Here is a 72,089-nt window from a genome sequence, read left to right on the forward strand (position 1 = left end):
TTATTATCTGAGAAAAACATGTTATGCAAATTTACTGTGTGGAATATGCCTGTCTTCTTAAGTAATCAATCAGCCTTACATACCCACACTGACAAGTTCAAGAGTTTTTTTGTAGTTCTAAATATTTTACAGACACATATAGATAGAGAATCTCTATGATAGAAGGATTGAATGATTTGGGTTGGAAGGGATTTTAAAGATCATTTAGTAGTAACTCCATCCAACCTGGTCTTAAACACTTTTAGGGATGAGGCACCCAGCTTCTCTGGGCCATGTATTCCCCTGTCTCCTCACACTCACAGTAAAAAATTCCTTTCTTTTGTCCAATCTAAACCTATGGTCTGTCAGTATGAAATCCTTGCCCCTTGTCCTGTTAATGCAGACCCTGGTAAAAAGTCTCCCTTCACCTTTCTTAAAACCACCTTTATCTATTCATATGATATTAACTAAGTAATTAAAAAAAAAAAAAAAAAAGGAGTTGCAGAAGTACTATTTGTGTCCTTTGCAAATGCCAGATAATATCTAATACTACTAGCACAGACCCTGCAAAATTGCATGTGATTGTACCAAATCAGTTTCTGTCATATCAGAAACTTTACTGTGGAGGAATCTCTTTCTGAAGTCTAATTCAGCCCTTATTTGCTCAATTCTTTTTCCTTTAAGGTGTAAATTCATGGCTTCGGTGAGGGGCTGTGTTAGAGCTCTCTGAGCACCTACTCATATCTTTGGTGTGTGCAAGTGCACTCTAGTGCTTGCATCATAGCTGAATCCCTAAGGTTTGTTATTTATTGAAAACATTACATAAATACCTATTTACCTGTCTTTTTCCCCCTCTCTGAATTACAATGTCCTCCCATAGCAAAACAATAAGCCTTCTTACTTCAGCAGTCACATAGCTGTGTTTTTTCCAGAAGCAAACTCAGACCTCATCTTTCCTGCAATATTTTCACTGTTAAAGATGGACATGAATAATCCAAAGTATAGCCTTTCTTAATGGTGGTTGTAGCAGTAAGACATGCTGCATTCATTTATGATCTCCAGTGCTCTCTGAACTACGTAAGGTTCTGAAAATCAGAGCAAGGCAAAATGTCCATGTCTACAGCTTTAGCTGCATGGATTTCAGTGTGGGAGGATTTTCCAGGTCTGCAGGTCGTATGGCATAGAAATGCGGAAACTAGGGATATTTGAAAGTGGGCAAACAGTTTTGTCACATATTTATAAAGAGGCTTCCCCAAACACATTTAGCACTTTTAAAATCAGAACAAGATGGTTCACTTTAACTGTATTGAATTTTCAGGAGGCCTTTTGACCATACTGCTTTTTATCCTATACCATTGAAGTCAATGCAATAAACACCAAAGACAAGATTCCTGCGCAGTTACTAGAAGCAGATAAAATGAAGAATGTTGCAGTTAAAGGTTAATTATCTGAAATGTGTGATGCCAGTCAACTCTCATTGCCTTGCCACCCAAATGAACCTCTCCAATAAGCAGTGTTGACTTTTCCTAACCTAAGTCTCCTCTTTTTTATAGCATGATCTTGTAGAATTCTAGGTAGTGGAGTTACGTACATAAGTCTGTATAATACTTCTGAAACAGGGGTCTACCCTAGGCTTATTCAAATGAATAAAAATAACTTTTCCTTTTTTTTTTTTTTTTTTATTTTGTGGTTTGATATTTGTTGGTGCTGGGGTTTTTTCCTCCTTAATTTAAGTTTAGTATCAGTAACATTTCATTAATCACTTGCATTTCTAATATCTGATGAGAGCTAAAGTTAGAATTTAGGAAATACTTGCCGTTTTAGTTTTATAAATACACTGTGTCTATTTTGAAACTTAGATATTTTGGATATTTCACATGTCTTTATGCTGCACTATTTGCTTTAATTGGGAAAGAAAAAGTAATTATGTAAATGTTTGTTCAAAGACATTTAAAAAAGCAGTGCAGTCATTTCCCCTTCACTTTCAACTTCACACATTGCTTTTATTTTCATCATTCATTTTACTCCAAGAAAACATTTTTCATACTGATATAAGGTGGTATCCTGTTGCTTGCCCTTACTCTTTCTCTTTTAGTAGAATAGGTCTGTATTGCATAGCTTTTTATTCTGCATTTAAAAAAAAGTATTCAACCACATGTTTCCATGGTTTATGAACTTTATTTTTTCTTCATTTGCAATGGTAAACTGTTCCATTCTGGAGAAATCAGATATTGCACAATGCTATCTACAACAATCCCAAAGAAGATGACATTAGGTTCACAAAGCAGTTATACATAATTGCAGCAATACAGTCAAGCTTAACTGGGTAGCCTAAATTACGAAGTATGTATGTGGCAAGGCAACATGCCACATTTCCAGTAACTGAGGTCATCAGCATGTTTTCAAATAGTCCTTTAATTTGCAACTGCAATTAAAGAAGTTTCGTTATCAACTAATGGACCCAGAAAAACAGCCAGTCTGTACTGCTTGCTGAATCGTACTATACTTTGCATTTACATCAACTGTAATGTAAAATCATACAATTGTAGAATCATTTAGATTGGAAAAGACTCAAGGTGCTGAATCCAGCTGCAACCCAAACTGTGTCAAATCTGAAAAAAGCCTAACAGTCAAAAAAACAGGTCTGAAACTGTTACTTTGCCCAGATTCTTCACTAGATAGTGTTTAAGTGAAGAAGAACTAGGCATAGCAGGTTCTGTATTAGAGAATTTTTCTTGGTATCCCCTTTCCTTTCTGTATCAGTTCATATCTCAAGATCTGACTGTACAACCCCTTCCTTGCTCTGATCTTATGGAGAGAAGGTTCTGGTAGGTTGTCAGTATCCTTCCACCACTCCCAAAGATCCAACTTCTCTCTGCCATTAAGCATCTCCTCAATTTGAATTCATCAAGTGATCACTGTGCTCTGACCAAATTTCATAGTGGCTTTATTTAGTGGTGGTGACTATAATCAGAAAAGTCCTGCTCTTCCATGAGAGTTTTCTAAGGAGACTATCAATCTCTAGTTTCTCTGCCTCCAGCTTCTAATGAATAAAAATTTATATTAATATCTGTTTAATCAGTCTTTCTTAAAGGTATTGGATTTTAGCTGTAGCAAGTGATCTTTAATGTTGGTATTAGAAATGACTCATCTTCAAATACATGATTTTTTCCTTTATGGTGTTAGTCAGAATACTCCCTGTGAATTAAGGTTACTCAGAACTGCAAATCTGCTTTTTCATTCATCTATCATTACATTAGGATAGCAATTTGCTATTAAAAATATAAATAAATATTAACCTCTGGTGTTTCAAAAAGAGAAAATCAGTGCATGTTTGAGTGGGACAAATACATATACATTTTTTAATAAAATATTAAATATATATATGCACTTTGTGTTTATTTTCCTGATGAAACTGCTAGATACAAAATTAATAAACAAAGTAATTAGAAAAATAATTATTCTGGCTCTTTTTTTTTGTTGTTATTGTTGTCTTTTTGTTTTTTGGTTGTTTTGTTGGGTTTTGGTGACTCTTTTTGTCAGGCTTGTTTTTTGTTTGTTTGTTTGTTTCTTAAGAGTTTGCTGTGCAGGTTTTCCAGAAAAATTAAAAATAAGTTTTGGGTATGATTTTTTTTGGGTGAATAAATAAAGCTCAGAATAAAATATTCAGTCAGCAGGAAAACTTTAATGAAAGTATATTTTGAAAAGAAATATTGGAGGGTAATTTTATCGTGGTGTTCAGAATGAAAAACAACGTTTTCTCTTTTTTCATTTTTCTTATGCAGCTGATTCAGTTTGTTTGTTTGTTTGTTTGTTTTTTAATTGAATTGTTGAGCTTGGAGCAGAGCATAAAAGTATCTTCAGTATTCTTTTCCCCCTTTTTTTGTTCTGTGTGGTTTTTAAAAATGATGATTTGATTTGATTTTAAGGCTTGTGAAAAGCTTGCTTATGGTTGTGAAAGCAGTAATTTCAAATAATGTTTGACAGGCATGTATGCACACTCTTCATTATAAAATTTCAAGTTTTCTCTTACTGCCTTTAGCAATTTTAATTTTCAATAATGTGCAACCCCCATTAATACAGTTGTGCTCTCCTAATATTTAATTCTTTCCTAAGATGTACAGAAAATAGATCTAAGATACGGGAGATAGAATAAAGATGTGAAGTTACCTTCTTAGTAGTCACTGGAAGTTCCACCCTTAATGGAAGTGTTAAGATAGAATGAGCCCTGATATCATAAAATATGCTTTAATGTACTTGACCAAATGTGTTTTTACTGTTAGATGTAATCAGTTGAGTACAGGACAGAAAGCAGAGTTAGTAGTGATTTGGGGAGTGTAAGAAAAATTGGAGTGCAGGGGCAGTCTGCTGTTCCTGCTTTTGCCAGGAGAGAAAGAAGAGGTGAAGGAGAAAAAAGGGAAAGCCTCAGGCTATATTAATTTCCTGAGCAATTCCTCCCTTCTCTACTTCCTGAGTTCCTTCAGAACACCAAACAACCTTTCCCGTCGATATGATCAGTTTAATTTACTGGATGGCCCTGGCAGGTGTTTTGGGGGAGAGAAACAATGTTACTGCCCATATGCCCACTGCAGTTGTGTTGCCCAGAGGACAGAACCACTGAGGTCAGAATCGAGCTCATCCTCACAGATCATGCACAAGTGTGCTCTGGTTTACCAGTCTTCTTGAAATGGAGCCTACTTCCGACATGTTTCTAAACAAAATGGGTAAATTCAAAATTAAAAGCAAGAAATGTTAGAAGAAGGTTATAAATTTCAGTTCTGAACCTCTATTTTAATATGCCGTATTTCCTGAGAGAATAGCAATTTGTTTTTTCTCCTTCACCATTGTCAGGAAACAAAATTTTTCCCAGTGTTCAGTTTGAGGACCTGGTTCTATTTAATCTGTTTATCAGTGATTTAAATAATGCAATTGGATGCCATGTCAGTCAGTTTGCAGATGATTCCAAGCTGGGTGGGAGTGTTTATCTGCTGGAGGGTGGTAAGGTTTCAAAGAGGGATCCTGAGAGGCTGGATTGAGGGGCCAAAGCCAGTGGAATGAAATTCAACAACACTAAGGGCTGGGTCCTGCACTTGGGTTGTAACAACCTCAGACATTGCTACAGTCTGGGGAAAGAGTGGCTGGAAAGCTGCCTAACAGAAAAAGGGAATGCTGGTCAACAGTGGCTGAACATGAGCCAGCAGCAAGAAGGCCATTGGCATCCTGGCTTGTATCAGCAATAGTGTGGCCAGCAGCACCTGATCAGGGATTGTCCACTGTACTTGTCACTGGTGAGGCCACACCTCTAATCCTGTGTCCAGTTTTGGGTCCTTCACTACACAAAAATACCTGAAGGTGCTGGACTGAGTCCAGAGAAGGGCAGCAAAGCTGATGAAGGGTCTGGAACACACGTTTTGTGAGGAGCTGAGGTTGTTTAGCCTGGCGAAAAGAAGGTTTAGGGTGAACCTACTACAGCTACCTGAAAGGAGACTGTAGCAAGGTCTTCCTCAGTCTTTTCTTGCAATTAACAAGCAATAAGACAAGAGGACATAGCCTCAAGATGCAACAGGGGAGGTTTAGATTGCATATAATGAAAAATTTTTTCACTGAAAGGGTTTTCAAGCATTGGCACACAATGCCCATTGCAGTAGTTAAGTCAGGATCCCTGGAACTTAAAAAAATGTGTAGATGTCAGTCTAGGGATGCGGTTTAGTGCTTGACTTGGCAGAGTTAGATTTCTGGTTGGATATGTTGGTTTTAAGGGTCCTTTCCAATCTAAAGGGTTATATGAATCTATGACTGTAAAATATATTTTTGTTCTGAGAAAATTTGATTGTAGGTGTCTTACAGTAACTGCCACTGTAAAAGAGAAACTTAAACCATTGTTTGATTTGGTTTTAACTCTTTCTGTGGAATCCATTTCTAAATATGAAGGGAGAGTTTATGATCTCTCCTTATATTCAACACATTATGTAAATGCATAGAAAGGAAGTTGGAAGCATAAATCACAGATGTCAGTTTGATAGAAAGTTTGTAACCAGAAAAATCTACAGCTCCCAAATCCCAATGTGTTAATTGCAAGACGACATCTGGTATACAAATTTATGCCGAGCTAAGAAATGTTCAGACTAAAATAGAGTATGCCTAAGTAGGCTTAGTGTTTAAAACCTACATTCATCATAGGGAAACTTAAAATCATGTGATCATGAAATGTCTGTGATCTAAACTGTCTGCAGATAGAAAAGTGATATAAACTGGAAGGGAAGGCAGTTAAAGATAGTTGAAACAGATTAGAGGAGTTAGCCATGTATACCTGGCCAATGTTATATTTTCACTTTATTTAAGATATGAACATATAGGATGGATAAAAAAATTCAAAAATTCCTTAACTTATTAGCATATAACATCTGTGGCCTTTAATCCTAACAAAATAGATATGTTTTCACTGATTTTGTGTTAAAAAGCCTTCAGTGGCTATTGAATATCCAATTCTCTTTTAAATTACCTGTAGAGTAAATGAGGACCCCCATGATATAACATGCTCCCCTTTTTTACTTATCAGAGGAACTATATGAACTAGTAGCTAGGAAGAAAAAGACTGCAAGAGTTCCTTTGCCTGAGGACCAAAATTATAATGTTGCTACTTCAGACTAACTGGAGCATCCATATGACAGAAATCAATATTAAAAATGGTCTGACTTTAAAAGCCTGGGAGATTATTCATAATGTTCCTCTTCAGCCAGAAGAGGGTCGGTGGGAGGGCATTGTATAAACTAAGGACTTCATGGTGACTAACAATGATGAAAAAGTAATACTCCATAAATTTGACTTAGATGACTTCAAGCTGTATATGACATCAAATAAAATAATACTGGCCCTTACAAATTCTTATTTTAAGTACTCTAAATTAACCAGCCCTGATTTAAAATTGAATTTTTCACTGAAAATGTGCAATGTATTCACTTTTAAATATAGATAGTCAGAAAAACACTGTAGAATAGAATTAGAAGGTCAACATAGTTTGCATTTCCTTAACTAAAAAACTTCAGTGTAAAATTACAGATTTCTGGTCATCAAGGCTTTAACCTGAACACATTTGTGTGTATAAACCATGAAAAAGCTATGTAATCTGGATATATTTCGTGACATGGTGCTAGCACTATTTCAGAGAAATAGTTAGTGGTCTGTTTGGCTCGGTGTTGAGAAAATGCAGTATTTCGGTTATAGGGAAGGAGTTCAATTTCTGTCCTGAGCACTCCCTTAGATTTAAAACCTCTCTGCTGTCTGCATTCATGCACTTCTGTGTGTTTGGAAGCAGAGGGGGTTGCAAAGGATTGTGGAAAAACTGTCAGTTCAGTCTCAGACTGGAATTATTCAGCATTCCAGAGAGATTGAGAATAGATATGTAAAGCAGAAAGCAAAGAGCAGTTCATGCTATAGCAATAAAACCAAAGTCAAATATTGCAGATGACATCCTGCAGGCACTAGGGGAAGAAGATTATATTGTTGCAGGGGATCAACACTGCCTGCTGTGCTGATTCAAAGAATAAAGTCACTGAAACTAATAATATGAGAGGCCTTACCAGTGGCTGTGGCACAAAACACATAGTTAAATGACAGTTTGGAAAATTTCTTAATAGTGAAGATCATCTGGATATTTTCTGAAAACACTGTTTTCTTCTCCAGGAGGTTACATTACAAAAGTTTCAGAATGCTTTCATGACACAGTGAGGAAAGTTTCCTGAAAGAATATTAACCCATAACTGTGGTTTTCCATTAAATATTTGTCAAATGTTTAATTATTCAGTTAATACTGAGTTTGGAGTAGATCGTTTCTCTGTCCGTAATGGTAATGTCTCTAGTGAATATCAAAATAGCCATTATTCAGAAAAGTATAGAAATTGATTGTTATTATTAAGATTTTGCACTGATATTGATGATAACTTTGATTCACAGGTCTGAATATAAATTTTAGAAGTATTATTGTTCTTATGTTTTTGTTTTGGTTTCTTCTCTGTAGAGACGGTAGTTTATAGATTATTTACTGTCACTTAGGAATTTTAAGTTGGAGGTAGATTCAAATATAAAACTGGATGTATATGCTTCCAGTCCTTTTCTTAAATGGTTGGTTTTACTTACAGATGTTGTGCTGTTAGCTATTAATCCAAGTGAAGCAAGCAATCAGAAACAGAATTTCTAGTCACTTTATACTGGCTCTGTAAAAAATGAACTGTAGGCAAAATCCTTAGATGAAAATTAAATTTTCAAAATAAAAAATATTTGCAGTCTATTTCTGTTTGACAGCTGGTTTGCTTTTCCTTGCTTGTGATGATTTTATCAGGTTTTATGAGAATGTTGTTTTATTCAGTGAGCATTAAAAATTGTGCCTTTCCAGGACAGCGCTTGATACATATGGCACTTCTTACACAGAAGACATATAAAGTAGGGACTAATGTTTGTGAGTTTGCTGTAAATAAAGACAAGCACATCAACAGAATTAAATTGTAGGTGCTTACAGTCTGTGCTGACTAGCACTGTGCCTTCTTGATGTTATTTTAAACAGGAAGACAAATACATGGATTTAGCTTTGTACAGGCAATACTGGATTTTACTGTTTTAACGTAAGTACAGAGGTTGTTTATGGAGGACCTAAAATGTGCTGCAACATCAGAAAGACATGGTTCCCCTGTAGGTTTATGTCATCAGTTTCTCAGATAACCTACCATATGCAACATAGCTGTGTTCAATCCCCCCCATGTGTTCAGTCCCCCTCACAAGTTCAGGAGGTTGGTGCTTATAGCTCCAATAAATGCAAGAAATTCATGGTTGTTGAAGCTACTGTTAGAAAACATGTTTTTGTCTGTATTTTTCTCTAGTATAATTGAGCTAATTTGTAAATGTTGTTTAATAAAAGGTCATGCAAAGATTATAGTGTACTAAAAACAATAAGCGATCCTATCTTTAAGCAACTCTGGATTGAAAGACACAAAAAACCAAACCAAACAAAACAAGCGGCTCCCAGAAGTACTTTAATTTGGTCTTCTTGTTTGTGTGCACTATGTCATCATTTAATTGTCTAATTACGTGCTATGTTTTTTTTTTTTTTTCTTCTGTAAGGCCCTTCCTCATTTGATTCATGGAATTGGCACTATTTGCTTAATGAGCAGTTGTTTGATATGTTCTTCATTTATTATTCAAAGAATGTGCCCCATGCTATATTTTCTGCCTTTCTTTTAAACCCTATTCTGAAGACAGAATGACTAGTTTTTTCCTAGACTGAGCAGTAAATGATCATTGCAGTTGTGCTTGTGTTCTTTTCAAGAAGAATGTGCAAATCTTTTTTCTTGTATTTTTTTTCTGTCATCATAAAGATTATTATTGTTAAATCCAAAAGCATTTACCACAACCTAACAGAGCTGGTAGAAGCTGGTGGTGACACAGAGTGACAGCATTGTTACTCAGCAAGGGAGAAGGGGAAGAAGACAAGTGAGTAGCCATCTAAGAAGGGTCCTAAAGGGTATAAATCCACTCAGAAAATACTAATACATAGAATATTGCACAATGTTTTATTGTCCTGTATATTAAAAACACTGAACAATAATAAATGAACCAAGTAAAAAATGTCATGAAAGCAATTATAAAGATATCAATGATCAAATTAACTCATTGCTTTTCCTCAGTTGGGGAAGGCTATTGTAATGGGTAAGAGGAACATAGTTCCTGGAGTTTTCTGAAAAATAAGAACTGTTACATAATGAGGGTTTCTTCTTTTTCATTTGAAAACAAAATAACTTTTTTTTCTAACCTTACTGGGAGTTCTGATCTTTTAGCTTTAAAACCTTTAATGTTCTAGCTTTTCTATTGTTCTTTTGAACCAGTAATGTTTTTTTCTCAACTGAAGTAATTTGGTTCATCTTGGAAGACAGTGCATATTTCTTGATTGGGTAGTCCTGTCCCTGTAGTAGTCATTCACCTCTTACTTAAAACAAATACATGAGACAGACATGAATTCAAGGTCTAGGGAATGTTGCAGATAAAAAGGAATTGCTTCACTAAGAAAATCTAAACAAAGGTCATTTTGGTTTAATTTTATTTTAGTAATTGTGCTCTTGGAAATTAATTTTTTTTCTGGAAGATACTTGTTTCTTGGATCTAGAAAAGGAATGGCATGCATATCTCATATCAAGTCAATCAAATAAGAACCCACACTCTTTTCCTTCATTCTTATCCACATCTTCCTTTCATTTTATTAGTGGTTCTCTTAATAATTTAATTTATTTTGTTTCCATTTTCCTTAGCATCCTACCTCTTTTTCTACTAAAGGCGGTCAGGTTTTGGTATGACCAAAATATCACTTGACTTAAAAATCAGTGAAGACAATATCCAGTAACATTATCTGGGAAAGGGCAAAATGAAAAGCCAAGATTTTGCTAGCACTTCTTAAGAATATCCACTGACCTTTTTGCTGTCTGCAGGTCAGTTTCCTCATCTAACGGGTGACTTTATAAGAACACTGCTTTTTTTTTAATACAATCAGAATGTTGTTCAAAGTCCCATAACTTGACCCTGGACATTTCCAGGGATTGACCATCCACAACTTCTCTGAACAATACCTTCCAGTGCCTCACCACCCTCACAGTAAAGAATTTCTTCCTAATATTTGATTTAAACCAACTCTCTCAAGGTTTAAAGCCTTTCCCCCTTGTCCTGTCACTACACACCCTTGTAACAAGTTCCTCACCAGCTTTCTTGTAGGGACCCTTCGACACCAAAAAACCAAAACAAGCTCACCCTGAAGCCTTCTCTTCTCCAGGCTGAGCAGTCCCAATTCTCAGCCTTTTCACACAGGGGCAGACATGAACTAGAGGACTCCTTACTTCTGGCCCTTGCATTGTAGAGGTATTTGTTGTGCATCAGAGCTTGTAGCTGCATCGACACATCTTCATCTATTATAATGAAAAATGCACATATTGCTTGAAAATGTACATATTCTTAACCCAAGCTGGCAGGGCTTGGCTAAACAGCACTTTCCAAGATTCTTGGTAATTTAAGGTATCTTCCTTGTATTTTAAGTAGCTTTCTAGATTTTTCATCTGGTAGATCCTCCTATGAAATACATGCCATTAGCTTTTGGAATATGTGGAAGAATTCTTTTCTTACTAGGCAGAGTACATTTTTCACCTTAATTTTCAGGATTATATGTAACTTCTAACCTTCAGAGCCTCCCTCCCTGATAGGTGGTTTTACTTTAAAAGTCCTGTTCTGTGTATTTGTTTCTTGTCAAAAACCCATCCACCATATTGTGTATAATTGCCACTATTCTCTGTACCTTTCTGAGACCATTTTCACTCTTTTTGAAAAGGCTGAGATGAAAATTGAACATTAATTCATAAGCATAAATAGCATAACATCTTTAAGTTGTATATTTTGTTCAGTGTTTGTTCGGTTTGTGATTTATACATAGACTCCCAGCCAGCAATAGACGGGAACATCAAGTGCCCCCTCAGTAAGTTTAGATTACACCAGGTTTGTCAGGAGTATTGACCTGCTGGTGGGTAGAAGGGGACCCAGAGGGATGCTGAAAGGCTGGATTGATGTGCTGAGGCTGGTGTTATGAGGTTGAACAAGGCCAAGTGCCAAGTGCTGCAATTGTGTCACAACAACCCCAGGCAGTACTACAGATTAAAGGAAGAGTGCCTGGAAGCTGCAACGAAAACAATTTTGGGGTGCTGTTTGACAGTGCTAGTTGGCCCATGATGGCCAAAAAGGCCAATGGTGTCCTGGTCTGTAGCAGCAATAGCATGGCCAGCAGGACCAGGGCAGGGATTGTCCCCCTGTACTCAGCACTGGTGAGGCCATACCTCAAATCCTGTGTCCAGTTTTGGATGTCTTAATAGAAGAAAGACCTGAAAATGCTGGTGCGAGTCCAGAGAAGGGAAACAAAGCTGGGAAGCATCTGGAACACAAGTACCACGAGAAATGGCTGACGGAGCTGGCATTGTTTAGCCTGGAGAAGCGTCTCAGGGGAGAGCATGCTTTCCTGAGAGGAGAGTGTGGGGGCAAGCCAGGTGGGGGTCAGCTAGCAGCAGGAGAAGAGGAAATGGCCTCAAGAGGAGATTCAAGCAGGACATAATGAGGAATTTTTTCACTGGAAGCATTGATTAGCATTGGAATGGGCTGCCGAAGAAGGTGATGGAGTTACCATCCCTTGTATTTAAAACAACTGAACATAGTACTTAGCACTGTGGTTTAGTTGGCATGGTGTTGTTTGGTCAAAGGTTGGACATAATGATCTTTCAAACTTTAATGATTCCATGTTTATATGATTCTACGTCTCCTGTTCCTTAACTGGTAATTCATTTACGCAAGGGTCTTGTGTCTTTTTATGACAACTTACTTTCTCCAAGACTTGTTACTTAAAGACCATTTTGAATAATTCTTGGAAACCTAAACAGGTTTTATTGACTCTCTCTCTCTCTGATAGATGTGTTTATTGAGTCTTTCAGAGAAGTGTATTAAATTTATGAGACATATATTTCCTTTACTGAAGCTGTCTTTTCTTCATTTTATCACATATAACTTCAAAAGGGTGGTTAAAACTGCCACTTTCAATAAAACTGGACCTGTTCCTTTATTATTTTTCAGTCTTTTGAGAATACATTTATAGCTGTCATTTATGTTGTTTTCTGCAGGGATACCTGATCTGTTGTTTCATTATAACTACTCCAAAGGTGTTTGTTTTATACACAATGGTAAATTGGATATCAGATAACAATTAAAAATTCCTCTTTGTACACATCAGAAAATCTCTTCAATACACTGCATAATTTTACACTAACAGTCTTATAAACTGTGTAGAAGGGAGAACATACTGCCTTTCTTATTTTAAATATAACTGCTTGCAGACTGATGTATACAATATTTCTTTGTTTTTTTATGGAGGAATTGCACTGTCTAATAATGACTAATACTCTTATGCTAAATGTGACTTATCCAAAGATAAAATTGTTTGCTATGTGGCTTTTGCTTTGTTTTGGTTTGGTTTTGAGAAATCAAACCAGGAAACTCTTCCTTATTCTGTCTGAAACATGTTCTTCTGATCTCTGTTGTATTTTTCATGACAGAGTCTCAACCATGTTGCTAATGGCTTTCTGTGTTCCATTAATAGAGACTACGTATGAAAAATGAACAAGTGTAATAAAATCATATGTTTAGCTCATTCTAACTGAGCAAAGAGAGCAAATTACATTGTCATAGTCCCACAAAATGTAGTTACATTAGTTATATTAATGAGTCACTATTCAGAACTTTCTACTATAAATGACTGTGGTTTATTTTTTGCATTTATAGCATCTTCATTGATCTAGTGGCTAAGACCCGTTTATGTTTATGTTATTTAATATAAGACTATTTTTTATATTTCCTTTGACCTCTGACTATCATTAGAAGTGATCCATCCAGAAATATCTTTGTAACAGCAAATGCTTTGCTTTTGGGGAACTACAGAAGAATCTTTTTCTAGCAAGAAGTTTTATGGACAAGTTCTAGGCTATCCTTAATAGGGAAGTTGAAATGAGCTACTGAGGCTCTGTAGTGCATTGCTGTTAATTGTTGGTTGGTGAAACTTGGGCTTCTGGGATTATGGCCACCCCTACTGAAGTAGGACATATGAAAAAACTATCTGAGAGACTTGACAGAGTTAGTCCATTAGGAATGAATTAATTAAAAGATCAAAAGTCATACTCATTCCTTAGGGATTTAAAGTACTTAAAGATAATTAAAACATTTAAGGCCTTAAAAATTGTAAGTCCAGTGTTTAACAGAGGAGTTACAGGATATTGTTGAACATTAGTGATATGTACTCTTAGTCCTTTCCCAATAATAAGCCTCAGAACAAAAGTCATTCTTACAGGTTTACCTCAGACATACTGTTTCAGTGCCATGATTTAATTTTAAATGATTGCCATTTCTCTAGATTCCTTTGCCATCTTTGTATCTGAAAAGCAATAACTGATTATGACTGAAGTTTTTTTGTTTGTTTGTTTTGCTTTGTTTTGTTTTGTTTTGTTTCTGGCTAACAGACCCATACATGTGGGTTTTTTTCTTAGAAGTTCATTTATTTGAAAAAAGAGCTTATTTTCTAAAAATAATATTTTTTAGAGAACTTCCTTTTGTTTCATATTATAGTGTATTCCTGCAAGAAATTAAGTGCTGTTGGGCTTTGTTGTTTGGGTTTTTTTTAACTGTATATCTGACATCAGACAGTAAAAAGCAGCAAACAGAATTAAAAATAAATTATCCTCCTGCTTAGCAAAACTAGTACTTTCTGTACAACAAATGATAAATCATGTAAAATAAGTCCATGAAATAAAAAAGTTGTATTTCAAATATAATGTATCATTAAGACATCAACCAGTAATTCTGACTACTAGAAATTAATATGCATTGCATGTGATCTCAAGTATACTTAATAAATTTCGTGGCTAGAGCAAGAGCAGATTAAAATCATTAACTACATCATGTTTCTTATAAAAAAAACAGGATCACAGTTATGGAAGAGGGTAACTCCTTAATTTCATATTTTTAATTGACTGCTTCTGTAGTTAATTAAGGCTTTAGTGTAGGTTTTGGTTACAGACTTAATGGAAATTATTTTAAGCAGCTATTAAATTGAGACTGTTTCATTAGAACAATTTTAGAGCTCATTCCAGTTAAGAGGTTGTATTGGAGCTGAAGTTAGTTTTACTATTTAAGAAGGTAGTATTAAATGTTCTACCATAATTTTTTGAAATTTCTATTCTCTTGTGCATCTGTATGGCATTATTGATTGCAGAAATTCCCATCACCTCCCACTTATTGCACTATTTCATTCTAGAACACATTTTTTTTAAAAAAACAACAAAAAAATGTTTTTCATGGCATCCTGGTTGCAACCTATTTCTTCAAAATAACATAAAAATTCAAAGTCTTTATTGAAGATAGACCAATTACTTCCTCCTTAGTGTTTTTTTTTAAGATACAATTTATAAGGGCTATAAAATACATAAAAACAATCAAAACTGCCAATTTAAAAACTCTGCAGAAGTTTTTTTTAGACAATGTGGTAGGCTGGCCTGGATGTTATACTTTTAACATTTTAATATTCTAGTAGGTCATCAATCTTTTTCTGAATGGTCTGGTAAAACAGCAACAATTTTGTCTCTAGTTATCACATTTGTTTTTAATTATTCCCTTGGAATAACTTGGGCAAAATAGAGGGGAGAAGTCACCTCTCTGAACCTGGTGGTTCATGCTTCTTTTGATGCAGCCCAATATGTACTTGGCTTTTTGGACTGCAGGTACATAATGCCAGCTCATGGCCACCTTTTAATCCAGGAGAAGCCCAAAGTCCTTCTATTTCTGTCTGATTTCAATGATTTCTTCTCCCAGTCTGTAGCCATGTCTGGGATTGCCCCAACCAATGTGCAGCATGTTATACTTAGTCTTGTTGAACTTCATGAGTTGCTTGTGGGTCTACTTCCAGAGTTTGTCCATATCCCCCTACATGGCATCCTTTCCTTCTGTTGTCTCAGCTTCTCATCCTGTCACTTGTTACCTATGAGGAGAGACCAATCCCCACCTGTCTATAACCTCTCTTCAGGCAGTTGCAGATAAGGTCTTCCCTCAGCCCTCTTTTCTCCAGACTAAAAAACACCAGTTCCCTCAGCTGCTCCTTATGGAACTTCTGCTTGAAACCCTTCACCATATACATTGCCCTTCTCTGGACACCATCCAGCACCCCAATTTTTCTTGTATTGAGGGGCCCAAAACCCAAAACAGACTATTTGAGATGAATATCATTTCAGTCATGTAATACCCTTTATGAAATTTTACTTCTTCATAATTTATTGTTTTTGAAATAGCTCTCTTCTGGAAACAAATAGTTTCCCCTAAAGAAGAAATGCTAGTTAATTCTCATGCTTTTGGAAAGTAGAAAAATTAGATTGACAGGCTAAGTTTTGTTACAAGACATTTTAATCTGTGAATACTGTACATCCTGTTGTAACTACGAAAGTGATTATTTGACTGAATTATTATGTTGTCACTGTGATTCGTAGAGCTGGTAAAATTTTCACCATTAGTTTAAAGTGCCTGTTTTGCTTCTACAGAGATAATACGATCACCCCTGAGAATTCATGCTTCTATGATTTTTTTTCTTTTTCAAAACTCCAAATAAGTGTTTACCATTTTTTAATGAGGAACATAATCTTAAAAGGGAAAGAATCATTAAATATCTGTGTATTTTAAAAGGCCAGTATATTTATCTACTTGACTCAAGAGTGGCAAAACATAGTTCCATTCATTGCTGCTGAAAAAAATAGTTGATCCTTTTTCATAGGTCCCATTATGAGAATGAAGATCATATAAACAATTGAAACTTACTTGAACTTTACTTATCAGTGTATATAATTCATAAACTGATTGGCAGAAGTGTTGGTTTAACCTGGTAGCATGAAGGATGCCTTTAGCAATTGTATGCTTTCCTAGCATGGTATGAATACATACATATCTTTCCTTGTATGCCTAGTATAAGTGCAAGCCTCAAATTAGGGAGCATGATGGTAGTACAAAAACTTTTTAAAAGTTGTACGATTTTCCAAGAAGCTGGGGTTTTATTAGAACATTTTTCTGAGCAAATGTAACAGGAGGATTTTTTTTTTTTTTAATTTTTTTTTTTTTTTGGCTAAACACAGCAAGTTTAGCATTCCAGCCCTCCTGTGAAGCTGAAAAACTTTATCTGGGAGTATACGACCTTGGTTTCCTTGCCTATATGGAACATTGAAATCTTTACTTTTCACCTGATTTCTATATTTCTTTTGGGTTTTTTTTGTTGTTTTTTTTTTTTTTTTTTAACTTCTACATATTAGAGTGTCAAAATCATCGAAATGGATTGGCTTTTCCAGACAAATGCCTCTAAGTTTCCAAAGTAGTTGTATAATATCACTAAGAGCAGTTCTTCTAAATGGTCTGTCATCCAAAGTTTCAGACATCCCTTGCATCTTTAAAGTATAAGATAGCTATTACTGTAGACAGCTTTTGAAATTTATGGGCTTCTTGTGAAAGAAAAATCCACTAGCTGCAGACCTTAGACAGATAATATTACAGGCTTGTATATATTCTGCCGTTTACTTCTCATGCACTCATCTGACTTGAGAAGAAAATAGTCTTGTCAGTGCTTAAAATTAGATATACTAGTCTAAGAAAAGTGTTTCCTCTGTTGCTGATGGTATCCCTGTATGCTTGCCCTCTGAAATCATCAATGATCTATGTAAGGCTTTGTGGCTTCAAAAGTTGTCTTCATCTGCTGAAAAGAAATCCTATTAAACCAATCAAATTTCCTGGGAACACTTATTCATTGATGATTCAATTTAAAAAAAGCTGACTACTCTTAAAAACATAATGTTCCCACCAGAGGAAGTGACATTATGGGTGGATTAACTAGATTTTGTAATCTGAAAGTATTGTGTTGTTGTACTACTCCACATTAGTGACACAAAGTTAAACATTTGGTTTTCAGATTTAGGTTGACTAAAACCTAGTAATTGTCTCCCCTTATATTAAATTTCATAAAAAAAATAGTAAATCATATCTCTTAGCGAGATAAGACTTAAAAACCACAAAACCAAATAGGAGAAGAACCTGTATATGTGTGAAGAAGAATTAATTGTTCTAATGTCACTTGCACTTCAGTGCAACTGTAGCCACCCACAGCTAGAAAAACTTATGCAATATTTCCAAATCACTAAATTGAATATGTGAAAAGTGCCTGAGAAATGTGTAAGGCTCTTTCTTTTCTCCTTGCCTCATTGCTGAGAATGAAAAGATCCATGAGGGATATTCTCCTTTAGGTTCCTAGAGAAGCAGGGACAGATAATTTGCTTGCCCTCTCTGGTCTCCCCTGCTGACCTTTAAAAGCCATTAAGACAACAGATATGGAGAAAGGAGATAAAAAGAGGACTGTGATACCATTTTTCCTTGGCTCAGGAAACAAGGAGTAGGAAAATGCTTCATGTTTCTCTTCTTTTCACTTGATGACTGAGGGATTAGAATGTAGCCTAGAGGTTAGCAATATGCAGCCTAGAGAAGATTGAAAACAAAAGTAAAAAGAAAAAAAGAACAAAACGGAAAACAGAAAACACTTCTTCATGTAAGACAGGAAGATAAAATTACTTGAAAGATCTTGAAGTTTAGCAGTATTGTCTGAAGAGTACTGAGCCTTGGGTATTTTGTGGAGCCAAAAGAAAAATGTTGTGCAAGGAGATTAATCTTATAAACAGTAACTATCTGTAATTCTCAAATGGCTGATTTATATTTCCTCTTTACATCAACAGTGTTGTGGGAAAAATATGCAATTTTTTATAACCTGTTTATAAGGAGTCTGAGAATGCCTGATGTATTTATTGTATGGCTGATATTTAATGAGGAGATTTACTTATATACTTAGGCTTGCATTGTGCTTTAATATGGCTATCCTGGGCAGTGAGTACTGTATTGTATGAGAGAAAGTAGTAGTGTGTTTTTAGATGTTTTAACCAAACATTCTTATTTTGAGTCTACAGGTCTACAAATGAGAATAAAATTACTGTTTTAATTATTATTTTATATGAGAACAAAGATAAGGGGCTCCAATTTGGTAACTGTCAGTACCTGAAGAAAGAACAACCTAAATATTCTAAATAACAGCCATAGAACTTTTTTTTTTATTATTATTTTTTTTTTAAGGATAGGTTTAATTTTCCTATCCAGATAAAATGTGATTTGTACAGGAATTGAATATAATATTTATTATCTATATAATAATCAGAAATTGAACTCATAATCCATAAATCCTAGTGTAAGTCTTCAGCTGCAATTCTTCCACCTAATTTAATTGCTAGATTGGGAAAACTAATATTTGCCCTGCTTTGCCATAATTTGTGTCCCAAAAGCAACATAGAGGATGTGGAAAGGGGATCTCCCTCTTTGTTGTCTGCTTCATATAAACTACTCTCAATATCTTACTTATGCTCCTACATATAATTCTGCACTCTTGGTGTGATATAGTTACACACACGATTATTTGTATTAGTGGGTGTAAAGCAGGAAGATTGTATGAATCCCTGAAAAATATTATTTAGGGAGTCAGAAGAACTGGAGAGAGAATAGCAGATAATTGACAAATATATAATAATCATGGCATTGCTTTTAACTGACCGATCTCATAACACAAATAACAGACTACTATAAAGATTACTGTAGTGGAAATTGATACAATCGGATTTCTTGAAATATGCTGTAATATATGTGTATTATGTATAGAGAGAGCTTCTATATACTGCACTTACCTAAAGAGTCAAAAAGCATTAGAGTGATAGACAGTCGTTTTCTGATGGTAAGAAGCTTGTACAAGTGAGGGTAAAGAAAATAACCTTGATTAAAACATTAGTCAAGATTAATATCTTCTGAAAAAAACCCTTTAATTTTCATGCTTTTGTTCAGGAGAAGGAAAATTGCCAGCATCTCTAGTGTGCTTCAGACATATTTTGCAAAATATACTTAGTCCTAAGTATTGGCTTTTATTTTAATTTTCATCAAATTTACTTCACTATACTTCCTTTTAAAAACTCTTCACCTTATTTATATCTATTTTATGAAAAACTATATGGTTATAGGGCCCTAATTCTGAGTGTTCTAACACAGACATAATAGATGCACTTGGTGTGAAAAGTGTGTGTCAAATGTATTTTTACTACTGAACATAGTCATGAGTTCACATAATAGCTTATGTAAATTCTTAGTATCCTTGACTTCAGATGTTCACAATAATTATGACCTATGAAAAGCCAGATGGTCTCAGTTTAATAGACAATGAATGTATTTTAGAAAGTTAGTGCATATTGTCTTCTTGGTTATTAGGGAAAATTTTATATAGCAGCTAGAGAAAAAAATGCCGTGTGGTAGCTACCTGCCACGGCCATGGGCGGATGGAATGCACCTGCTAGCACCACTTGTATAAGGCCGGGTGGCCACCACGAGAGTGGGCACTCCAGGGGAATGGCTCTGGCCACCCTGGTAGTGCTAAGTGCTGCGGCGTGGGTTATGCAGCTTATGTAGCCGAAACACGCTGGGAGAAGATGAAGAAATGAAAGAATGGACAGTCGTTTGCGTGCCCAAAAACTCTTTATTCCCCCAGATGGGCAGGAACAAAGTTCTTCCTGGAGCGGGAGCAGGGACAAGTGTCAGTCAAATCAAGGGTTACAGCAACTTAAATAGGGAGTGGGCGGATAGGGGTGTAAACCTGTCTCGTCCAATAGAGGCAAACTATGAGGGGATTACATAAACCATAACAACCAATGACAGTATGACAGTGGTGGGTACAAAATCAGGGAACAAATGAACAAGCCAAACTGGGGGGATTTACACAGAAACTTCTGGAAGAAATTGGGGGTGCTTACAGGATTGACAACTAGAGGGGTGTTGACAACTTTGAGAGGCAGAACCAAACAAGGAAAGAGCAGGGAGGAGTGAGGAGATTGACAGTTATCTGGGGAACCGAGTGAAGGGAACTTTAGGGTTAGGGTTAGGGTTATAAACAACTTGGATCAAACCAATTGTGAGGGAAGGAAATGGGGGGGATACAAGGAACATACCATTCTAAGCTAACATAAAATAACTACTTAAATCTAACTTTATGAACTTAAAAACACACCACAACACAAAATGTGTTTTGAATAGATGGTGAATAGATTTGCATGGTTATCTCTACTGTTGACATCTATTTAAAATTTGGAAAAATTATGCTATCACCTATTTGGTAAAAGTTCATAACTGGAGGAACAGTCCTCAGTCTTACTCTTTGCTAGAGATAGAGATGAGATGGTTTTGAACACTGAGGCAGAAGAAATTTATTGACTATATGAGACCAATCAAACATATTTTATATTGAAGAAGATGGTTTAAAATAGATGCTTAATGGCCAGAGAGTTTAGAGTGAGATTTTTATAGAAGACCCCAAATTCCATTGCACTGAATGCAAAAAGGATTTAGCATCTATTTTTGCTTCAGAACACTCAGGAGGTCTGTTACTAGTGGTTGTGAAATATTCCTGAATACTTAATTTCTGCCACCAGGTTTTCACTTAGAATTAGAGACAGTAAAAAATTAAATTTATTATTTGGTAGCACAATAGATTTTCTAGAATCACCACCATCTACTAGCTATAGACATGCAAAAGAAAAACCTGCCATAAAATTAGCAAGTAAATTTATAACACTACTCCCCAATTTCATATGTATTTTACAAATCAGTGTGTAAATACTCTAAAAAAAGACTACTTTTTTTTATTAAATAAATAAATAAATAAATAAATAAATAAAGTGCTAATTTTCAACACCTGTTAGGTGTTCTGAAATGTAACTATGAGCTTTTTGGAACTTAACAGGTTAAACTACCTTACAGTATGCCGGAGCCTTCCCCCAGATTGGGGTGACTCCAGGTGGTGGTAAAGTCTCTCCTCCAACCCGTGCCTTCAAAGAAAGACTCAGTAGTCTTCAGTCGTCTGGTCTCAAGGCAGTTTATTGCATGTTATCTCAAGGCACACAGACTCCCTGACATTGTCCCTGACTCCTTCTCCCTCTGAGTCTCTCTCTGCGTCTCTCTTCGTCTTCTTCTCTGTCTCCGTCTCTGTCCCTGTCTCCGTCCCCCGAGGGGCTGGTGCCATCTTTTATATCACACATTACGTATTAGGTGTTTATAGTTTTTCCCCAATGCCTATTACCTATGTTGAACAGTGACTTTCTACTCTAAACCAATCTGTGAGTGCCAACACCACCAAGAACATGGGGAATAGGAAGAAGAAAGAAGGAGGACAGGGCACACCCAAATCCCTCCATCTTAGAACCTCTGACCCCCATGTACAAAACTCAGACCCCTCTGTACAAGGCCTAAAACCCCCCTGTACAGCACTCAAAAATCCTACCTTTCACTTTGTGACTACTTCTATTATAATATCTAAACTTTTGTGATTTCTTGTTCTTCCTGCAAGGTTGGTAAATTGTTCCATGGGTCAGACTCAAGACCACAGGGGTTCCTGGCCGCCTGCCAGGGTCTCAGAGGCTTCTGCCCTGGGCCCGGAACATCCAAGAGTGTCTGAGGGACACCTTGGGTTCCGACAACAGTACTATCAGATTCCCATCCCAGACTCACAGGTATTTGGTTTCCATAAGTTCTTTATATTCTGTGTACAATGGAAACAGCTTGGTTAATTTTTTAGGGGCAGAGTGTGAAATTGAAGGAAATTACAGAGAATTAGAATACTGGAGGAGCTTCAAAGTCTGGTCTGGAGTTTTACTGATAGGGGTTTACCCAAACACAAGGGGTCTGTTAATGAGACAAGCCATCCTAGGGCTACAGATATCATAGATCAACTATTTAATATGCAAATATTTCTCACACTCTGTTTGATTAGTAGTCTAAGTAATTCAGTACACCTCTTTGAATATCTTTGAAACGTATGTAATGCTCTGTCATTTTTTTCTTATAGCACAAACTTGCCCTTGAATTAATGAGATGGGGAGATAAAGTTGCTGTATTAGGCAAGAAACTCTACAGGTAAAACTGCTTTAGGATGACGCTTCTGCCATTTCTAAGAGTTATAGGCACATGTTCATGTGAACTGTTGGTAATAAAGTCAGTCCATGGTGTAATGTTCATGTTGAAGCTATATATCATTAGAATAGAGCAACATTCACCAAAGAATTAATGAAACCTTCTCTGTATTTTTCTCTACTGTGTGCAGCTATCTGATAAGGTAATGTCCGATGATAAATGGAGTTTACAGTGAACTGCTAGATTCAATCTTTGACTGTAAATCTTCAAAGCTAGCTTCTTTCAACAAAGAGGCAAAAATCACTGCAGTGTGCACCAACTGTTGCTTGAATCAAATTCATCCTGACAAGGATGGTATCTCTTGCAAAATCTTCCTTAAATGGGGTCACAAAGAGTTCATGATGAAAAAGCTAAATGGAAAAATTTCTTCTACAGTGGTAGAAATTTTTTCTTCAAATAGATGTGGTAAATACTTTTTACATCAGAAAATATGTGGTTTAATATATAATTTAATATTATGAAAATAATTTTTCTTATCAAATCATTTCTGAAGAAATGTTGTGACCTCCTATAGCATTCTTTTCATTCTCAGCCCTCTTGAGTGCCTAACCCTGTTTGTTCTTTCATGAATATTTGTTTGATAATGATGTAAATGAAAAGTAAAACCGTCATGATTGATTCATTATGGCCTTAAGCTCCTACTAAGAAGATAAGTATATTTTAATGCAGGATTTATAAAGCAGACATTTGTAAAGTCATAAGTCATTTCCTTTTCACATAGAAATTCTGATTTAGGGTTTGAATCATGTCAATTTTTGCTTACCAAAAATCTATTGCTGAATCAATAGGATTCCTTGCTACAGATTTTGACTGTAAATAGGTAAAGCTACTGCAATAATTGAGCTGATATGACAGCTGAAACAGACATAGAAGTGTTGTATTAGATTTGCTTCAGTGACAGCATCATTAATCATAGAGCAAAACCTATATGAAGAGATGGGTCATTCAAAACATATTTTGTAAAGTGTGAACAAAGTACACATTGGAATATTTTGAGAGAAAAAATGCATAACTTATTTTTCTGTTGTATATTCCTTGTGAATTTGGATTAAAACAACAGAATAAGGAAATGTAATTAAGAAAAATAAACTTAATTTTGAATTTTCTAAGTGTGAGCTCTAAATTAAAATAGAATTTTCAGTGTTTCAGTGAGTAATTTTGCTACTGAGAAAATGTCAAAGACAAAAACCAGGATCAGATTATTTTTCCTGTTGAAATATCCATGGGTGAATGGGCTGAAATACTTGTGTTCTTTTCTGGTAATTAGAGTTCAAAAATATCAATAATTAAATGTTCAAGTTGTTGAATTCAACAATTTAATTGTTGAATTAAATGTTCAACTTGTTGTCAAGTTGAAAAGAAATTAAAAGAAGTATAGAAAGGTTTAAAATACTGACCTGTCTCAGAGAGAAGTAGGAGGTGTAAGTTTAGAAACCAATGAACAATTAAAAGAAGGTAGAGGGGAACTTAATGTACAGGCTTTTTCATTTTAGCAAAGTTGAGAGAGGATGTGCAAAATGGTCAAGTACAGTTCTGTTTTTAAATGAGGATGTAATTGAAATATGGGATTGAGTGCTGGAAGGCTGGCAAGTTAGCACAGACTGAGCACTGATTAGGTCTTTTCACAGATTCAGACAAAATCCAAAAGTTTTGTAGACTGCTGCTTTTTTGGAGGAGGGGAAGGAATTAAGCAAAAAGCAATCTGAGGCCTTAAGACAGAGATAACAACTAAGAGCTTTCGTTGCCAGCTACTATATTCATCTTCTCTCAAAGTATTTCTTCCTGAGCAGTGTCAGGAACATAGTGGTGAAATAAATGAATTATTAATGTCCAATAGTGCAGAAAATCTGGTGATCCACCTTAATAAAAAATGAGAAGGGTTAGTTTTAACAACCTCAGTGTAGACCTTCATCTTTATGTACTGATTCAGGGAAGGTGCAAGGTGGCGAATAAACAGGCAAATGGGAGGAGTTATCTGTCTCTGAAAGGAGGGCAGAGACCTGAATGAGGTCATAGGACTCTCTCCACCCAGTTACACTAAGAGACCTTCAATTCACACAAGAAATTAGACCTGTAATTTCCTATCAATTAGCTACCCTTACAGATGGAAGGGAATTTTGTGAATTGATTTTTTCCTCTGGATCCCCACATCTTGCTAGTATTTTCTTGAAAGTGTTGCTATAAATGATTTATTGAGAATGCTGATTATAATTAATTGCTTTGTGAAAGCCAACACACATTTGTTTGTACATGCTGTTATCTACAGAAGTTATGTTAGAATTGTAACCCTGGAAGGTGCTGAGTACCTCTTACTCCTGTTGTGTCTTCTGCACCTTTCCATTTTGAAATTACATTCATATGCAAATAAGACGATACTTAAAATTTTGATTAATACAAACAAAACATCCACAAACTACAGACCTTATTAAATATATGTGAAGTCTTTGCTGGATTGTATTTAATGTGTTTTGTCCCATTTTATATACAAGAACAGAGAAGTCTGAAGAAAAAAAGTACAAAAGATAAAAAAACAAATAAACAATAAAGCAGCTATAGAAACAACTTTCTGTCAAGAGTTCGCTTGTAACACTTTCTACTTTTATTGAGGCCGGCCAAATGGAAGAATTACTTAATTTGTTAGACATTCAAGTTTGTTGCAATTAACATATGTCTGAGTGCTGTGGTTCCACCTGTCTAACAAAGAAATGTATGAACAGTAAACTCTCACCTAAGGAGAGCTGTATCTTTCTGCCAACAGTAATTATGTAGGAGAACATGGGAAGTATGCATCTGCAATAGGCAAAATGTTCAACCAGAATGGTCAGAAAAAGGTTAATAAGCCACCATCAATACTCTGCTAATATTTAATATGTGTAATTGGATAAGCATGTATGTTTAGCTGCTAGTTGTTGTTTTTTTAAGAGAGTGATGCAGGGCTTGAAATGAAATACACTAGGGATACACTTAGACATGTGGAAAACCATACAGCATAATTGTTTAAAGGAGGAAAATGCATCTCCACCTATACATACAGAAGGTAAAAGCTATAAATTGATTTTGAATTACATTTCAGTGGCAAGTAATGATCCAGTATTGATCTAAATTCAGTTTTGAGAAGATGTATAAGACTGAACTCCACTGACATTCTTGAACTTACTTTTTGAAAGTACTTCCTTGAGTAAGTCTGTTGGTTTCTGCCACATTAAAAAAATAGTGAAAAGAGGAAACTTTTACTTTGGGAGTGCAGAATCTTTAGACGTACTAAAACACATTAAGTTATTAGCTATAGAGTCTTGTAGATATAGAAACCACTTCATTTCATCCTATTATGTTAAAGAAAATGCCTCCTAATCGATATGGTATTTATATATTCAGATGGGATCTCTTCTTTGGTACATCCCGAGTAAGTGAAAAAATATATAAGCAGAATATTCCAGTTATAAAATGGTTTAAATTAAGCCATGTCCTTCTAATGATGGCATTCAATTACATTAAAAGGTTATTTTTGTATGATGCATGAAGAAGTTCATGCAATCTTCAAACTCTGACACTAAAGGGTTTATTTGAGTTATGTTGCATATTCACACATGAATAGTAATCTTGTATAAAATATGTTAATACTCACAGTTTAGCTGTTGCATCTATTTTAGGTATTTTGAAATATCATGAAGCTTTAAAAAATGTTTTACTGAAGCATATAAAAGTCACTTAAAAGACAAATGGCAAAGCTGTCATCAAGACTTGACCCCATTTTATTATTAGTTATGGTAATGTGTATGTTAAAACACTTGGAAGTTTTACTGGGTTAGCCTGTTTTGAGTAATTTCTGAAAACTAGTTTTCATCATTGTTTTAAACACACTTTAATAGTGGTACAACATATCTGTTTGTCTTTTGGCACTTTCTCTGCATAATGAAACAGATAGTTTCTGATCTGTAAGATTTACTAGAATTAAATAAATCTGAGGATGAAAAATCCTCTGGTCTGCATGATATTGCTGCTGAAGTAGGCTTTTTTGATTTTTGTCATATTACTTGATGTGATTTTAAAATAAATTTGAGCACCAATTTCATTATTTATATTGCTAATAGTTAAAGGGGCCAAATATCATAGCACTGTGTATGGATTTAGATTGCCTTCTCCTGAAACATTATTCTATTTCAGTTCATTATTTTCTTTAAAAACACATATACCTGTCTCTAGAATTTTGATTAAGATAGTTACATGAGTTTTTTCCTTTAAAAATGATTTTAAAATATTAAATTTAAAAAAATCTGAATAAGTTGAAAAAGAAAAATCCATAGAAATTTATAATTTTATGAATTTTGGGTAAAAAAAGTTATCACAGATTTATTTTCCTCTTCCAAAGAAGAACAGAAGTTTCAAAATGTAAACCTCCTCAGGGGAGAAAAATCACTTTTATTCTACCCTTAATCCAAATTCAGACTATGTAGTCTCATGTATAATCTCATGTATGTTATGGTTTTGTTGTTACAAAGAGTAAAATACGGGGTCTTTTTCAGGTGATTATGCAATTTCAGCAAATGTTCTCTTAAAAATATAGCTAAACCAGTTGCATATATTATACAGTCAAGTAAATTTTTGCCTATACAAATGTGTTCTTGCATCACAGACTATGACACACTCCTAATTTTATGTGGATATGTATTAAATAATGTGAACTGAATATAAGTATACTACTCTCTCCTTTAAAACTAGAAAATTTAAAAATTGCCAATAAAAATGTTTATTACAGGGGCATAATTAGAAAACTAAGAGAGTTTGGATTCCTTATTTCACTTATTAAAAAAAAAAAAAAAGAAGAAAAACTAAATGTGAAGGTTAGAAAAATGTACACCATTGTAAATGTGGTGGATATAATTGGATTTATTCTGATTCACTTCTGGCAGACTTAGAATATTACAGTTTTCTTACCGTTAACTTCAATTGACTGAAACTTTGAAACTTAGCTTTTCAGTTCAACGCAGAACATTTATATTTATTTAGGATGCTTTATAAAACAGCTGAGACAACGGTAAAAATGGAAGATATAGCATAGAATTTATTCTCTTCATCAGACATGAAGATCATCTATAGTTTCAAATTCTTTTTCATTTAGTAAACACTGAGTTGTATTTCCTCAAGTTGCCTAATTTATCGTGTGTCTGTGATAAATTTTGGGAGGAAATTTATAGTCTCTGCTTCTGTGGGGCTGGTGGTCTTTTCATACACATTTTTCTCTCTATATTTAACAAAACCAACTCACTGCTTTCATTTTGAATGTGTAAAGAAAATAATATTATTTAATTGCCTTATATTAACACCATGCAAAATTAGGGAAGTCTTATTTGAATTTTTTAGCTTTGAAATTCTTCTGGATTTCTACATATTTGGAAGCTGGAATAATAAGTCAATGTCTGTATGGAATAATACTAGCAATATTAGGGGCTATCAGTAAAATTTCACCAGAAGTACTTATGGCCTATGAATAAATGACATAGACTGTGTCATCTGTGCACCAATTCCTAATGTTGGGCCACAGAGCTCTCTGTTCCACCAGATGCAAAAGTGTGTGATGTGATATATTCATTTATAAATTTATATAACTACTGCAATGCATAGCAGAGGTTAATTGTTATCACCATGGACAGTATACAGCATGGATGAAATTTCAGGTTTGGAGTTCCAAAGTGAGGCAGATGGACTTATCAATAGGTAAAATCAAAGCAATGCACAGGTTTCTCTTTTTTATCCTCTTTTTTTTTCTTTTTTTTTTTTTTCTTTTTTTTTTCTTTTTTTTTTCTTTTTTTTTTTTTTTCTTTTTTTTTTTTCTTTTTTTTTTCTTTTTTTTTTTTTTTTTTTACCCTCATATTGCCACTGGTACTGATTGAGATGACTAATAAGCAGTGAGCTAACAGTAGGAATTTTTCAACAAGCAGAAAAGAGCTGAAAGTGCAAACACCATATGTATATAGGAAAGCAGAATGTAGAGTACAATACTCAGTTTCTGCTTCAGTTTTGGACTCAGCCTTCCAAAACTGTGAGAACAAGATAATTAATTTGGTTACAGTACTGACATTCAGGTTTCTTCAGTGACACCTTTTGGTCTAACTTGGTGAAGACAGAGTCTAAAATGAACAGTAAAACAGTTACAAAATTTACTCATTGGAGAAAGAAATCTGTGTTCAGCAGTGTTCAATATCTTTTCCTCTCTTCATTAACTTTCTATCTCCTCCCAAATGCCTATATACCCAAGTGATATTTTAGTAAAAAAATTTTTTCCCCTAATTTTATCTATGAATCTAATGTTTTTTTTCTTGTTCATACTAAGATGAGCAACTATCAATGCCACTTTAAAAAGCTTAATGGTATATGATTTTTTTTTTCATTTTTATCCTCTCAAGAGTGCCTAGAGATTAGTTGTGACAATAGTGAATGTTTCTGTGCTTGACTTTCTTTCTTAGATGTGTGTCTTGGGACAGCTCCATATTGCTAATAGGGCACGAATAAAGGAGTTCTGTCAAGGTCTGCTAGGGTTTTAATGTCTATGTGACTCAGTACAAAACCATATAGCAATACATGCTTGGGTCCCAAATGCAGTGTAGCTGCATTTGAGAAGTAATAGCCATGACTAATTCAATCAAACTTAGAGCTGCACTGAGGCAACTCTTGATGTCTAGTTCAAAAGCTGGCTTGGACACAGGGAGTTTGAGTACAGCTGCACCACAGTACATAGCTATTACAAAGAGCACATTTATCGAGTGGCATTTATCTCACTGGCATGTGAGTAAACCAAGTAAAATACTAGTAGTGTCAGTTATTAGAGGAATTCTCTTCTTCAGTTTCTTCATTTGAAGGCAAATGAAAAAAACTGCTGAAACTAAGAAAATCAGTTTTTCAGAGTCAAGAAAATGTATTTCATTATGTCTGTGAAATGCATCAGGTGAGAATATGTCCCAAATACCGAAGTTATACATAAGATGTATGGGCTGATTTGTTGGTATAAATGTTATAAAAATAATATAACTGTTAGCATTTCACACTGAGCTGTAAACTTGATGAAGCCGAAATGTGTCCTAAATTCAAGAAGCACTTGGGTAAAAAGAGTGTCTAGAAATGTTTTCCTTCAGTTTCTCTCTCCTTTGCCGTTGAGGATCTAGTTCAATCTACTTTAAAGTCTCTATCTTAGTTTTTGGTTGCTCATTTGTTGTCTGATTGGTTTCAGGTGGTGATTTTTTGTTTGGCTTGGTTTGTTGCGTTTTTTAACAGAAAATTAAAGCCAGATTGTTGCCTCCCCAGCCTGCCCCTGCAATGTATGACCTATGCATAAATAGCATCCATATTTGTTTTTGCTACTGTTTTTCTGGTGTTCTACCTAGGGATGAGTGGTTATTAAGGGAAAGAAGATACCTAGCAACAGAAAGTGTAAAAAATTGTTTCCTTTACCTCCTTCTTAAGGAGCCTAGTGAAACAAGATGCTGAGGCAAAGAGCAATAAAAAGTGGTCAGAGTGTTTCTTTTGCAGAAGACACATGACTGCTCAGAGGCTACAACAGTTGACATAAATTAGAGTGTCTTTCAAACTGCTGAATGTGGCTGAGACAGCCCCATTATAACTGGCTTGGCTGCATCCTGTTCAGCCCTTTAAAGAGAAGGTGGATGTCGCAAAAAAGTCAGTTTATAAGAGCACATTAAAAATCTCTGTAGCCTTATATAGATTAGGAAGACTACCTTATACATTCTGTATTATTTGAAAACATGGAAAATGGATACTAAATATGCAAAAAGACAATTCAAGAATGACATTTTTTTATTAAAAAGAATGAAAAATTCTTCAGAGGAAATTGTAATGATATGAAAAATTTCAGACCCTCTTCAGGGAGATTAGTCAAAACAGCTGTTAGCTGGATCCTATTCATAAGCATTTCAAAGAAGTTAATAATGAGGACAGAAAATTGATTTTTAGGTGGAACAATAAAGATCAATTGTAACAATCACAGAAAAGCATCCAAGGCTCTAAAGATATTATTCATTCCTAATTATTAATTAGAGATAATCAACTGCTATGATATTTAATTTGTTGTAAGCCAATTTGTATTTTATGTCCATAAAGAAAATACTTATAAGTATATAAAATACTTATAAGTATACTTATAAGTGAAAGCATAAAATATTGTTACGTGCTATATGAAATATCTCTCGATTCTGCACTGGTATAGCATCATCATTTGGTACTGTGTGCAGTTTTGGGCAGCACATTATAAAAACCATATCAAGTTATCAGAGAATGTCCAGATAAGGGCGTTGAAGATGGTGAAGGACCTTGATGTGAAGGGTATGAGGAGTGGCTGTGGTCACTTGGTGTATTCAGCCTGGAGAAGAGGAGACTGAGGGGAGAGCTCAGTGCAGTTACGACTTCTTCATGAGGGGAAGAGGAGGCGCAGGCGCTGATCTCTTCTCTGTGGTGACAGTGACAGACCAGAGGAAGTGGCCTGAAATTGTGTCAGAGGAGGTATAGATTGGATATCAGGAAAAGGTTCTTCACCCAGAGGGTGTTTGAGCACTGGAGTGGCACCCCAGGGAAGTACTCACAGCTCCAAGCCTGACAGAGTTCAAGAAGCATTTAGACATCATTCACAACACACATGGTGTGACTCTTGGGGTGTCCTGTGCAGAGTCAGGATTTGGACTTTGATAATCCTTGTGGACTCCTTCCAACTCATGATATTCAATAATTCTATGATTCTATCAAATATTATGTTTGAAATCTAACTACTTAGCAATAAATATGCTGCTAATAAAGTCGTATTTTAATCTGTAATATGCGTGTCCTTTGGCCAGAAGTAATAGCAGCCTATATAAATAATTACAGGAGAAAATAACTGTATTTCAGAAAAGGAAATGCACAGCAAAACTCTTTAAATGCAATTGCAACTCTTTAAATGTAATGCAATTGTCAAGACTTTAAATTGACAAAACACAATGGTTTTGGGAATGCAAAGTTCAGACCTATGGCAAGTACATCCCTTTGGCAGAAATGAGCCAGGTAGTGTTATGTGGGTGGAGATGTTTAAATCATAACTGGGATTCCTGGAGCCTGTTCTTCAGTGAGCTGCCAAATTCTTAAGCATATTCCAAACATGAAAATTAAGCACTTGAAGGGCTTTGCAATGAATTTCTGTACTTGAGTGAACCCCATCTAAAAGAAGTTTTAATCCTCAGAAGTATAGTCATTTGCTTAAGTACTTAAAAAAGATGGCACCAGTAAATCATTACTGCCTTGCTAAGGATGAGCTCTGCAAGGTGCTGAGCAAAGTGTCACTTATGCAGCAAAGTTTCAAAGCATGTGCTTAGCCACATAACACTCTAGGGAATAAAGCCTTAAGTGACCTTTTCCCTTTTTACTTTAGAAGATCACCACCCACAGTGGCTGGTTTCTATTTTGGCAAATAGATGCAGCACTCAAAATGTACTTAGTAAAAAACTTTCTTACAGCATTCCACATTTTGATTTCCAGTTTAAGCCAAAAAAAAAGCATAAAGGAAAACACTTTGAAGAGAGTACCTGGCTTCATTTCTGTCTGTGAATCTGCTTAAATTCACTCTAAGATGTTAAAAAGAAAGAGGAAAAAGGTCTTATTTTGAGTTGCAGGACTGCATTCAGAGTGACTGTGTTAACTTTGATGATTTGACATTTCATTTGTACAGGCTCAGCTGTTATTGAGGATCTGAAAAAATACTTCTTTATCACCTTCCCCCCCCCCCCCCCCCCGCCATTCATTGTGTACTTAAAGTAAGACTTTATTCAAAGAAACAGCAGTGTAGACTGTGGGCCCCAAGAACAGTTCTTGGACTCACAAGTTCTAATTTTCTCTGTGTTCTTGATTATAGCTCCTAGTCAGTCTCTGTTTTCCAGTTGATACAATGAGAACATGCAGTTCTAACTACAGGTTCAGCAGCCTCAAAAGTAAGAACAGGAGCAGAACCTGGTGGCAAAGACCTTAAAAAAAGACTGAGTCACTGAGTGCCCTTCTTCATCCCCATCTTCATTGGTAAGACCTGTGACCCCAAATTCTAGGTTCCAGTGGGAAAATCTGAAATAAGAAAGACTTGGTGGAAGAGAATCAGGTTCAGGAACATTTATATTAACCAGATAGACACAAGTCACTGAGATCTGACAGGATTCATCTATGAGTGCTGAGGGCACAAAGTGAATCATGGGAAATTTAACAAAATATAAGTAACAACTTATGTTTTTATGTGTTGTGGTTTGGGATTTTTTTGTTGTTTGGTTGGTTGGTTTTGGTGGTTTTGTTATGGTGATTTTTTGTTTGTATGGGGGTTTGGTGGGGTTTTTTTTTTTGTTTGGTTGGTTTAGGTTGGGTTTTTTTTTTTTGTTTTGTTTTGGGTTTTTTTTGTTTGTTTGTTTGCTTTTTTTTTTGACCAGTAGTGAAATAACTTGCCCAGAAAGATTGACGATTATTTGTCACTGCAATTAACTAATCTTACTTTAAGATCTGAGTCTCCTCTGCAGTTGGTGATCTCCATAGATGTGGACTTGCTGTAGTTGGATGATTTATCTTTCAAAGGCAAAATACAAGACTTATATTTTAAATTCTTAAACCTGGGATTGTTTTTTATATTAACTGTTTGTATTTGACCTATAGTAGAACAGTCTTTTGCAGACATATGTAGTAGTTATTAATTATTTAATGACTGAATCTGAAGATATAACTACTAATTATATACTATGTTTTTCTGAACCTGTGTTTGTATTACTATTGCTTTGGCTGGTAAAAGACTTGCAAGCTTGCAAGAATACCATTATTGTGAACATCTCACAAACTGTATCATAAAAGCTGTATAAAATAGATAATGCACTGTGTTCTACTTTGTTTCATAATTTGAGTAAAAACAACCCTATTACTTAATCATCTCTCCTTTTCTCCTTTAGAAGATGTCATTAACAAATCTTTTCAACTCCATGAATAAGAAAATTATATATTCAGAGTGTAAATGTTTTAAAACTCTAAAAATTCATCTAGAATAGTTTAATTGCATCCTGAAGATATGTGGAAAATGAAAACTGCTCCCAGCAAATTAATAGTAGTTCAGAATATTCAAGTAGCAGAGTGAAAAGTGCTCTTATAATTAGGATTCAATGAAAGTAAGCTGCATTTATAGCTGTTATTCTCAGCTTTTTGTGATACTTCTTCTAGGGACATGATTTTGTGTTCTTACTGTGTTTTCCTAATGAATGAGTGCAGCTGTGCCTTTTAATTCAAAGAATACATTCTTTTAATGTTAAGATTGACAGCTACTATGCAAAAATTATATCTTTAAAATCTCGTTTATAAAACACTTTATAAACTTTATTGCTTTATTCTATCAGTCACTATTCTTTTTCTTTTTCCTTACAGAGGTTTTATTCATGTTTTGATACTAAGCATAGATGTAGCTGCAATCGTATGAACTGATATAAGCATTTTCATTCTTTTTTTTCTGAGAAGCATTAACAGGGCTGCACAAAAGGAACAACTAGCAAATTACATTTTGCCAAGACTATAAAAATGAGTTATTAAAATAATAGAAATTATATTATTCCAGAACAATAAAGAATTAATAATCAAATGAAACCGAGAAGCATTCAAAGCGGAATGGGTAAGTTCCTTTTCAGGGTTATGGAAAAAAAATTGTAGTCATAACTAGTATTCTAAAAAAATACAAATGGAATTTTATTCTTACTGATTTGAGTAGTGTTAATACTTTAGTAGTGGATTTGGGTGCATTTGCTAATAGATTTGCATAAGTCAGTTCTAAAAATACTCTTATACAGTAGTGACTTAGCTACTGAATATCCTGAAAGACTTAATCACAGTTTTCATATCAAGTTGTTATGCCAAACACACCATTTCTACATTGAAGAGAAGGCCAAGTTGAAATAACTTTGTCTTTCTGTAAAACTTATTGTCATTGTATACACTTGAAATGTTGATTGTTTAATTCATGTTTTGTTTCTGAATATGGTTCATCATTTTAGGCAGCCCATGATATAGTGAACTGTCAACAACATTTATAAAAGGGGACCTCCACTTCAAGCAGTACTAGATCATCTCTTCTGGTTCTTTTTTTTCTTCAAAAAACATCATTGACAGATGAGTGCTTTATTTTAGTTTATTTCTGGTGTTAAATGAATTTAGATATCTATTTTTTTAACAGAAAAGTTCTATGGTTGAAAATAATGAGTGTTGAATAAAAAGGTTATTTATTGATGTAGATGTAAATATGTTAAAACTATTCCTACCAAATATATTATTGTTTGAACAACCTTGATCATAACTCATAGAAATAGGCCAAATGTAATTCTTTATAGTATAATATATTCTATCTACTGTCATATATTAGTAATAACATCTAATCCTTTTCTCTCTGTCTCTGTCTGTCTCTGTATCTGTCTCCATGTCTCTCTTCATGTGTTTCTGTCTCATGCTTTGCTTCTCTCTGTGTCTCTGTCCCTCCTCCTGCCCCTTCTCTCATATATAAACATCTATGGATTTGAGAATTTCAATTGGCAAGAAGCCTGAATGTGATTCAGAAACTGAGGGTTTGTCCTTATACTGTTAGCATAGGGCTCCAGGAGCTTTTGCATTATTAGGAAAATACATTTGCCTTCACCCCTAGCAACAATGTTTCACTATAAAACAGGAATAGAATTTCCAAATATGTAGTGCGATCTTTACTGAAGTAATCTTAAATATCTGACCAGAGAATATGAAAACCTATGTGACAACAATTCAAATCAGAAAAAGCAGAAGAGATTTTTGTCTATTTTGTAGAATCGCATAATCACGGAACAGTTGAGGCTGAAAGGAAACTCTGAGATCTTCGGGTCCAATCCTCCTGCTCAAGTAGTCACCTAGAGCCTATTACTCAGGATTCATCTTCCATGTGGGTTTTGAGTATCTTGGAGGATGGAGAGTACACATGATCTCTGGGAAGCCTGTGCTGGTGCTGTGTCACCCTCACCATTAACAAAGTATTTTCTGGTGTTCAGATGAACCCTCCTGTGTTTCAGACTCTGCCCATTGCTACTTGTCAAGTCACTGGGCAATGCTGAAAACATCCTGGCATTGTTTTCTTTACACCTTCCCTTCAGGTATTTTTATACACTCACAAGATCACGATCTGAACTTTCTCTTCTCCAAGCTGAAGGGTCCTAGTTTTCTCAGCCTTTCCTCATAGATGTTCCAGTCTCTGCATCCTTTTAGAGATTTGGACCTTTTGGTCCAAAAAAAGCCATTTTGGACTTGCTCCAGTAGCTTTTTGTGTGTCTTGCGCTGAGAAGCTCAGAACTGGACACAGTACTTCAGGTGTGGCCTCACCAAGTGCTGACTAGAGAGAAAGGATTACCTCCCCAACCTGCTGGCTAATCAGGGGGATCACATTCCCTAATCTTTTAACATATAAAAAGTTATATGTTTTGATTATTAGGGCTACAGCTTTGACAGCTAGCGGGGTTTTTATCTTCTACATTACCCTTTATTGTCTGTAGTAACTCAAAACGCAGTAAGCATTCAGGTGATGTGGAACTGTTTATCTACCCTTTTATTTTATTATAACTATTATGATAAAAAACAGGAATATTTGGTTTCTAAACATTCTTTTTTTTATTTAGCCTTTTTGGTGAAAACTGCTCTAACCATACCACTTATATTAGATATAATTTGATATATATACTGATTTCTTTTGAATCAAACAAATTGCTCCTCATATTTTGTCATAGTATCAAAAGTGTCTTTAATGCCAAGTGACTTTAATGCCACAGAGAATCTTAATACTACTAAAATGTTGATTTTACTGAAATAATTGTAATGGTCTGCATGTGAGTGTTCTGGATAATTTAAATGATACAGTGGATAAAAAAATTAATTAGTCAAACATTTTTGGATATTTTTTCAATCCTTTGAAAATACTGATTTTTGTCAAACTATGGTATTTCCTTGCCTTCTCAATATAAATCATTCTTTTTTCTTATTTCATGTTTCATGAGGGAATGGTAGGAAATATAATTTAAATTAGTCTTTAGTAATTTTTAATTCTGCCTCAATGTCAGACTATTGACTTCCATATCATATTCATCATTAAATTGATTTCTGTATTTGAAAAAAGTGAATACAATAGCCAACAGTTTATTAGCTGCTGCTCCATTTTTTAATTTTCATTCCAGTTATAGGAAAAAAAAAGAGAAAATACGGTGTAGTTTGTTGTAGAAATATGAGGAAATAGAGTTTATCCGAAAATATTTTCATTAAATACTGGTCTTAGAAATAAGATGGTGTTATTTTACTTTGCAAAAGACATAGGAGATTGCTTAAAATATACAATGTGTTCAGGGGTTTTACTTATCTAAAGCAAAATAAGTTTGTCAACATCAACCCTGTAAATTTAGCCTTTTTGAACTAGTTCATATTTCCACTGAAGTTAATGAGAATTCATACTACTAGCAGAACATGCAAACTTAGGTAGCTTGAATTCTCTACCAGGATAAAATTAATTTTGGATCTGTACAGAGAAATAGCTTAATTCCCTATCCAGTGAAAACATGGTGTATTACAATTTCCAAGTGGCTGTAAGCGCTTTAAACCAGTCTTCCTAAACAGTTGCGAACAGGTACATAGGTATTTCGGCCTTACCTTGTTATTCAGTAAATGTTAGTAAAAATATTCAGCATAAGTTTTCTTCAGTTCATGATTTTTCAAAAGATGTGTTCATTATGTGACAAACTTCAATATCAATATTCAGGACCCATTGTGTTTCACATATAGATTTTTTTAAAGTATTGATAGAAATATTTATAAGCCTTGGGGTTTGTAGGTGGTATTTTTATTTGTTTTTGTCTGGTCTCAGATTTTGTGGATTTTTTTCTGATGTGAAATAAACAGAAAGTGTCAAACTGTTGACAGACATTACCCAATGTAATGGAATTTGTGTTTTTCAAGTCAATAGGTATTTTAGAGAAAACAAGCACATATGGTTTGGAAGATAAACTTAAGTTTTGCCAAAGTAGATGACCTTTTAAAAGGATCCAGTTTGTTGTATGCAATATGTTTCACAGTACCAAATTTGAAACAAAATTATCTGAACGTATCTCTGGGATTTATGCCTAATAGGGACCATCAAGCAGAATTTGAATGCTTGAGTGCACTTGATGTTTATTGAATGACTGTAATTACCAGGTCAGCCTTGGGGAACATCCAGATTTCTCTACTCAGAGATGAGAAAGTTCTGGCTCGGGATCTGAAAAGAGGGAAAGTGCCAAATAAGGTAGACTATCATATGTCCCCTTGTACTGGGCCCAGGGCAGTGATTTTTCCTACCTGACATTCCCCAAATATAATTAAAGAAATAATGCAATTTTAGTCTGGTTAGGCATCTGCCAATTACTTCTGGTTTATTTGGAGTTATCTTGAGGGAAAGTTGTAACTGAGAGTGAAGGGGTCAAAACATAGCATTGGGAAACTGTGATGCAAGCAAGGACTTGTCTGGGATTTCTTGAAATGAGTTAGGAGGCTGGGAAACTCTCAGCACACCAGACAGTGACAGCATCAGAGAATAAGAAAACCAATTGAAAAATGGAGTTCAAGATTACAATAAGGTGCCACATGAGGTTGAGGGTTGAGTTGCTAAGCCTGCTCCTGATAAGATGGTGAGCTATGCCCATATATCTATTCAGAAGTTACATGTTCACATAATACATATATACATAAATAGTAACACAATAGAGTTTCTGGTTATGTTTATCACCTGAACTTCTGTTGCTATTGCAATATAGCATTAAGTTTTCATGGAAAAACTGGGCTTCCTAGTGCTCAGCAATGGTTTATGAACCAATGACTTTTTTGTGCCATGCCTTGTACAGCCTCTGTTGAGGTACATAGTGACAGTGAACAAGGGAATGGTGTTCCCTTGTTCACCTCTCTCTCACTGTTTGAGAAAATATATACAGTTTCACTCCAAAGTACTTATTGGTAGGAGAGAAAGTTAATAGGAAGTTGTTAGATTTATACAGTTATAGATTTGAGAATTAGGGGTGAGGAAGGCATTCATAGCTATTTTATGGAAACCCGTAACCTTAGTAGACATTAACTTTGCACCTACTCCAAGTGCAAAGCATAACACTAAGCACAATATACAGTTTCATTGAAGTATGTCCTATTAGTCTATAAAAATACAGTCAACTGACATATTTCAAGTGTTTGCATACACTGTTACTCAAATACATGTTCCTGGTAGTTAATGAGCAGTAATTCCTAAATTTGTATTTGATTTCCAAACATAGTATTATTTTTCCCCTAGATATGTTAGTAAGATCTATTTGAAATGCTATGAATCTGTTTATAACATCAAACTATTTCTCTGACAGTTTATGAAATTATATTTATAGAAAACTTTTACTGTAATTACTGTTCATTCTTTTGGTGCAAAGCACGTCTGCAGAAAACTTAATAAGAGGATAATCAAGGGGAAAAAAAGAAAAGAAAATGCAGTCAGTCAGAGTCATTTGCTTGATAAATCTCTTTAGAAGTAATACATACAGTGTTTTAATTTGTATTTTGTAAGCATATGCTGTCATTTGAAATTTGTTGGTATTTGAGTATAGCATAAATCAGTTTGGCAGAAAAGTTGTGACTCTCCCCTTTAGGCACTCTAGAGATGTACATTTTAAGCTAAGTCTACTTCGTTTGATGTGTTGAGTTACACTGAAATATAATATATAGTGTCAATTTATTTCAATTACCAAGACAGATATACATATATAAAATACTGTGTGTTACTTTCTCTGAAGGACAAAAACAATTTCTTAAACACTCTTTCCTAACTGACTTTGCAGTTTAATGTGCATTGTCATATGGTTTTTGGGAAGCGTAGCATACTAAAAAATTTAACTTAGATTTTCTCCAGTGATTCTCAGATGATATAAAAATCTGACTTGGAAAATCATAGAATGCACCACAGAACAGTCTGGGCTGTAAGGGACCTTAAAGATCATCCAGTTTCCAATACCTGTTATAGATATTGACACCTTCCACTAGACCAGATTGTTCAAAACCCCATCCAGCATGGCCTTGAACACTTAACAGGGATGGGTCATCCACAACTTCTCTGGGTAACCTGTTCCAGTGTCTCACCACTCTAATAGTGTAGAAAATTCTTCCTAAGATTGAATCTACTATTTTTCTGTTTAAAGTCATTCCCCCTCATCCTAGCGTTCCATTCCCTGATAAAGAAAGCCTCCCTATCTTTCCTAGTGGTCTCCACAGAATTATCCTTTCTCCATGTTAAACAATCCCAAACTGCTCAGCCTGTCCTTACAGGAGAGGAGTTTCAGCCCTCTGATCATCTGTGTGGCCCTTTTCTGGACCCAAATCTGTCTTATGTTGGGGGCCCCAGAGCCAGATGGAGTACTGGAGGTGGGGTACCATAAGAGCAGAGTGGAGGGAGAGAATCATCTCTCTCGACCTCCTGATCGCATTGACGTTAATACAGCTCAGGATATGGTTGGTTTTCTGTGCTGTAATAGCACATTTCTGGTCATGTTCAGTTTTCCAATCCAGCAATACCAGTAAATCCATTTTTGCAGGCCTACTGTCAATCCACTCATGGCCTAGCCTGAAACTATATTTGGGATTACCCTGACCCCAGGTACAGGATCTTAAATTTTGCATGGTAGAACTTTATAAGGCTTGACAAGCCCTCTTCTCAAGTTTGTCAAGGTCCCTCTGGATGACATCCCTTTCCTCTAGAATATCAACCACACCATGCAGTGTGATGTTGCCCACAAACTTTTGAGGGTGCATTTAATCCCACTATCCATGTCCCTGACAAGTGATTTGATTGGCATCAAATCAGTTAATGACGAAAATCCTTCCTCAGAAGTTTAATAAATTTAACTGGTCAATATTTTTCCCTAATTATGGAATGGCATATATCCCTATCGACTAAGTACCTAGGATAGTGGTGTGCATTGCTGTGAATTTTCTGTATTTTTTGAGTAAATATGGATAAAGATAATAGTAATAAATTTTCACTTACCATAATAAACCAAAAGTTTTTATTCATGTAGAGCAGGCTGATATGAATGACTTCATTTTAGAACAGCAGCCCCTGGCCCCCATGCACAGAAAACAATATGGGTTTTCAACACACACTGGCAAAAGAAAAGGAAGACATGCATATGCATTAAATCAGAAACCACTGAAATGTCTTCTGTCAGGCACTTATAATAATCAGGCTAATCTCTTCATGAAATGGTTTTCCATTTGTCAGATTTCAAATCTACTTTCCTGCATGCTGGAGTGGCTGCTGATAAAATTTTGGCAAACCATTGATATTGAATCTGCCTCCAAATTTTCCACATTTTATGGACAAATTATAAATCTGACTGAATTACAATTTAATGTTAAATTCAGAATTTTTATGTCTTTGATATAAACCTGGTTTATATTCTCATTATGTCCAAATAGTATGCTTAGAGTTCTTTGAAATTATAGCACAAAGTAAATCTGTCTCCTTTATTCCTCATCCCTATTACCCAGCTGAAATATGCATATCTCCTGATAGTAAGAGATGTCTAGTTTGTCACATGACTAAGATGAAGGAAGAGCAATTATTTTTAAAATAAGTTCTAAATACATACTGTATATGTGTTTAGAACATATACAGTAATATGTGCAAACACATATGTGTTTATATATGTGTTCTAAACACATACTGTATACATACAATTTTTAAAATATGTTTCATTTAAAAAACAATAAAAGGATGGAAGATAAAAAATAAATCTTTTACTATTTAAGCTAAGGGTGAACCTAAATATTGGTTCTCACTGATTCATAATTTATTTTTAAAACAACAGCCTTCTGAAAAAGGCAGCCTTTTTTTCCTTTAATTGCTACAGATACTATCATCAGCTAGGTCATAAAGAAATATTAGATCCTTGTCCCCAAAAGTTTGAGTGGACTTACACCTCAGTTACTTTTTGAGCTTTACAGAGTGCAGTGCTGTATCCAGTGGTTTCAGGATACGAAGACAGATTGAACAGTATTTCAGGTCTTCGTCTCAATGCATGCCCTGTTTGCGGATAGGTAATTGCTGGAGCGTGTGTTAGAGCTCATCTACAGGTGATTAAAAGCAAATAAAGTATTTATGCAAAGTTTTTAATATCATCTCATTTTATGATAAATGAAGTTATTCTTTGTGCTTATATAGACTCTGGTCTACTTAATGAGGATGGATTTCTTCTTCTTTTGCTAGGATTCATAAATTAAGCCTTAATTTCAGTTTCCTTTGTAAAGATTTTTCTGCTTTTGTTTTTAGTATGAATTGAATAGAAAGGGCCTTCAGGGTTAGAGGAAAATATGATTAAGCTTCATGCCATCTGAAGAACATGAATGATATTCAGCTCTATTTAACAAATTCTCTTTCATATCCTAGTCTAAGACAATACTCCTTTTGGCTTTCTTAAGATGAAGAAATCTTAATATATAATTATTCTAGCACTAATATTGCTTGTTGCTGTTGATTATTTTTACTTAGCTTTCCAGACATAGCAGAGAATAAAACTAAAGAAAAGTAAAACCAGCCAAAAATCAACAATATTAAGCTATGATCTGAAGTCTTAGGCTATGACAATACATTCTAGATAAACTCATGTTACCTTTAACTAACATATCCAGTAATCAAAATGCTGTAAAAATTTTTAAGTACCAATCATATTTTTCCTTGATTTGTTTATTTAAGTTAAGTGAGAAATTGTCTTTAAGAGAAGACATAGTTTAGGTTACACATTTTAAAATGTAGTGAACTTAGCTCCAGAAAATTTTCAATGTATCCTCAGCAGAATGAAGAATTCAGTCTAAGTGTCACAAATATGAAGAAACATAAGAATTACTACTGAGAATTCTTTCTATTTTTCCTTGTAAGACCAACAGAAAAAATATTTATTCTCAGTGCTGAAAAAGACTCATTAAATACTTATTTGTTTACAATTTTTAAGATGTTTTAATTACTGTGTCCTGGACCTACAAATGTACAGTTGTCTTTCTTGACTGACGTGTAGGTAAATAGCAAAGATGTAAAAGCTGTACTCATAAAGCAAGTATCACCAAATATTTCTAAAGTATGTTTAGTTAAATTTCTGTACTGCACTGCAAGAAAGGACATAGGAAGAATTCATGTTTATGTTACTGTTATAAAATTAAGATTATTTTCCCATTTTCATTATGGGATCTCAGATGGACTTCTGTTAAACACACCTTCTTAATTTTAACAGGGAAAATGTTAAGATGGAATATTAGCTGTCTGGTTTCTATTCTGTAGGAAATTCTGTCATAGTAATTAATATTCAGTTAGTATTCAGAAGAAATCAACTACTCTTTTCAAATTGCTTTCTCTTGTCTCATGAGTGATTGGCTGCCAGAAATGCTTAAGGTATTTGTATCTGAATTTGAACAGTATGTTTTGAAATCATAGGCATAGCACTAAATGTGGGGAAAAGAGTCAGTTTTATGAGATCACCCTTATTGTACTCATTGTGCTACAGTAATAGGTGGTGTTACTCATAAGTTAGTTCCTACAGAAACTTTAAATTCTAAGAGAAACAAACTCAGTAATTAGCCATAGACTGTATATTTTCCTGAAAAGTCCTTCAATACCCTAGGAACTTGGACTAATTTTTAAGGATTGTGCACAGTTATACATAATTTCTTAGTATTCCTAGAATAACTGGAGTTGCTCAAAAAATGCACAATTATAAAAACTGTCATTGTGTTCAAGTATTTTCTGAGTTAAACACAGTGTGTTTATGTGTGCTTGACAAGTTGCACTAACCTTTTGAGATGAATATAATTTCTGTATAATATTACAGTAATACTTTCTTTTACAAATGTGTATCTCAGAGAAGGTAGTCTGTAGAAAGGCAAGACTGAATTTCTGTAACTGTGTTTCCTTGTCCATTTTTTTTTCTTGTTATTTGCTTTGGTTTTGTTAATGATAATGTTCCTAGGGGAATATATTTGTAGAGAAGTACATTTATTGTAGATGCGATCTGTTTGAAGTTGTTATGAAGGCATGATCTTGACAAGTACAAACTCTTGTAAGAAAAATCTGGAATATTGTACTTTGAAATGTTTAAGTGGAACTTTTGTTACAGAAATTTCTGTTGTCTGCTCTTGGTGTTGTAAAGGTTTTCAGGGAAAGGCACTGAGGATCCTGCCAGATTTTACTATGCTAGAAATAAGAGAATCAGTTTTAGTACCCCAAAGACTGAACTACTAGTATGAAGGTCTTGAAACCTTGACATTTGTGCTTTGGCATTGAATTGTGAAGGGCGAAAAAGACGTTATTAAGTGTGGTGCAGCTTCTTTATTTTTGTCATCCTGAAGCAGTGAGATAGTGAGAATAATGTTAAACTAAAAGGTTGCATTAGAAAAGAACATGGTGCAAGTGTAGTAACTCTTAAAGTAATTAAGATGTAACCTCAAGGATAAGTTGATTTTGCTTTAGTCTTTTAATTATAGAAAAATTTCCAGCAAGTCTTTTTTTCCTGTTGAATAGAGAACAAATGACAATTAAGCAAATGTTACTGAATTACTCTCCTTCACATTTATACATCTAGCTCTTGTATAATCTATTTCTTATATCATTTTTGTAACAAGTTCCTTCAATGGTTAAAAAATATACACTGTGTACACTTACCTGAGTCTAAAATTTTAAAATATGAGTTTAAATGTATCAGCCTTATATAAATCTAGTGCAGAATTAAATCTATTTAGTTTAGCTTAGTTTAGCTTTAGGAATAAGAGGACTAAAACAGGGATTGGTGTATAAGAAAAATATATATATTGTATTCTGTATTCTGGGGTGATTGAGAAAGAACCTTGTGAACCCAATTAACTACATGTCTGACTTAGTAAGAACTTTATCTTATGTCACAATCCTAAACTACTTCAGGTAATAATGACTTAGATCAATCAACATTTTGCTGAATAAGCTTCTATTGTGTCACGAGAGCCAGAGTAAAGGCAAAGGAGAAAAACTTTTCAGTTCTAAAAACTTTTTTTTTTAGCAGGCTGAGCTGGAAAAGTGAGGCTATCAATTATTTTAAAAAGTGGTGGTGACAGAAACATAAAAACTATCAATATCTTACTTATGTAACAAAAGATAATATTATGTTTGAATGTAATGCTACCAACAATTAGTACATAATATGAATCCCAGCTTTAGCAGGCTGTTTCACCTCCTGGCAGTTAAAAAAAAAAATTAAATACATGTATATGGAATTCCAGTGGGGTTTTTATTTTGAATGTGGGTTTTGTGGTTTGTTTGTTTTTACTTTATTAGTATACTTTCTGAACTGATGATCTACAATCACTAGCTTTGAAGAAACTTGTAAGAATTCTTTATGTACCTGATAAAATGTGGGCTTTTCAGCCAGGGGATCATAAATAGTACATCAGTGACTACTGAGCAGTCAGCACTGTTGAAAATACACTTAATGAAAAAATCAATCCAATATTCAGGAAAAGGGGGATATACAAAAGCAAAATATTAAAGAACTTATTTGACAGAAGCTTGATCCAAACCAAGTTGAAAATCATTCCTTTTAGTAGTGTTTACAACAAAATTCCCCCACAAATGTAAAGATTCAAGAACTAAAATTCTATTTTATACATTATGTAGCTAGTACTCAGTTTAGTTTGTGAGGTATTCTTTTTTATGATAAAATCTAATGTACTTAATACATACAGCAAGAGATCACCTGTTTGTTTTTTTCCTGAAGTAAACTCTGAGGTTCATGTAAATTCTACTGTTGTTAAGAGATGCTATTTAGCTTAAGGTACCAATTGTACCATTTGCCAGATACCAAAGAAAGGGGAAATGCTGCATGAAGTCAAATTTAATGGCAGCTTTCCATTATTTTGATATTTATCAAATCCTGCTAAAACATTACTTTCTTAATTTTGGATGTATTCCAATGGGTTTGACTGGACCAAACAAATTCCTTCAATGCATTTCAGTAATAGGCCTATTCATATAATAAAAAGTTTTATTTATAATAAATTCTTGAATTATCAAAAGCTTAGTTTTAACTGGAAACTCTGATTTCTTTATTTTGGCTAGGTTTTTTTTTAAAGTTTTCTAATTTTCACAGAATCTCTCTTTTCAGAAATTACTACGTATTAGCTCTGACAAACAAGTGCCAGTGGTTTTCTTCATTTGAGGTTTACCTGCTAAGTGCAACTTACAAACTACTCTGAATACTAGTGGTTTAGCTTAATAGCAATGATCAACTTTGCATTTTATCTACATCACTTCTATAAATGTGTTCCAAGCTTCATGTTATTTGGTGAAATTCTGACTTATGCTATGTGTCAGACTATGTCTTCATGAGAGAAATTCATTATGGACTTGATGATCTCCTCCATGAAGAAACGTCTGAGGCTATGCTGCTTACATTGCTTGAAAATCTTCAAAATGAATACCTGCTGAAGATAAGAGCAGGCTGACTGAAATTCAGATAAATCAAGCCTATATTCTTTATGAAACAACAACATATGTTAGGAAGCAAGCCTAAAAATTCATACAATTTCTAATCTTTTTAACTACTCTGTGATTTAATGGTCCATATGAGAAAGTGACAATTTAAAGCTCCATATTCTTATTTCATTTTTACATTTACTCTAGTATAAGCAATACAGTAAAAATTTTGTTGTCAGAAGGATAAAGAAGAAATAATTTCTTTGCAAACTACATTAATGGTTAATTTCTGTGCAGGTCTCCAGTAGTATTATTGCTGAATAAGGCTACAATTGCAAGGAGAAGGTGTTAGTTCATAAATAGGAATTGTGTAATCCTCCACCTAGAAATTAATTAGAAGTTTCATTCTTACTTCAGCCTACCAATGTGTATTATGTTGTGGCATACCATATTGCAGTAATGCATACTATGGTGTAAAATTTGGATGTGCTATGTTCATAGTCTACTAACTTAGATTTTATGGCATCCAGAATATAAGTTATTAATGGTTATTAATATATTCACATGTATAATATCTGAAAATCACTTCTGTTCTGTCTCAGAAGTAGCACAGAATGTACAGAATTTCATTTCGAAAAAAATCTTTCAGGCTGGACTAGTAATTTTCAATACCTCTTGACTGTTTTGGACAGAATGGGTGGATGCTCACTTTTGAAATACAATCAAGAATCCTGATGATTATCATTATTCAGAATCCACTTCTATTCTCAGAACTATAGCACTTGCCTTTTCTTAGGATAGGCAAAGCCCATCAAATTCCAATGACTGAATTAGCATCAATGCTTTGTTAAATGGGATTCTAGTGACTACCTGCAATTATGGGTAGGGAAAATACTTTAGAGAAATATTTTCAAAGTGGATGTAAATACTGCAGTATCTTTCACACAAATTGTTCTCAAATAAGTATATAGAACTAAATTGCTTTCTTCTTGTAAAACGAAAATTCTTGAATTGGTTCATTCAGAATTTTATATGTAAATTACACTAAGCACATAAATAATCCCACCACAGAGTTCTGCTATGCTTTCCAGTTGTTGGAGAACTATTAGAAGAAAAACCAAAACCTAACAAATCAAAACAAGCAAAACAAAACAAACAAAAAACAACACTGAGCAGCAGTTTTTTCTCTTACTACATAATGACTTATTGGAGGATAAATGAAAAGAATGCTGAAGTTCTATGTCATTACCATGAAAGGATATTGATTCTGAGAAGAAAACTCCTTGAATCCATGCTTTTGAGATGTACCTGTATAACTGTGGTAGGGTTCCAACTCGGAGACTTATTGCTAACCTGTTTTTTAAAAAATGTCTTTTGAACGTCTGTTCAGATTTCAGTCTTTTGGAAATAAACTTCTAAGTTCTAATGTAAAGTTAAAATTTCTTTGAAAAATGTTTTTTTTTTTCTTATTTAGTCTTGCATAAATAGATTAATATGAACTGAAGTGTCTGAAGGACAGAGAAGTAGCTAGTATTTCATGGTCTTTCATCTTGTGGATTACACAAAATTGGTTCCTTCTGGCTATAGGAAGGCTAGCCAGAAGGAATAGGCTGGGTAATCCATGTCCTCCTATTATTCAGCCATATTTAATTTCTTAAAAAAAAAAAAAAAGTACAGAAAAATATTTTTTGCTTGTTTGTTTTTGGTTTTTGTTTTTGTTTTTTTTTTTTTTAAGTGAAGAATGACATTGAATAGCTATTGCCTGTTTTTCAAATAGAGGACATTTGCTAGTGGAGTGCTGTCCAAAAGTCATTTGATATTTTGGAGTAGTGAGGCATTCAGACTGTGATCTACTATAAGAAAAGGTTTTGGTAGATCTCCTGAGTAATGGTTGATCTTCCTCTTTACTTATTACTTGCTCTTGCTAAATGTATTTTCCCCTTCTGAAATTTTCTTATCTTATATATCTGATCTTAATAGTTTGAACAAATAAGAAAGTATTATATTGTTGAATTGGAATTTTTATTTTATTTTTAATTGTGTGTATGTGTGTCCGTTGTAAGGATAAAATGTTAGGAAGATGAAATACACTGCTAGACTATTCATATAAGCCACTCAGAATCGAAAGAAAAAGTGATTCTTTATTACCCTCCTGAAAAGCTGATATATTAAGTTATTGGAACGAGCACAACAGAATACCATGGCCATGTGCAAAATTAACTGAGAAGCAGAAAAGATGCAAAATGCAGGAACAGGTTTTTAATTTTTTAAATGAGTGATACCATGAAGTATTCACCAAAAAATTATTTTTTTATTAATTTAGAAAATTATTTATCTCTCTGCTGCATTTCCTAAATACTGTACACAACCGTACACAATATACCTGTCCATTGGTTAATGCAGATGAAAACTACTTTTTTTTTTTAGCATTTGAAGGAAAAAGAACTTTACAGGTGGATTCTATCTGGATAGAGGACTACCAGAATGCTCCCAGTCAGCAAGGATCACTGGATCCTCTGTATGGTTGTAATGTGAACATGTCATGTGTTCCTCAGAGAAGTGTTTGCTAATTAGATTAACCAATCTTCTTAGTTTATATAATTTTTTTTTACATTGATCATGTAGATTTTTTCACAATGATTAAAATAAAGGGAATTATGTGCTGTGTTAGTGAATTTATCTGAAGCACATTTCTACAAGCCTACTATGCCACGATAATCTTCCATCTGTTCTTACACTAATGAACTATGTTCTTGTTGTTACTATCCTTGTTGCAGTAATAATTTCAAAGGTTTGGTCTGATGGTTTTGTTTTTTTAGTCTAGTAAACATAATTCAAGATTTTAGCAAGATTAAAATGAATAGGAATTACATTATTATTTCAGTGCTAATGAGCTAGACTTATGAGAACTGTACTGCAGATCTTGTTTTCCTAAAATGAATCTTTATTTTTTCATGCGTCAGCCATTTGGTTTTGAAAAAAATTAGTGACTGACAGGCTGTTTATTCATCAGCTTTTTAATGGGCTTTCTAATCACACGAACGCAAGTAAAAGTATAAATATAGATGTATATAAGTGTGTATAGAGAACATCTAATATTCCCTGAGATATCTAAACCTAAGGGTATTATAATGTGGATTTGTGTTGGAAAGTGTAAGCTAAAGCCATCTTGAAAGAGCAGTTTAAGTAGGTATACAAAGATGGATAAGAATCTGGATGGGTAAAATGTGTCAGGGATACTGAATAAGTAGGTATGGTGATGAAATCTGTTCTTTTTTAGATTCAACAGCTTTTTTTCAAAATGCTGAAAGTTTCCAGTGTGATTCTCATTTGTTCCAAGAGCAATGGAACAAACTTTTACATGACCATAAGAAAGGTCTGTAAGCAAATAAATATTTTGCAACCGAACAACGATCAGTTGAATTGGAATTAACTAATCTTAATTGTATGTATTTCCACTGATGCCACTGGCAAGCTGAAAACTTGTGGTATTTGAAAGTATATTCAGTTGTTCCAAGTTGTTCCAAATTATGTATTCTCTGCGTGAGAGAAGTGAAATTCTATTTTATCTTGTATACAGCACTTACTTTAGCATTTAGCCTTTAGGATGGCATAGCAATGCCAGAAACTTTGTGCTGATTCTTTTGAGCATTCACCTGGGGCAAAATGGAGGGAAAGACTATTCTGTGACCAAACTGAGAACTTAACTCTAAGAAAGAAGGTGAAATATTTCTCTCTGTTTTTAAATATTTTACAGGTTGCAGGGGGAGCTATTGGGAGAAAGGAGTCAGGACTTCCATTTTGGTACCCATTCTCTGATCTGCTATTAGCAAATCACAGGTATATTACACATATGGCTTTGTATAATTTGCAGAGTTACCCTCAACTGAACTAATCTCAGCTGTATCACAGTCTGGGGCGTGATAACAGTACTAACATTATAGGCCTTATCCCTGTGTAAAAAGCACACAATTTTTTTTTATGAAATAACAGTGTACCTGTCCCTTGTGTACACTGAAATTGCTTCACAGCACCATTTATGCAAATAAGTTATACAGTTAATTTCAGTTAAAATGTTTAATTACTCTACAAAACTGACTTCAGTGCAACATGTCCAGCTATTTTAAATTATAAACCAGAGGGTTTAGAGATACCTTTGACACCAGATAGTTTTTCTTTTTGGAACAAAATTTAATGTTTTGTTGTTGGCATGGATGTTGGGATTGAGTTCATCTGCAACAAGTTTGTGGATGACTCAAAGCTGCGGTCAGCATGCTGAAAGGCAGGGACGCCATCAGAGGGACCTTGACAGGTGTGAGAAGTGGGCCTGTATGGACTTCAGGAAGTGCAGCAGGGCCACGTGCTAAGTCCTTCACCTATATCAGGTGAACCTAAAATACAGGTTGGGCTGAGAAAGTATCGAGACCAGCCCTGAGGAGAAAAACTCACTTCTGTTGGTTGACGAGAAACACAACATGACCCGGCAATGTGCATTTGCCGCCCAAAATGCCAAATCCATCCTGGGCAGCATCAAAAGCAGCATGAGCAGCAGGACAAGGGAAGTGATTCTACTCTTCTGCTCTGGTCTTGTGAGACCCCATCTGGAGTACTAAGTAAAAGAAAGGTGTTGACCTGTTAGAGGTACAGAGGATGGCTACAAAGATGATCCAAGGGTGGAATCACCTCTGCTGAGTGAAAAGACTGAGAGAAATAGGATTGTTTTGTCTGGGAAAGAAAAGTTTTTGTATCTAGAACGAGCCTGCAAGAAGGCTGAAGAGAGCCTTATTTTGCAAGGAACTGTCGTGATGGGACAAGAGTTAATGGCTTTAAACTGAAAGGTTTAGATAAGATATTAAGAAGAAATTCCTTACTGTAAGGACGGTGAGGCACTGGAACAAGTTGCCCAGTGAAATTGTGGTTCCTCAGTTCTTGAAAATGTTCAGGGCCAGGATAGATGGGGATTTCAGTAACATGGTCTAGTGAATGGCATCCCTGTCCATGGTGGAGGGAGTTGAGACAAGATGATTTTTAAGTCCTTCTCCAACACAAATGATTCTAAGATTCTGTGATTTGGTTTATAAAGCAGACAAACAGATAATTTTTCAGGTCTAGCATCTTCTCAAGTTGTGAGAGATAACAATTTCTGGCACTTTTTTATGGATCTGTGCAATTTATTTATATAAATAAATAAATATATAAATATATAAATATATAAATATATAAGTATGCCAGTTCAATATCTTCTTTCAGAGTGTGTAAATTTAAGATCTTGAATGGCCATTTTAAATGATTGTAAATTTTGTCTGTTTCAGTGTCAAAGGCACATATCTTAGTAGCTTCTGCAAATTGTACTTTAACTTATTTAACTTCAGAAAATTTAATATTTTCCATTTAAATGCTGATAAAAGCCGTAGTTAAGCTGATATTACAATCGTCAATACCAATGCCTCTTGATATGCCTTTTGTTTCCTATTATAGCTTATTACTACGAATTTATAGCAGGAAGTAGGTATCGTTTTTTCTTGAGACTATAGTTACATTTAAACTTTGATGGTATTATAGAAATATACAAAAACATTAAAACCAATCTACTGGGTCTGAGGTGCTGGCAGTTATACACATGCACTGTGCCTGTTGAATCCCTTTTTATTTAGTCCGTAGACAATACTTTACAGCATACGAGAACCAGAAAGTTGAAGTTAATCGCAGCAAGGAAAATGGATTGGAGTTTGGTAAACTATTAAAATGAGAAAGCTTTTGAAAAATAAAGGATTTCTATGTTTGCTGGGGAGCCCCACAGCAGCTTATAGATTAGGTTGAAAAAAAGAAAACTGTCACTTGAGCAGGCAGATTCAACTTTTCCCAGTTTTAGTGCTCTACATGAGCTAGACAAACTGTATTTTGGGCTTTTTGTATGTTTGTTTTAGAATGGGAGAGGTATACAATACTAGAGGACAAAAATCCTGCTGGAACTTTAATTTTGGATGTCTATTAACAAAGAACTATGTGTACCAGCTGGTAACTCATATAATTTCTTACTGTCAGTGTTATTCAGGTGCTCACAGCAAAAGTGAAATAGTCGGGAATGAATAAGACAAGATATAACAATTACTTTGTATAAATTTATTTCACAATGCATTTAATATAGTACAAAGACTTTGAGTCCACAACAGAGTGCTACTGTTCACATAGTCTGTGTAAACTTTTTTAAAATTATTTATTCAAAATATATTAACCACTTACTTTTGGATCACATTTGTGTCGAGTCACCTTTCCTGTTGGATTATATATGAGAAAACAATAAAAGTTTTTAAAAGTACATTAATTAGTCATGAATATTCATAGGGTTTTGATTAGCCATGCAAATTATATGATGCTATATTCTGTGATTAAATGGTGCAAGGCATTCATATGCAAGTGCAAAAATTCCCAATTCAGTGTTCATGAAATGTTCACATAAATATGAGGAAATTACCCATCAGAAAATATTTATAATAAAGGTTAATTTAGCTCCATTAGACAAATCAGGATGGCAGGCATCATCTGCTTAGAGTCAGCAAGAAACTTGTTTATTAGTAGGAGCAATTTAATTCTTTGCAATGAAATGCTAAACTTCTGGAAAAAAAAAGGCATGCAAGTGTCATATGTATTACAGGATATCTTTGTCCTTTGCAGTAAAATAATCATAATGAAATTCATTGGATAGATTGAAACATATCTAAAACCTAGTTTCTTTCTTAATCCTCTGAAATCTCTTGAGTGTGCCTGAGAAGTGCAAGTACAATAATAAATAATTATTTAAGAAAAAGGAAGAAAAATATATAGGACCTTGTGTCAAAGCTTTAACAATTGTTTCCTTTTCATGGTGGAGAGAAGTCTAAAGCAACTTCCAACAGTGTAATTCTTATACATCAGAGCTGGTAAAAAGCTAGAACTGATTTTAGAATAAAAAATCTGTGCACCAGCGATCCTGGAGAATGTGTATCTAGCATTGTCTTTTGTTGTCCACAAATGGAATCATTGCTGAGACAAAACACTTATAGTTGTATACTTTTCTGTAAAACAAAATCCAAATCCAGCCATCCCAATATTTGTAGTTTAAAAAAAAAAAAAAGAAAGCTCTGTGAAGTATATTATCTTTTCTTGTTAATTTCTTATATTGCTTTGATTTCATCTCTTCAAAGAACTGAAATACCCTAAATGGCTTTGCTTTTGTAGCTTTGAAAGCAGATAGGGTCAACGTTATAGACTGTCTTTTGTGATACCCACAAATTCTGACATTCTGACATAAATTAAGTGGAACATTTTAAAACTTTGTAAATGGATATTTTTATGTTTATCAGTAATTGACCTGTGTTGTCTGTGATCACCAAGGGGAAAGATTAGACAGTGTTTATCTGTAGGTCTTAATGGAGATTTTTTCAGAGAAATTGATATAGCACCTGTGCATATGAAATTTAGATAATATGAATCTGTTCACATTTTAATAATGGATTTTACTTACATTTAAATACAATTATTGCATAGACATGGAAATAGGATTAGAAATTTATGTTATTCTTTTTACTTTTGTTTTACATTGATTGTTTTAATTTGTTGTGGTTTTAGAAGGCATTCTTCAAAAGAGGATTTTAAGGTCTTTTCTGCTTTTTCAAAATGATCCTCTAAATTCTCTATTTGGTGCAATTTTCTGTCCTGTTTTTGCTTGTTGTAGTTAGTGAATTGTGCCATCCACTATTATATTAGAAGCAATTCTGAAATTTCAAAATAGTATCTGGCCTTTTGTGGAACAAGGTCTTTGTTCACAATTGTTTTGCTACAGAATCAGCAATGTTCAAATAATGAGAATACTGTAAAAAACCCCCAGCATGTTAGAGTGGGCTGAATACAGATGGAGCACTAGCATGTTTCTGATCCAGAATGTAAGGGATAGAAATCTTGCTATCTGCTTAGAATACATGAAGTCTTCTATCACTTATAAACTGTTACATTTGTACATTTTAATATATTATCAATTTAATAATAGGCAAAATATTTTATCATATTTTTAAAAGCTTTTTAACAAAGTAAAAAAATATGAACGTCAATGATCTCTTTAGGATCATTTTTACTCAAGAAAAAAAAATAATTACACTCCCGTAAAAGAGATGAATTTTAACAAAAACTAGTCCACTAATTTTTATGATCAGTTCTAAGTTCATATTTATTCTGAGATAGTGCACATTTCTGTGTAATTTTTTAATTTAGAAACAAATGACTATTTGAAGGATGATGTAAAGGGAGTTCGCCCTCCCATTGTCTGTCTGCTCAGTCTGACCTTATCTGTTTCATTACAACCCCATTTTTAAAGACTGCGTGCTGTGCAGTAGACTTATTATTACAGACTACATAGTGTCCCTAAATAAAAGAAGAAGCATGTTTTATTCTGAGTGTGTTGAAATCAATTTATTTTTACACAAAAGCACACCAGGTAACAAAAATAAAAATATGTCCAAACACCACTTATTCTTTTTTTATCTAGAACTTTTTTTACAGCAAAATGTTATCACAATGATTAGAGTGAAAAGTAACACATGAAACTGTGAGACTTCTTAACAGGGGGGGAAAACAGAAAAAAAAATCTGCTTAAGGTGTTGTCCTGGTTCCAGGCAAGACAGGATTAATTTATTATTCCAGTAATTCTACTATTCCAGTAGCCAGGATGGGGCATGGCTAGGACCCTCAGGTAATCATATACCACCTCCTTCCTGGGGGCAGGAACAGGAACTCTCCCTGTGGCTGAGTAAATTCAACTAAGGGAGCTGTCTGGTACTGTCTTTTGTTGAGGGGTTTCTGTGTAATCATTTATTTTTTTGTTCCCTCTGTAATTAGCATCCTTGCTGTTACAGTTCATTTTCTTATCTCATTGCTGTTTCCAGTAAGATGGTCTCATCTCAACCCATGATCTTTCTCTCTTGTGCCTTCAATTTTCTTCTTCATCCTGGAAAGGGAGAGGGGAAAATGAAAGTGATACCAGTCTACTATAGTAAATAAAATTTATTATGTCATTAATCATTATACATTTGGGTTTGCATTAGCTTGAGCATGCATAGCATTTACAGACAAAGCCTGTGCTCCAAGAAGTTTTTTTTAAAATTTTGTTTTGTTAAAATTTCCAAACAGTAAAGCAAGCATAGAAGAAACTAGGAATAAGTATGGTTTCAGTCATTTGAAAGGCTGGGCATAGTGCAGTAGTTAATAGCACTTAACAACTAGTGAATATAAGGAAATATGGTGCAGTTAATTTGTATGTTCGGTTCTGTGATGTTGTTTGTGGTTCTACAGCAGAAATATAAACTAGATTTAAATACAATATGCTCATTTTCTCTAAGTCATGTATATCAACAGATTTTTTGCTTTGCAGAACTATTTCCTCACAGCTTACACAATATTCACCATTCCTGTGCAAGGCCATTTGAAAGGCCTGGCTGATGAAGGAAAAGATATCAGAACAGTTTGGAAGGAGGGAGAAGGGGTACTTAAGTATAATAAAAATGGACACCAAATATTTGTAACTTACTTTTTGACCTCTAACTTGCATAGAAGTGGTTGCTTAGAGAACATAATTGACTTTGAAGGTACTTTTCATCTGTGTTCTACAGTTTGCTGTTGCATTAAATTTTCCACCCCTTCTCGATTCAAGACTTGATATGGCTACCACCACACATTAATACAGTTTAGATCAGCCAAACTGCCTGATGCACAGAACAACTTGTGTTCTGAGACTGATCACAGGATTTGATTATTCTATTTTTCTGTATCATACCTATTATTATTTAGAAGAGATAGTGGTGGGGCTCTTTTGTTTTTTTAGAAGAAATAGGACTGAAAGAGACATTTTCTGAACACATAATTCTTGAATAGCAAGTATTATATCAACCATATTTTTCAGGCAGATTATAATCTTATTCATCTTTAATAATTATGTTATGATCCGTAAAATTACTGCTTAGGAGTAATTTTGCAATTTAGAAAGAGAGATACACAGTTTTCCAAGTGAATAAACAAATTCCTGGGGGCTAGTAGTTGATGGTTGATGGATTGATCTGAGCACAATTTACTGTATATGCATTTTGAATACATATTTTGGTATAGTGTCAGACATAAAATTTTAAAAAGTACTACTTTCTTCAGTCCAAACTTTAATATTTCAAACAAATTAGTTGTTGTAAGCAAGCATTATTATCTTGTATTTTTAGGTATGTATAATGGACATAAAATAAAAACCATTTAAATAACAGAGTTTCAAAATCTGACAGATTGAAGAACTAATCTAAAAAAATATTAGAGTGATTAATATTTCAAACAAATTAGTTGTTGTAAGCAAGCATTATTATCTTGTATTTTTAGGTATGTATAATGGGCATAAAATAAAAACCATTTAAATAACAGAGTTTCAAAATCTGACAGATTGAAGAACTAATCTAAAAAAATATTAGAGTGATTTGCTAATGATTTTCTAATAGCTAATTTTCTTAAGATTTTATGTGAAATCCATAAATCCATTATACAAACTGATAATACCTCTACATTACTTACTGTTGAATATTGGTCTGATTCTTCTTAGTGCTGAAGTTAGCAGGTTATTTTTCTATGTGAAGAATTGAGTACTGGTACTGGGTAGTCCTACCACAATTAATATTTCTCAAAAAGATTTTTAGAAGTTAAAGTGAAAAGCAGATTTACAGTGACTGGCTGGCTAATTAATTAATTAATTAATAATTTATTTGTATAACATATTAAAAACGCAATTTTGTATTTTATCATATCATATTCAAGGAACTGGGCAAGGGTAAGGCAGAAGATCAGCATGGCTGAGTTGGGACCTGCTGGTCAAACAAAGAAAAGGAAGCAAACACACAGTCTGTTGAAGATAGGATGGGTGGCTTGGGAAGAGTAGAGCTGAAGCTGGGTTCTGTAGGGATGGGGTAAGGAAGGCACAGGAAAAGGTGAAACTGAACTCGGCAAAAGATGTAAAGAAAAATAAGTATGTTAACCAGGAAAGGAAGGACAAAGAAGATGAGCCCCCTGTTAAACAATGCTGGAAAACTGAAAATGACAAATGAGCTGAAAGTCCAATTTTTTACCTCACTCTTCAGTGGCAACCTCTATTCCCACACCATTTGATGGATGGACAGCAGGATAGGGACTGGAAGAGCAAAATCCCTCCCACTGAAAGTAAAGATCAGATTCATGACCACCTGAGGAATCTGAATGTACAGAAGTCTGTGGGACCTAATGAAATACTTACCAGAGCCGTGCAGGAACTGGCTGATGTATTTTCCAAGCCACTCTTCATGATATTAGGAAACTCATGTCAGTCAGCTGACATCCCAGGTGACTGAAAAAAGGAAACATTGTACCCATCTTCAGAAACCCTAGAAAGCAGGACCATGGGAACTTCTTACTTGTCAGTGTGGTCTCTGTGTCTGGGAGGATCAGGGGATCCTCCTGGAAGCTGTGCTAAGGCACACGTAGGACAGGGAGGTGATCTGAGATAACCAATGCAGCTCCACCAAAGGCAGGTCCTGCCCGACCAATTCAGTGGCCTTCTATGAAAGAGTAACGTATCAGTGGACAAAGGTAAGGCTACAGTTGTCATTTATATGGGCTTCTGTAAAGCCTTTGACACAGTCCCCAACACCAGACTTCTCTCTAAACTGGAGAGATGGATTTGATTAGTTGCGGCGTGGGTTTTTGCTCTCTCCGGCTGCACGCGGCTCTTGGGAGCCCGGCTGTGGCGTAGCTTCCACGTGCTGCCGGGGTTTGCTGCCGCGGGTTCCCAGACACGGCTCCGTGTCTCGGGTGCGTGGGCTGGCCAGCCTCTGTTACCGTGTGCTAGGGACTCGGCAAAGAGGAAGGAATTTGTCCATTTACTCCGTGCTTGGCAGGAACGGTTTATTGGTCACGCATGGCGCGGTTCGATGGAAAGACGCGACCGCTCCCGGCACTCACATGGGAGAAAATGGCGCCTGGCTGCCGGCGGGATAGGGTTTTATGGAGGGGCGGGGCGAGAGGATCCACGGCCTGCCGGCCAATAGGGGCGGCTGCCGTGGCGGTGACGCCAGCAACAGCGACCAACCAGAGAACCCTGCAGGGGCGGGCACTGAGCCTTGGGCTGAGCGGGATTGTGTGGCTCGGGGTGGCCAGCATGGGGTTTCCCGGGGCCGGACGGCAGGGTGGTTACAGGAGCGGCAGAGGGGTAAGAGCCGGCAGCAGGCAACATGGGGGCAGAAACCGCGGGGGGGAACAACACGGGGGAAACGCGGGATTACAGAACTTATTTTAACATAAATTAAAAACCCTAATCTAAACCCAAACTCCGGGATGCAACAATGAGTGAAGTGTTAGATGGATAAGTGCTTGGATGTCGCGTCCATGGAATAGTGGTCAACACCTCCGAGTTCTAATGGACTGAAAGGTGATGTATTTCAGGGGTCCATATTGGTACCAATATTATTTAATACATTAATTAAAGACATAGATGAAGGGGTTGAATGCACCCTCAGCAAATTTGCTGATGACACCAAGCTGAGTGGTGTAGTTGTCACACCTGAAGAATGGGGTGCCATCCAGAGAGACTTGGACGAGGTTAATAAGTGGGCCAATAAGGATCTCATGAGGTTTAACAAGACCAAGTTGAGTGGTGTTGCACCTGGGTCAGGGCAGTCCAGAAGGACTTGGGATGCTGGTAATGCTGGACGTGACCCAGCCTCACCAGCACTCACCAGGCACTCACAGCCTGGGAAGCTAAACGTGTCCTGGGCTGCATTCAAAGCAGTGTGGCAGCAGGGCCAGGGATGGGATTCTGCCCCTCTGCTCTGCTCTGGTGCTCTGGTGCAGTGCTGCATCCAGTTCTGGGGTCCCAAGCAGAAATTATACTTGTTCATGTTGGAACAAGTTCAGAAGAGAGCCACCAAGATGGTTAGAGAGGTGAAGCACCTCTCCTAGGAGAAGAGCCTGAGAGAATTGAGATTGTTAAGCATGGAAAAGATAAGGCTTCAGGGTGACCTAATTCCAGACCAGTACCTGAAAGGAATCTACAGGTAAGATACGGGGGACTTTTTATGAGGGTATATAGTGATAGGACAGGGTATGAATGGATTCAAATTGAAAGAAGTTAGGTTTAGAGCAGATACTAGGAGGACATTCCTTGCTGTGAGGATGGTTAGGCAATGGAAAAGGCTGCCCAGAGAGGTTGCAAATGCCCCATTCCTCCCTGTGGAGGTATTGCACACAGGACCACAAGCTGGATAGAGCTCTGAGCAATCTGTTCTAGTGGGTGATGTCCCTGCCAGTGGCAGCAGGTTGGAAATGAAATGGTCTTTGAAATTTAGGTCAACAATTAATATTTGAAATCTCATATTTAAACATCATAAAAGTAGAAGGCAAATAATGAAGCATTTTTATATTGCTACATGTTGCATACTTCGTATTTTAGTCACCTTGCAAAATAAATGCCTGTTTTCAATGACAAGTTTGGCTGTTGTGTAAAATAGGTAGTGTCAAATTTCAATTTTCTGTGCAAGATAGTCTATAAACTTAGTAGCAATTCAATGAAATATATTTCTAAACAGAAGGATGCGAAGATATATGATGTTCAATGAGATAACGTATACGATGCTCAGTGTTTGCCTGTGTGACACTATTGTATTGTTCTAGTGGACTGCATGAGATTTTAATACAAAAGATAATTATAACAGTTGGAATGATTTTCCTGTGATGCCCTAGACCTCTAGCCTGCATCAAATATGAGAAGTTTGTGTACCTTCTGCAGATTAGAAGGTAGGTATTCAGAGTAAAGGTTACTCAGTATTTATGCTGTTGGCAAACTTAGCATCAGAATGTCTAGCACAGTAAAAATATCCATTTATTTTTTAAGTTTGAACTATGACTGTTTAAATGCTGCTAACAATTCAAGGTGTTTATGGGACATTAGGTTTTTGGGTTTTTGGTTTTTTTTTTTTTTTTTGAAGCTATAAATATTTTCTTTTCGTGAATTATTTGTATTTATGTGTATGTATATATATATACACTTCCTTACATAGCCACAGAAGTGTGTGTCTGTATGTAAGCAGCTATATATATTTATCTGGGACAAGTGCAGTTCTATCATATTAAGAATTTCTTTTTCCTGTAATAAATGGCAATATTCAAAAGAAAAAGCTTGTTCTTAGAAACAAATACTGTTTTTGTATTATGAACTCTCATCTAAAAATAAACCTATTAATTATAACATAAGAATCCTAAATTAAAACTCCTCTGAGTAAACTGAAATAATGACAGGACCAAATAACCTCAGTTTTGATATGCTATATTTTCTTTCCTAACAGCTTAATCTATTCCCTTTTTTTAAAATTGTTATTCTGTACAGGATATTTAATTTTGCTTGCTTTTAAAAGTACAAATAATTTTTTCTACCTGAAATCCACAAATCATGATTCTTTAAAGATTCACCCTGTGACAGAAAAGTTGAATATCTACAATCTTTAATTTTTGTTTAACATGTCAGATTTAGGGTTGGGCTTTCTCACACACACTTTTCCTGTGTTTGCACTTGTCGAAATGTGAAAGATTTGCATAAAGTCACTGAGGAAAAGACAGATCCTTGTGTAATGCTTCACTTGAAAGATCAGAAGATATTTGAAAGCACATTTTTATTAAACTAGGCAAAGCAGCCATTCTTAAGTGATAAAACAATGTTATTGACCCCTTTATGCAGCTTCAAAATGGAGGAATGTTACCCTAATTTCCTTCCCTGGGTGTATCTTTCATATACACAGCACTTTCTATCACTTACCTTCAAAAAAGTTGTCATGAAACCTTTCTATTTTCCCAAGAATAACTCCAGGTTCCATTTAATGCTATTTTTTGTCTTTTATCTCTCTGAATCTTCTTCATCGCAAGGAGGCATCAGGTACATCTCTTGAAGTGAAATAGGCCATTAAATATCTCCCCAGGACAGAATACTTGTTCTTTATTAAGTCCATAAAAAAGTCATAAAATAAAGATGTGGAAGACTACTTTTTTTCTTGATAGGTCAGGGCGACCATCAAAGCAGCAGACATTGTATCTAACATCTTTCTTCCCTGGGGTGCATTCCTGAACATTCTACAAAGTCATAATGCTACAGGAGAAAGAATCCTGGCCTCATTTGGTAAATGTTGAAGACACTAAATAGAATCATTTGATGTTATATGGATATTTTGACATCAAGATATACAATAGCATAGTCTTTTAGATTTTTTAAAACATTTTAAAACAAAATCCTTCTGTTTATACTTCTTTTAATATAATTTAAGAGATATATTTAAAGCAATATTAAGCATTCTTATGCAGATGTATGGTTAATTAAATCACTTTTGATATAAAAACGTTAATTTTTTAATGAAAATATATAATAGGATTTTCAAAGTATTCTTAAAATTGATTAGACACAAAAGAAATTGTATCTGTCTGGAACCAAATTTAATAAAGTCATTACATGATATATATATATATATACTCATGCTTTATTTGATAAAAAGCTAGAACAAGGTAGCTGTTTGACATTTGTACAGTTTCATATCTTTGTAATCTCCTAATGGAAATTTAAACTTCTGGGTTATACCAGTAATTCCTAAATTAAAGGGTCAAAATTCTAGTTCTTAGCTAAAAAATCAGAATTTAATTTTGAAGTGGGCTGTAACAGTAGAAAAAGCAGATTCAGAAGTAGGAAACTCATAGGAATGGAAATCCTCCCTTCCTTTACTCATTGGAAACTTAAGAGGTGTAGGGAGAATGGAGAAGGAGTATAGGTAAGCAAGAAGAAATTATATGTAATATAATAATACCATGGGGCAGAAGGGTGTGAGTATATTTGATTCTACAGATTCTTAGCTGAAAATAAGAGCTCAGTATTAATGGACTATGTGCTTTTATTTTTAGTAAAACCCATAAGAGAAGGGGAAGAAGAAAAGGGTTTGGTTATGTACAAATCCAGAGTGCACAGTAGATGACGGGGATGATAGTACTACAGTGATAATGCAAATGGAACTATTTTCATTACATTTATCAATGAAACCTTGGAACAGGTGGCAAAAATCTAACAGACTGCGCAACTGCAGAAGGTGATTATATACCCATTTTCGTGAGGAACCAAGCAGGCAGTAAAGTACAAAACTGGCAGAGAGGAAAAGGACTTTGATAACAGAGCTATATTTTGTTATGATACATTTTGAATGGCAATGAATCTGAGAGCAAATTTGACAGAAAATTGTGCAGAATCCCTGAGTTGCCCTCAGGGCATACAAAATTGAATGATACATAACTGTATCTATAGTGTAATAACTACGCAGTATGCTTGATGAGTGACAGGTATATTACAAAATTTAATTAACAGGAATTAAATCCTGTTACTGAGCATTTCATAGGGCCTAATGGCAACAAATCCCTCTCACTCACTTTTTAACAACAACAATAGAAAAGTTTAAGATGTGTTTCTAGCTTCATCACAGGCACCAATTAGCTGTTCGTGGTGTCTGTTTCTCTGCAGTTTTCAAGAACAATTGCATCATTAGAGCATTTAAAATGCAATGTCAACAGCAAATAGAACAATAGCTGCAAGCAAAAATATTACAAACCACAGAGCCATTATGTTTTGGTTTTTTGTCCCGAGTGTGATGTGTCTTGGACAGCATTTTTTTTTCTTTTTTTCTTCTTCCCTGCAAAGAAGAAGTGGAAAATAAGGCAGAAGAAAACCAGATTTAGGAGAGCATCTGTAAGCAGTCTAAAAGGTCCATTATAATTTTCTTACTGCTACTCAGTTGTTTGCTTTTATTGTTTTTTTAAACAAATTAGACCCTCCTAAATTCTCTTAAGGAAACTTAAAAAGAGTACAGAGTCTCACACAAACACAGTGAAGCAGCAGTTATTCTGTTCCTTTTGCAGATGACTGGGACTCATAGGATGTGTATCTTTTAGGGTGTTTGAAATATCTGAAACTATGTATTTTTTCCCAGCAATTTTACCAGAGTAAAAGTCCTAAAATCCTCATTTAGCTTAGATTAATAACCCATCTCTCACATTTTCTATGTTATGTGAGCAGACAGTTTTGTCTAAGGCTTTAAGCCGTTTCTCTTATCTTCCTAGTTCAGATTCCTTTGTTCTGTATAGGGTCAAATGGTATTGAACAGGAAAATGCTGAATCCTCAGCAGTTCTCAATTACTTTCATAAGACAAACCTATCATTCACTGTTGCAAATGAAAGACGCTTAGGTTAAAAGGTACAAGGAATGAGACAGCTATAGAGTGGCACACTGTGTCAGGTATCACCAATGTGAGGACTTTGTAAACCATCAGTTTCATCTAGACTATCATATTTAATGACTGCTGTGGCACCTACATCTATTTAATCTCTACAAGAACACGAGAAAAAAAGTCCACACCATACCTGAAGTATGGTAAAGATCCTTCTTCTGGTTTGGTGATGTACATGGTGTTGTATCTTTATCAAACATCTTCATCTTCTGAGTAACAAACTATAGTCAATAATTATTCCCATATTATCTCTTCTTTCTACCCAGAAATTAAATACATTTTTTCATATCACCCTTCTATTTCATATATTTCAAGGTGAATAATAGCAGAATCCTCTATGGGATTTTTTGTATGAGGACTATATCAAAGAATCTCTCCTTACTCAAAAGTTCCTTAGGACCTCTGATTACACCTGCCACCTTTTTATTCTTCTGTGTTTTGTTCAGTAGTGGGGAGTACAATATTCAGTTCAGAATACAATAAAATTGTCATACCTTTGGTCCACCATCACTTAACTCTGAACTTAATTTCAAAAGCTGTTGCTAAAATTCTTTGTGTGTTATTTTATACCTCATAAAATCCATGATTGTGGATATATATTTTCATTAACTTTTCCCAGATCTTTTTTGGTGTGTACTGACTGAATTTCATTAGCATTTTTTCACTGTCTCACAATGATCACTATGAATGATCATAGTGAGGCCCAATATCAGATCATTTTGTCAGGCTTCTTAATTGTTTCAGTTTATTTTAGCCTCTATTTGTATCACCAGCACTCTTGAGTGGCTTCTCTCCACTCTTTTTCCCCAGTCCTTTTGGTATAAAAATACCTAAAAACAAGTTAAATCATAATACAAACACTTCCAACTTTCTATGGCCAGTCTTCTACTTTTCTGAAGCTGACCCAGTCCATACAAAACACAGTCCTTGGCCTGATTAAAACATTAATGCAAGCACATAAAGCATTTCAGATCATTACTGTATTTTTGGACCCTTGTTGAATTCAGCAGTTACTGTTGAAAAGACAGAACAACATTTTAGTGCTGTCATAAGAGGATATATTGTCCATTCCAGCTGAAAAGCTGAGCTGCTATTATGTCAAGAAACTAATGTAAAACACAGAGTATTTCCAATTGAAATGTCTTTTAAACATTCTGAGGATGTGTTTTTACAGCTGAATGTACCAAACAGTGCACAAGGCAGCATTTAAAAAATAAGTTTCATCTGTAATACAACATAGAGGCTGCTGCCCCTGTTCCTTATAATTTATTTAATTCCTCATGAGGTCTGGATTAAATTACACTTAAATAGATCCAATGAAACATCTATCAGGGGAACATTATCTTCTATTTGTTGTGTTCTCTTTAGATTTCTGTGAAATATCTATAGCATATTCCAGAGGGTGGACATGTCCTTGGACTGCAGCATTTTTGACAATTTTCTTATCATAGATACAGAAAAAAGCTCCCTATTCTAATCTGAATGTCATAAAACAAATGAGGCACAATTGTTTGCATGTGTAGAAAATGAGGGTAGATAAGTAAGCTAGAGTCAGTTAGCAGGCAAATATTTAAACTGTAGCTGTATTGTTATTTCATGGTTCATAATTTAATGATGTATTCTCTTATTTTGTGTTCTGCAGGGCAGAAATTTGTTACATTCCACTCCCACTTGAAGCTTGAAGCATAGTTTTGGAAATGTAGGACTCTAAATGCTAAAATGCTTAATTGCTGCAAGAATCTGTCATTACTTAGTTGTATTATCAGGGTAAGGAAACACTTTCTAGAGACTTGTACAAGAAAATGGAAAAGCAATCAGAGAATAATAAGAGACTCATTAAGGTGTATTGTGTCCAGGAAAATAGTAGATGGGAGTGTAGACATATCAGCAATTAAGTTGGACTGATGGCAGCTTCTTAATTGTACCGCCATTTGTAGTGACCATCCAGCCAAAGACTTTGATTCCTGTAGGGATTTTGATAATAAGGTTTATGGTCATGAAAAAATCTTATGCACCCATGTTGGTGTTAATGTTCACTTAATAAATACTTGATAAGTACTTTCAGCAGTAATTTAATGTGTAAAGGACACGAAAGCAACAAATTCTGATATGAAAAGAAGTGGGTTTTGCCTTTGGTAAGGCATCCCTACATTCAGATGTTTGAAATACGTAGCATATAACTGACTAAAGGACACTGTGATCAAGAAGCATTCTTCAGTTATTCCTGTCGTAAAATGAAAACTATGTAGTACACATTTCAGCTGTACTTTGAGTTAATACATTATATACTACTAAAATGTAGCAAGATTTGGGTTGGGTTTTATTTGTCTTAGGCAATAATGTGATTCAGTGAGACGAGAGTGTGACTCATTAGTCTTTCAAAATATCAAATTGTGAAACAAAAATACTAGAAATTCACTTCAAGACAATATTCTCACAAAAGGAAAATAAATCTTCAAATGGGTTAATCTAGTCGATATATGTGATTTGCTAATAAAAAACATAGAAGGGTGTGCTTCTTTCTTCTTACTGACTGCTTTCCATTGCAATTCTTAGCTAATTTTTTCACTTTTAACCTTCTTAGAGTAGAAACATAGTTTCAAAGACCTCCTTATAAGGCCTATAAACAAATACCTGCTATCCTATGAATCTTCTCTACTGAAAGGAATTAGTAGAGGAAAAACTGTCTCAAGAAAAAAGTTTTCTTTGCAATGGAATTATTGAAAAAACTTTGAAACCTATACCTATACTCTGATAACATCATTATTTGAAATTTTCCAAGATCATTATGTGCAAAGATGTTCCCCACTTGCTGTAAATTTATGTTATGTTTATGCTCGATTTCAGAGGCTTAGAAGAAGAGGTTTTGTGTGATTTGTTTGAGTAGTTTTTTGGTAGCCATTTCTTTTATCTGGTGGTTTGTTTTTTTGTTTGTTTGTTTGTTTTTGTTTTGTTTTTTGTTTTTTTGGTTTTTTTTTGTTTTTTTTTTCTGAAACCAGGATTTTTGATCTAACACACACATTTGTCGATTCTGTAAAAATATTAGTTTTAATATTAATGATATTAATTTTCAAATTACTGTCAAATAGACTAATATTTAATTAGATAGCAAGAAAATAGAATTAGAGCATGTGGTATGGGTACTGTAATAATAATTATTTTTCCTTAGTGATGTACAGAATACAGCAATGCAACAGTGATTAAATTAACAATAGCATTTTTACCAAGAAAATAAATATAAAATTTAAATTTCTAAAATGTAGTTAATGTCCAGAAGTTTTACACATCCTGAATCATTCCAGGATTTTATCAGTTTCAGTGTGCAAAGTGAGGGAATATTATTTGAAAGCATAGTATCCTCATCAATTCTGCAGTCTTTGGGAGCATTCCAGTGTTCTGCTGTTTATTATGGCTTGCATGTATTTCAGAATATGAATGTATGTGAACTCATTCTGTCCATTTCCAAAATGTTTTTTTTTTTAGGGGATATTATTACTAGATATTTCACTATATTAGTAGAAAACCTGGGAAAGACTGTAAATGTATGTAGCACTTTAAAAATTGTTTGCCATATTTGACCTTCTCTATAAAAGTAAGGCTCAACCAAAGGGAAAGTATAGAAACAGCTGTGACTTGAAAGAGTTGTTTTTCAGAAAAAACAAAACAAACAAACAAAAACCCTGAAATTAATGGATAGCCCACATGCATATTCTTTAGAGTAGCACACTGCTCAAAATGCTAATGAGGAAAGATTTGCACATATCCACAAAAAGACATGTAACTTTTCTCTTAGAGCACAACAATGTTTTCACACTGAATTTCCAGAAAAGTGAATTTTGAGCTTGTTTGTAATTCTGAATTCAAAGGCTTTTGTGTGATGATCAGCAAAATATTAAATTTAATAAAGAAATTATCTTTTTTTTTAAATGAAGATCAGCTTTGAAAATAATTCCCTTTCATTTATAATGCTCAATTTTGTCTTATATATGAACTGACATGACTGTTACTACAAGGGAAGTTCAAAATATCGCTTATGTATGAAATTCCTCTCAGATTTCTGTTATGTTCTCAAATTTGCATATAGTATAATAGAGAGGAATGTGTACTATTTTTAGACTTTCAAACTAACTAAACAGATTAATTTTTATTCTTTATTTCAGTCGTGGTTTTGTTGACACATTTTAGGTGGACAGTCACCTGCTTCTGCTCAGGATTTTCAAGTTAAGCCCAAGTGAGAAGGCATTCAGAGCATTATGTTATATTTTAAAGGGGACATTTTGAAGATGGAATAATGTGAAGATGGAAAAATATACTCACCTTGGATTACTTTTTTCTTGGCTTTTTAAAATCTAAGTTTTAACTCTGAAGGTATTCTATTTATGAGAATTGGGTAACTTTTTAAATATAGTTTTTGATTTTAGAATTTAGAACTCCATATTTCTGGCTATTGTGCTTGGAAATTTGACATAGTTTCCAGTGTTGCTTTGAAAGCTAGGTTTTAAATGCAATTAGTTTTTACAATATTGGAGTTGCAAAATGGATGTACTTCAAATACAGAATTTTTATAGGTATTGGTGGTGTTAAAAAGTACTGCCTTCATATATACACTAGTGGGTTTTATTTTTATCTGTAAACTGTGTACGCTCCTTTGGAAATGAGCTGTGCATTCCAGTTCACGAAGCTAAAATGTCTGGCCTTTTTATCATATCTCTTTTTATAGAAGTCAGGGAATGTGAATGATTCTACTTGGTGCATTGAATTTCCTTGTCTGATGGTGACTCTGTGGACTCGAGGCCTTGGGAAAGATATATGCAATTGCTTTACCAGATTTTGTTAGTACAAATCTAGATGCTTGCAACTGAGATCCTTAATCCAGGAGTTTCTAGAAGGGAAAATAGCAGGGAGAGTGACTGATAAATTAGAAAGTAAGGCCATAGATAGAGACTAGGATTTTTTCAGTCTCCAGAGCTAGTTAAGGTGGAATTTTTTAGTAGTTAATGCTGTTGAATTCAGCAGTAGTAAGTGAGACCTAATGATCTATATTAAAAATAATTACATGTTACCCCACCCTAGTGCCATATAACTCTTATTTACATAATCTTGGAAAGTTTCTGGAAAAAAACCCACATTAAGTAATCTTTTCATATTTCTTCCTTTCTTAGTATTCCAGGAGAAATTGTGTAAAATTTGTTGAGGAAATAAGCACACTTTACCAAAAAGTAAAAAAATAGTATGAAACCTTCCTAACTTTCTGCAAGACATTTTTAAGAATAATCTATATACATTTCATATACATAAAAATGCATTAAGATGGCATTGATCTGTTAGAAGCATCAAGTTGTAGAACCTTAGAATCATTTGGTTAAGACCTACTAAGTCCTACTACTAACTCAACAATAAGAGCCCACCACTCAACCATGTCCTTATGTGTCATGTTAAATGTTATGCATTTGCTGACCTGGACTTTAATTATGTGCCAGAAACTGCTTCCTAGACCATAAATGATCATGTGCTAAAAAAGCTGTTATACAGCAAGCAAAGCGCTGGAACTAGAATTCCATTGCTAGAATAAACACAATGGAAGAAATATTTCCAAAATGGTGGTGGTGGGGGGGGGTGGATTGCCATATGTACTAGTACATTTTTACTTCTTTTTTTGTTTTGTTTTGTTTTTACTTTATCAGAGAATAATTTTACACACTAAATCAATACACACTATATCAGAATGTAGAACACTATGAAATTTAATAGGAATATTCTGTGATTTTTATTGATTGCTTTATATGGGAGTAAAAATTTATAGTAAGAGCCTAACAGCCAAGGTGTTAGGATACCTTGGACAATGCTGAAGTGAGCCTGTATTCTGTGAAGCTACATCATTATTACAGTAACTCTGAAGGTGAAAATACTGCATCAGGTGGTGATCACATTCAATATCCTTCAGAAAATTCAGCTCTTCAGAACTGCATTTCTTCAGCTTAGAACTTAATAAAATTCTTTATTTATGATTTGCAGAGCATCTACAAACATCTGAAGGAGACATGAGGCTTGCCATATTAAATGGCACTAACTAGTCCTCTGTTACTCTGTTTGGAATGTTTGCTGTCATTTCCATTAAAAAGTTGACTATAAATTGTGTACAAACTTAAAAGGTTTTAGATAAACATTATAATGCAGAAAACAGTATAAGCACTTGACAGAAAAAAAATATTTAAAGATTAAATAATTTCCAAATAGCCAGAGTGAAGCAATAGAAGGGCTGAAACCAAACCTAAAGTGATGGAGAAATATGTGTCCTGAAGAAGACAATTAGACAGCTTTTATTGTTGTTATTTGCATACCTGTTTGGGGTTTTTTTTTGATTGTTGTTTGGTTTGTGTTTTTTTCTTGAGGGGGAAACTGGAGGTTTTTGATGCAATTTTTAAACAGACCTATTTGAAAATGCTCATTTTTTGTGTCCTATTGAACAATAATGCAAAATCAGGGATTCAAATGTTTCCTATATGTCTATTTTATAGGGTCAGGTAAATAATTCAGGAGGTTATTGAGTAATCCTTCTACAAGACTAAATAATCTTGAATGAATGTAGATATCTCTTGTCTACAGAAATAATTATTTGCAACACAGGGGTGTGCCAGTAGTGTTTTATCATGTTTTTTCTTTGACTTACTTCAGTGGGCTCAGGGACGATTTGGGCGATGAACTTAATACTGTCTCAGAAATATTTTGAATCTTCAGAAGAAACATGAATGAAATAGAGCTAGCAATGTGCAGTGCACTGCATCCCAGATACTGAACTGTGAAATATTTGGAGAAAAGTTGATGCACCAGGTTGGGATGAACCATCTAGGAAATACCATTTGCTGTGTGAAATGACTGTTGTAGCTTCAGCTATGAACAGTCTAAGTCAGTGATAAGTGTAAAGTATAGTACTTGTCCACAGCTCTTAACTATACATTAACTCAGGTAATGTATGGGCATAAATCATTCCAGTGACAATGTTGGCTTCAATTCAATCATAAATTGGGCTGAATATTTTTTTATTATTACTGTGCTCACCTGCACAGGGGTTTCAGGTGGTTAAATAACTATGACCTGAAAATTTCAGTAACAGTTTCCTGCTAGCCTTTAAATAGAAAACACTGTTCCCAATATGAGAAAGACACATGAACTTTTAATTACATCTTCATTTTAGAAATTAATTATGAAGATGCCCTTGCATCCAAATTGCACAATGATAATTTACTTTATTTAGGTTAAAGCATTTTTAGAATAGCTTGCTTTGAAAAAAACATTTTATTACTTTTCATGATATTTTTATATTGTGGGTTGCACATGTAGCTTTTACAGTTTGGATTCATTTGTTTTTTTTTAACCAAGATTTTTCCTCCTTCCTTGCCTTTTTACTAAGAAAACGAATGTGATTGTTGTTGGCAAGATGAGGCACCAAATTTTGTTGCAGAATTGACACCCCTTTTCCTCGAAATAGTGACTCATGTAAGTACATGGCAAATATTTACTCCCACAGAATCAATTATTCTACATGACTCTAAAAACTGGTGATTGTGTCTGTGACATGTAAAGCTCTGCTGGAGAATAGCAATGGAGCAAGAATTGAATAAAGTATTTGGGAGCTTTGACGAAGTTGCATCAAGTATTTGAGTGCAGTTTCATAACTGCATTTTGTGACTAATTAAACCTAGTTAGATTTTGCTTTGCCAGTTTTGTTGAATCATAAAAAGCAGTTCACTGCTAGACACAATGGACCAGTTTTCAAAAATTGTCTAAAGTACACATACAAAAGTGCTCTTAAGAGTGAAGACTGCAATGTGATTCACATTATAACAGCACTTTATATTGCCATGCTACATTCCATTAGAAGATATCACTATACTTTGAAGCTACTAATGACCTGTGTCCCTTAGAGAAGAAATTTTGCTATTCCTGTTTCACAATACATGAAAGAGTCACTAAATGTAACAAAATTTACCTGCCCTCCAGTGACAGCGCAGGTGTTGGAAAGGTACATCAGGAAGGAAAGCATGTGATTTGAAGCACTTTTCTTTTTATTGATACTTACATTCAGCAGCTTTCTTATTGCCAGTTAGCTGGACACACCAGGGAAATTACTTATTCAAAGTTGTTTCAACTTTAGAACAAATTATCTCTGCAGGTCTACTTTACCAAACTTATAAACTTATTATATCCTTACTTACTCTATTCATAGTTATGCTAAGCTTTGTAACCCTTTCAAGAAAATTGCTTCCAGGCTATATTTCTGCCTCAGCAAGCTTGGAAGCTGGTAGTCTTTCCCATCTGCATTATGCAGTATGCAGTACATTGTATAGTGTCAGCGAAGGTGGAAATAGTTTCCTCCCCACTGCCTTTCAAAATCATTACTGAATTTAAATCAACCTTCCCAACATTCCTTCTACAATAATTTGGACTTTTTCTGATGCTAACATGTTCAGATAGCTGTTCTGCTGAACACTGATAATGATTTCATACTTTAAAATCCATATAATAATGGCAGCATGCATTTTTTTTTAATATA

This window comes from Vidua chalybeata, chromosome Z (genome assembly GCF_026979565.1).
Source record: "Vidua chalybeata isolate OUT-0048 chromosome Z, bVidCha1 merged haplotype, whole genome shotgun sequence".
NCBI lineage: Eukaryota > Metazoa > Chordata > Aves > Passeriformes > Viduidae > Vidua > Vidua chalybeata.